The sequence below is a fragment of the Nuphar pumila genome, chromosome 13 (assembly GCF_984573655.1).
Source record: "Nuphar pumila chromosome 13, dmNupPumi1.hap1.1, whole genome shotgun sequence".
NCBI lineage: Eukaryota > Viridiplantae > Streptophyta > Magnoliopsida > Nymphaeales > Nymphaeaceae > Nuphar > Nuphar pumila.
The window spans coordinates 88,482,323-88,549,764 of NC_143261.1; the positions used below are offsets into that span (position 1 = coordinate 88,482,323).

The 67,442-nt window shown below is 37.4% G+C and overlaps 2 protein-coding genes and 2 pseudogenes across 3 annotated transcripts; 1 reads left to right on the forward strand and 3 right to left on the reverse strand.

Moving 5' to 3' along the window:
- The first annotated feature begins 25,565 nt into the window (after positions 1 to 25,565).
- Positions 25,566 to 29,082, forward strand: LOC149819047 (replication protein A 70 kDa DNA-binding subunit A pseudogene; annotated as a pseudogene). Its single transcript, XR_016427449.1, has 2 exons — positions 25,566 to 25,831; positions 26,542 to 29,082. The product of XR_016427449.1 is annotated as a replication protein A 70 kDa DNA-binding subunit A pseudogene (transcript).
- Positions 29,083 to 31,361: 2,279 nt separating this feature from the next.
- LOC149819048 (uncharacterized) lies at positions 31,362 to 38,768 on the reverse strand. Its single transcript, XM_089984152.1, has 4 exons — positions 38,669 to 38,768; positions 33,734 to 33,893; positions 32,907 to 33,194; positions 31,362 to 32,151 (listed from the first exon to the last, which is right to left on the reverse strand). Exons 2-4 carry the CDS (start codon positions 33,875 to 33,877, stop codon positions 31,474 to 31,476), a joined length of 1,110 nt encoding a protein of 369 aa, XP_089840278.1. The 5' UTR covers positions 33,878 to 33,893; positions 38,669 to 38,768; the 3' UTR covers positions 31,362 to 31,473.
- A 7,637-nt stretch (positions 38,769 to 46,405) lies between these two features.
- LOC149819049 (pentatricopeptide repeat-containing protein At4g39530 pseudogene) lies at positions 46,406 to 47,335 on the reverse strand (annotated as a pseudogene).
- Positions 47,336 to 52,903: 5,568 nt separating this feature from the next.
- On the reverse strand, positions 52,904 to 57,597 carry LOC149819050 (ATP-dependent Clp protease proteolytic subunit 4, chloroplastic-like). The gene is given in 3 exon segments (XM_089986336.1): positions 52,904 to 53,533; positions 57,328 to 57,500; positions 57,502 to 57,597. Coding segments are annotated over 3 exon segments (753 nt in total). The 3' UTR covers positions 52,904 to 53,049.
- Positions 57,598 to 67,442: the final 9,845 nt, after the last annotated feature.

Sequence of the window (67,442 nt, forward strand, 5' to 3'; positions counted from 1 at the left end):
TAAGGAAAGTATCGACTACGATAAAGATCCCAATCAAACTAGACTTTCTTCACAAATCACGTTTAATCAGGTGTGGAGCAAATCAGATCCGTAAATGCTAGAGTGTTGGGCTGCAAGTCCATATCCAAATCTGGAATTGGTGATCCTAGATCATATTAGATTTTGGTTATATAGTACGTACGTAGGGCTGGTTAATGATCCGAGCTTTAAGTGTTCTCGTTTGGCTCATTCTTGCGGCTGTAAAGCTAAGTTTGAACTCATAATGAGCTCGAATTAAATGAGTCAAGTTTGAATTGTCTTTGATTATAAAAGAAAAAAAAAATACACTATTTTAGAACTGAAAGTAGGATTACAAAAAAAAAATACATGTAAAAATATATCAAAAAGATATTTTTTACTACTAATAAACAAGCTTATACCAGTCGAGTTGAAACAGGAAACCAGACAAAAACGTCATTTTAATTGTAAATCGCTTTTCCAACTAGTGAGTTTTGCTGACCGGGCCCGAAATTAACGGCGTTACTTACTCTTAGGAAAGAGACATGCGTCAATATCTGGAGGAACAATCACCTAAGAACACGATCGCTCCGCATAATTGGATCCGTGTTCCTCCAACGAGGGGACCTGGATAGGGCTGCAAACCGATTCGGATATCCGATCCAGATCTGACCTTTTACTTTCCGATTCAAAACCTTACAGAGCTATAAAACCATGGATTCAGATCAAATTCAGAATTGCTAAACCATATTTCTTTCGTTTTGCATTGAATTCTGATCTGAATTAGAATCCAATCCGATTTCGTTTTTTGTTTCATGTAAAGAGCTTACTTTCTGTTTTGTTTATGCAGATACAGAATTACCATATATATTTTGGGTCAGTGTTCAATCTTACCACGTCGGATCTAACACAAAATTCAAAATTGGATTCGGATCTATGATGGATTTTGAATTTAAATCTGGATCTAACAAGATCCAGTCACATCCGATCCATTTGCAGCTCTAGACTAGGGATGGCAATGGACCGGGCGGAGGCGGGGATAAGGTCTCCAACCCTGCCCCTTCTCAAAATTCTGCCCTCCATCCCCGCACGGGTTTTGATTTTAACATCAATCCCCGTTTCATGTCCTCCATCCCCTGTTCAAATGGGGCAAGGCGGGACAGGGTCTCGTTTCTCCCCAGTTCACTATCATCCTTAAAGGTATTTTAGTTATTTTACTAACTGGATCGGAGTCAGAGCAGGGCGGAGGAAAGCCTAAGTCCATCCCCGCCTCCATCATCATTTCATGTCTTCCATCCTTGGTCCAAACAGAGCTAGGCGGGGCAGGCTCAGTTTTCTCTCGATCCACTGTCATCTTTAGATGGTGAGTCCAGATTGAACCAAGGAAGATATCGCGGTTAAAATGAAAACAGTTTTAAATAGAAAGCGCGTAGATCAAAGAATAATTCAAAAGTAGGGCCCACGCCTTCTCGTTTTGCATTTGCCATCACGTGGTTTGGAGGGCAAACACGATCTTGTGAGTCACCCATCACACTCACCTAAATTATTTATGATTTACGCACCCCACCCCCTCTTTTTTTTTCATATTATTAAAAAATGATATTTAAAATATAAAAAACTCAGATAATGCCATCACCAAGAAACAACCTCCCCCCCAATTCTCTACCAAGGGACGGGTGGGGCCCAAGGTTGGTCAAGTGGGCCCATTGTTTTCTGGGGTTTGTGGGAGTGATTGCCTTGAGGCATATGTGGGTCCCAGCTAGGCCTTTGTATTTTCTTGGCCCCTTGGAGTAAACGCACAAGGTTTCTTGTGCTCGGTGGTTGAAACTCGATGCGGTTGTGTACTTGGGGGCGTTTGCATGTCAGGGACTGCTGCGAAAATGAAATCGTACCCTTCTCCACGGAAACCGTTTTCAGAGAAAAAAAAGAGTCCAGCATGCATTTTGGCACGCCCGACGAGGTAAATTCATGCTCTCACGTTTGTTTCAAAGTTTTGGGCACCGCAAAAACACACGTCCGTCAATGCGTTTCCGCAGAAAATGCCCATTTTCCGTGACATGCAAAGCCCCCCCCCCTTAGTGGACTTCGTTCCAGACCTAACTTGTAGGGCCCATCTAGTACAAAAAAGAAATTAAGGGGATTCGAGCCGGGATTGATTGGTTGGCATGGCCACGATTTTTCGTGTTGTGGGCCCTCACCAAATGAAAAAATTTAATAAGATTCTTTGCAGTTTTTTTGCAGGATCGCTGGTCATTCCTTTTGCTCCCTGCGTAAGTGCGAGCCATGTACGAGTGAAAATCGTAGTCGGCCTTTGACTTTCCCAATATAAAAATTGCCCACACCGTGTACGGTGAGCAGCGTTCGCGCGTTCATTGGTGCAGGTGGGATGGACCTGGTTAGCTCGATGCATGCATGTGTGCGCGTGTGTGTGCGTGCGCGCGCGCATGGCCCGGCAACTTTTTTTTTTTAGAATAAAGGAAAATTTTTATATTTTTGCACACAGTGGCAAAGATTTTAAATGGGAAAATAACGAAATTAGACTTTTTTTATTGTTCTCATATTTTTAACAGCAAAATATCAGTAACAATGAATTTAGTAATGAAAACAATTATTTAAAATACAAAATTCTTAATTTTAGGTGATGTTTACTGTGTTTTGAGCAGATGGCAGAATGTGGTGCTTTTTAGTACTTTTTCAAAAAAAAAATGACATTATATATCTTTTTTTTCAATGTCAGGAATCTCGATATCGAGATTTTGGTCTTTTTTTTTTTTTTTGAAAGAAGATATCAAGATTTTGTGGAAAGAGGCTGAACCCTGTTCAAAATACATAAAAGTAGAAAAACTAAAAACAAAAAGGCTTTTTACCACATCAATATCGTTGCATGCATAACACACACACACACACAAATAATAGAGTAACTGATGCACAGAATTTCAGATCTTACCTACCCAACCAAGAGGTTCTAAGTCCACGTACCGAGTTTTACTCTAATCTGACTCGCTGACCTAGGCATTTTTTAAACTAGTTTCTACAACTTTTTAAATTATTATCTGTATAAAAGTAAAGCCTACCAGATCTGGTCATCTGAAGCAATCGGATCTGGTACGTTTCTATTAGACCTTGTTTCACTGGATCCGTACCAACCTATGAGGGACGGACATTTCATAGTTTGAGCAACAAAGTCAAAAACCAACGCACGATCCGGATTCCTAGAGAATTTACAGTCAACTTGGAAGCAAAATGATGACTGGATTGGCTGCCCACAATAAAAAAGACAGCACGCATAATGCAGGACGACTGGGGATGTCAACGGGTTGGATCTAGCGATTACCCAATTCGGCTTAATCCGATCTGACCCGATCCAATTCAAAATCGGATGTGAAAAAGATAGAGCTGAATCCGGATCCAACTAGTCCAAAACCCAATATTTACACAGTAGGATTCAATTTCGGGTTTCAATGAAAATTTGATATCAAAACCGAATCCAATTTCTAATCGGATTTTGGCAACTGAATTGTGGTACGTAGGATATCGGGTTACATCTCTTGTTCTTTCCTAAAAAGCCAAGACCAGAGCTGTGGAATGGAGCCCCATTTTTCTTTGCTGAGCTTGTCTTTTAGGGAGGCACTTCTAGTAACTATGGATCCCTCCACTGGGATGAGGATTTTTGTCGTGGGTGTGTGTTCAATGAGTGTGTTAGTGTTGTTTCCTTGCACCTTTTAAATTTGGAATACTTCACATCACGTTCATTTGTTTTATGACTTCTTTACCTGCAGAACAAAGAATGTTCATCCTTTGGATTTTCATGCATTAAAAAACAGATTAGTTTTCAACCATGAACAGGAATTCATGAACCTGAGTTAGATGTCCACCAATATTTTGATTGTAACCTGTTGACAAACTCTAGTATAGGCCTTAAAAATTATATATATATTGATGTACTTTTTCTGACCCAAAGAAAATGTGGGTCGGGTTTGGGCTAAGTTTTTTTATATGGATATTTAACTTGACCCAGCTGACCTGAGGGCGCATTTGAATAGCCATGTTCTTAGAACCTTGGTTTCTAGATCATGAATCTCTGGCCCGATCCCTCCATTGGGTTAGATATTCGAGAATTTTGTGTGTGTGTGTGGGTGAGGATGCAAATGGGTCAGATGCGGAATAGTTAAATACATGAGTAGTGAAATCCGGAACAAACAAAAAATCGCAAAACCTCTATCTTGGATCTGACCCATTTGCATTTTAGGTGGACCCAGATGGATAGGATACCCGATCCATTGGCAAACGTTGAAAATTGTAGGCGGATGACATGAAATAGTCAATAGTGCAAATTAATGATAAAGGAAGCTTTAATAATTTCACATGGCTAGAACATCGAAGTATCCCTTAAGAAAAGAAAAGCTGATGAATTATTGAGAAAATCATCAATGATCTCCCACTCACAACTCCCTCACATGCAACCCAACATGTGCAATGAATATTTGGTAACACAAGATTGATACTATTCTAGATTTAAGAAAAATAGTGACCTTTTTTTTTATTTTTACTCGGAGAAACTGCCCCAGGAGCAGAGACCTCATGCTGGCTCAGCCTGCCGTGCTTACTGTCTCTGTCCATGTTGGCGTAAAACTCCGAGGGCATACCCCTCGACCACAGGGAGTCGCCAAGCTTCGGCTTAGGCAGGGGGTTGACACCCATGGGATTTGAACCTAGATTGCCCGTCAAATGGTCTAGGCTCCATCGCACTATGCCAAACCCCTTGGGTCTAAAACAGTGACCTTCTTAGTATGAGAGAGTTATATGACAATTGCAGAATTTAGCTTGTAGTAACTGAGACATGATATCTAGATTTCATTAACATTAATTTTGTTTTGGGTTTTATCTTTTTTTAATATATAAGGATTTTTTCTGTGCCTTGGGGAGATTTGGACCATGAATTCGTGTAGCTACTTGGTCACCATTTAATTTTCTCCACAAATTTTCACTCAAACGATCTCAACTTTGTCAATTAACCACATTTGAAAATACCTTGGCAATTAATGTTACAAAAATAATGTTAATTATGCACATTTAGATCACCAGGGTGAAGCGTGATGAAAACATGATCTATGTAGGTAGTGTTAGGGATTCTTCAACTTGCTACTCGTGTTGTGTTTATTTTTGTATATTATTTTTAATAAAAATTTGCAGAAAAATGGTGTCATGTGTCCTTTTACTCGTGTCCCTGTGACATAGTTACAAATCTATTGCATAAGCTAGAACGAACACACTAGTACTACTGGGAGGAACTAAACTCAGTTGCAAGCAGCTCACTTTATTTACCAGCTTTAATTAGTTTATTTTAATTTTCTTTTAAGTATTATTGATAGGCAGTGGGTGATAAGGCATCACCTAAATATGGCAATGTACAGAGAGAATGCTATTTACCAGCTTTAGTTACTTCAAGTCATCTACATATTCCTTTGAAAAAAATAATATTTGTTCAAATGGATTATATTCAAATCGTGACATAGTTCGATTAAAAACGTTGGTCTAGCTAAATCTTTTCCGAATCCGAATTTGTAAATCTAAATCCAATCCAAGTACTACTTCACATACATATGTTACAAGGACACAGGTAAAAGGACACGAGACACATCATTTTTGTCCAATTTTCTATTAAAAATAGTATACAAAGAGACACGACACGAGGGCAAGTTGAAGAATCCCTTCGACATAGCTTCACATCTTATTTCAAGAGTCATGTCTGTGAATGGAGCGTCGGGTTCGGATCAAAAGTCCAACCAAACCCAATGCAATTGCACGTACCCCTAGACAAAATATAACCAGTGTAAGACCTACGGTACCACGTAAATGGGACCTAAGCCACAAATTGCCATATTTGGGTTTATCATGAATGATCATAGTGAGGGATGGCATTTGTGATTTTCTTTTTCACACTTTTACTTTTGAATATAATTTATTGAAAAGTGATTTCTTTAAGGCAAGCTGAGTGCATGGACAATGATTGTAATTTTACACGTAAAACATCATGATTAGTGTTACACACCAATTTGCAATGGAGCGGATCAGCCACATGCATGTGCGGATCGGGACTTGAGAATGGACCAGAAGCTCGAACGACCAATTTAGGGATATGAATGTGGTAGTGGATCATGGGATCTGAATTGTATTTGGGACTGAATCCAGTTTTGGGAAACCAATCCTGGGATTCAGGTTGCAGTTGTCTGGTTTAGTTAGTTAGTAGGTTAAGTATAGCATTAAGGTAGTTTAGGAATTCTAGGAAGTATGGCCCAAATATATTGAATGGGATGAGTAGATCCACAACTGTTTCCATGTGTGGCATGATAGTTTTTTAAGTGTATTGAGGATTAAGGTTTTGAGAGTTCAGTATCTAAATGTTGTAATTCTTCACATCTTACAAGTAGATTCTTGAAGCTTGAGTGCCAAACCATGTAAATCTAGTGTGTTCTCTCTTTTTCTTCTCTTTTTATCTAGTGGTTCTCTTGGTTTTGTATATGGTTTACATAACAATCTTTTTTATTAATATTTTAATATTAGGTCTGAATTTAAGCATGTCAAGGTCAAATTCAAATTGTACTTGGATATTAATTTCATTCAAAAACCAAATCCAATTCCGGACTCCAACCCAAGATCTCAAACATACAAGTCACTTGAGCAGAAAGAGTCTACCCAATTTACTTGGATATGATTTTTTCTATTTGAAGCTCACACCCCTAAAGCCAGGTTTAATCAACTTGGACTTAGTATAGGTTTAGTTCCTAGCCTTGAGTTTGGGACTTATTTGTTTATGGGGTTCATGATTTCGTCCATGTAATGAGTTCTTACCAAACCGCCGGACAAGAAAAAGTTCTTACCAAACCACATATTATGCATTTGTTGATCAATTTTACTTATATTTTTTTGTTATATATTTATTTATAGTAATTTTTAGGGTTTTGTGCAAATTGGTTCTTCCCTAGCCTATTTACAAAATAGTCTCTGCCTTGTGCTGTTTCTAAAATCAGGCCCTGCCTTTTCATCAACTTTTGCAAATCAGTTCTTCAAGTTAACAGTCATTAGCTTTCCCAACAGTAACTGTTAAATGGTAGACAGATTGACAGTTTTGCCTCTACAGGAGGACCAATTTGCAAAATGTCAATAAGGTAGGGATTAATTTGTAAAAGATTAATGAACTAATAATTATTTGATGAGGGCATTTAATGACCAGTTAACCATGGTCAGTGTCTGACCATGGTCAATTAACAGCTAGTGATAGAAGGACTAATTTGTAACAACGGTGAGAAAGGCGAGAACCGATTTGCAAAATGGCAAAACGCAGAAACTGTTTTGCAAAATGACTATAAGCAGGGGCCAATTTGCAAAAAACACGCTAATTTTTAAAACTAAAGTTATCTGCAGATTTTTTTAATAAAAATAAGAATTTTCAAAATCGACCAAGACATTATGTTGCCATAGATGACATTTGTGACCATATATATATATATATATATATATATATATATATATATATATATATATATATATATATATATATATATATATATATATATATATATATATATATATAATGGGGATTGTGCTGCCCCTTTTTCGTTAGGTCACGATTAGGACCCTCCAAAAATCATGGTTTTAGGTTTTTTATTCTAGATCTGAACCATTGGATGTGTTTACTATTGATTATTAATTGAAAACATGTTTTTGATTAAGCAACTTTATGCTCATATGGGTATTTTAAAGAGGTAAAAAAACAATGATTGATATTGTACTAAAATTTGATGATAAATATTTGCATTTTTTTCATCAAAACAATTCTAACAAAGAATGTTTCTTAATAAATAACATCTACCAGTTCAGATGTAGCATAAAAAATCTAAAACTAAGATTTATGGAGGGTCCTAAAGTGACAAAACTAAAAAAAGATGCAGCACAGTCCCCATTGATGTTGCCCATTAAACTCAAACTTAGGTGTATGTTGTACAAGAAGAAAGAGGTGTATGTACAATGTTATGTGGGTCTGTTTGTAGATACCATTGTTTTATGTGCAACTGCAAAGGATAGCCTTGTGTTTCCTACTTGCCTCTCTCTCTCTCTCTACATAAAATAATGGTTTCTACAAACAATCCCACAGAACATTGTACATACACCTCTCTCTTCTTGTACAACATGCACCTGAGTTTAATGGGCAACATCAGCTTGATTCCTCTCTATTCTTATGACTGTCACCTGCAGTCCGCATAGGTGTTTCCACACCCCTTGAAATGGACGACAATGAAACGATTTCTCCTGCTAGAAAACGGCCGCTCGAAGAGTATTCACCTCCAATTTTCCTCGCTTGCTCTTATGAGTAACATGATTTTCAAACGACTACACTTTGATCCATAGTAAGCCCAATAACATCCCCAACAAGAACTAGCCTAAGAACATTATCAAAATAATGACACCATATTGAAGCTCATCAACCACGGTAGAGAGACATTGCTCAAATGTACCAAACAATCTTCTCTCTGCAAATGCTTTCTAGTCATCCATCATCTAAAATGTGTAGATCCTGTAGTGTATGGAGGTTGGATCTACGGAATGGAAAACAATTCTATGTAGTTAAGATTTACCATAAAATATGCAGCCTATCGGTGGGACCATGTAGGCGGGCAAGCTTTTAGAGCAGACCATTTTGCTCTCTGGACTCTGCTGTTCTGCTGCAGGGTGGTGTTCTTCTTGCTAGCCATGAACTCATCTAAAGTATCCCTAAGATCAGAAAGCTTGGCCTTCAGTCCCTTGCAGCAGGTAGCATGCATGGTGTAGGTTTCATCTATGTATTGGCTCCTCCGACAAAACCCGGCAAAGTATTTCGTATCCAAGAAGAGGAATTTCATGTTCCTCTTCTTAAAGTTGCTACTGAACTTGAGTGTGCTGAGCACAACTTGTTCGTTTATACCAGGGGCTAACTTCCTTGAATTATACCAGTGGTCATAGAAACTGATTGTTTTGTTATTTGAGTGGACGAATGTGAATCCGCAATTCGGACCATTGCGCATGTCGGAGGCATTTCCATTGAAGTGATCAGAAGATATCTGGATATCTGCATCCTGTGAGAGGATTCGGAAAGGATTCCTGAGCCACATTATGTCTGTATCCTGCATGGGAAAATTGAACTAGCGAGTAAGAAGCTAGTAATAAAGCAGTGCAAGGGCTCACATTGCAAATTACTACATAAGCTAAGTAAACGAGCAGAGAAATTAACCCAATGTAGCATGATTTGGTACTTTTCCTACTCTACAGCTCCATTTCTCCAAGTATGATAGCCTTTGTGTTCAAATGCCTCAGTTCTCAAAATCTGAGTCTGCCAAAGATCCCTTCAAATATCAATCTCAGATGTGAGATATGTCGTTTGATTACCTTGGATCTGGACATGGGATTCATGTTACATCAGCTCCCCCCCATGTCACATCAAATCCTCGGACCTGAAATCCGGGTAATCGAACGCTCCCTTAGTAAATTGCTGAAAAATCTTCAGCTTGCTTGCTTCAAGGCAAAGGACATTCATTAAGGCCTTGAGAATCATGTAAGACTACCAAAAATTCAATGGTCAAGACTAAAGACGTAGGGAATAAGTCCTCAGGTGAACGAGCAACTCAACCAAGTTTTAAAGTATTTTCCAACGGACTCATTAGCTCCTAGGAACCAAAATTCTCTCTTTTAGACCTTACCATGGACGAAGTGTACTGGTCTCAGGGAAAAAGATATGAACCATATTTAGATCAACTAATAGAGTTTTGGGGAGCTTAGAAGTGCCTCTTAAATCTCAAAACATGTGGTTTGTTGCACCAACCACTTGCCAAACAAAGCTTTCAAAAGTACGTGATATCTAATGCTCAAGATGTAGCACTCTTGTTTGTATCAGCGGATGACTAAGGGAAATTTGCATCTAATTAAGGGAAGGCAGTCTACTTACAGAGAAGACAAAGTTGTATCCTCGCTTTAGTACATCACCAAGAAATCCGAGTCTTCTCCACATCATTTTTAAATAATCCGGTGTCATGTACTTCTTCTCGGCAGAGAAATCAACCCCTTCTGTCCTCAGGAGATAACAATGTGGATGGATCTTTAAGCAACGATCATAAGCCTTTGCGTCCACTGCAACAATTAGAAGATGATCCAACAACTCCTTTGTTCCTTCACCTATTTGAAAGCTCTCCAAGAACAGATCAATCATGGACCTGTTTTCTGCCCATGCACTGTTCAGAGTAATAATAATCACAGTGCTATTTGCATCTGCAGTTTTTGCCAGAACATAGTCCAGTTCATCCGGGACAGGCTTTCCCTTCATAATGGAAAACAAAATAAGTTAAGAGCAGCAGAAAAACTAGGAAATAAGTGCAACTATGTGAAGTTTGAATGTCATACTTCATTTGTTTTATTGGTTGGAACAATCATAGAATCCTTCAAATGGGGTTGCGCAGAAGAATTGTCCGCAGCCTGTGGAGAAGAAATACGCAGTTGCTCCGTACCATTGTTGGTGATTAGAGGCTTCTGTTCTTCCAGTGGGGAAGAGATATTTGAATGTGCTGACCCATTAGTACCAGTTAAAGGCTTCAGTATTTCTAGTGGAGGAAAAAAACATGAAGGTGCAGAACCATTAGAGCAAAGAAGGGGCTCCTCCGTTTCGAGTGGCGGGAGCGGTATTGCTGAACCATTTGTTTCGGAAGCTTCAGTGTCATTAAATGACTTCTCAAATTCAAATGTATCTGATGAATTCTTCAATAATCCTGCTGAAGGACCTTGAGTTTTGGGAATTGGTTCAGTTAGATTTGGTGCAGAAGCATTATGTTGTTGATCAAGATGCAAGTTATTAGAATGGGGATCCTCGATTGGAGAGGCAGGGAAACCAATGTCAGAAGTATCATTTGAGTGAGCATCAAGGGGGAACTTTGCACTTGGCAGAAGAAAGGACAGTGTAGTAGAGATTGAAGATAATCGAGTAAGCCCATAAAGATCTCTGTTCAGAACGGATTCTAAGGCAAGAATCACAAGTGTTGCACAGGGTAAGAGTATAAGTGTATATGTTATCAGATACTTATGTCCTGTACCAGGAAGCTTCATGCTGATTTATCTGTATGAAACTACATGCAGCAAAGGTATGAAATCTGCAGCAAGATGACAAGGCATCAGGCCCTTTCTGATGGATGAAAATTTGAGTTTGATAATAAAAGCAGTGGTAATAAATTGGGAAATGCATAAACATTCGAGAAGAGTAAGAATTATGAAAACAGCAGCAATGAGGTGATAATTTCACATGAAATTCAGGGAAACTATCTAAAGGAGATGAACAGATGATAGTTCAGTAGTGCCACATAAAAAAATGGAATAAAGATTGAATGTTGTACGTGGAATTTAAAAATGGGCCGATCATTGTAATAAAAAATGGAATAAATGGAGCAAGAAAGACTGTGGATTCCCACTTAACAAGAACTAGTCGCATCTACATATTTGTCCATTGCGTCGTTTTACTTTTACCTCTACAATTAATTTCCGTTATTAAATACAATTTCAGAAAACAATGTACTTTTTTAATGGCACTTGATGAGAAGAGATCCGACTGATAATCATGAAAACGAAGCCAAAGGATTTTTGTCTTTTCTTTTCTGGACCGTTGAGCATACAGAATCTGTAGAGTTTAGGACGGCCAAAAAAGGTCAGCCAACTTCATGTGACAAATTGAATTTTTTTAGATTTATCATGCTTTTGGTAAAAAATATTGAATGAAACAAATAAATTAAAAACCAGGGATATAATACGTAAAAAGGACAAAAAGAAAAAGCAAAAATGTGCTTTCTCGATATGTAGCCGATAAAAATGCAAATATCATGATTAAACCATGATAATTTTTAAATATAAAAATATCGTGATATTTTCAAAAAAGTCTCAACAGTCTTGACCGTTTAAAATGGCTGGGAAAACATCATTTGATATTCACGATATTTTTTAAAAATCTTGCGATATTTATTGCTACAAAATAGAATCTCTCCTAAGTAATGTAGTTCCTTGTCATTCAAGCAAAAAACATAGAATTTCAGGTGGTGCCCAAAGACCTCATTTTCTCACCCTGATCACATCATGACCCAAAACTCAATTGTTGAATTGGAGTGTCATCAGAAAAAAAAAGAAGGCCAAAAGCCGAAAGGATCTGAACATATATATTTTTAAAGATTAAACCTACTGAATTTGCTCTTGCCTTCCTTACGACAAAACCGGAAATTCGTCCAAAAAGGAAAAAGGGTGATGAGATTTTCGGCAAAATCTTCTGCACCACAGAAACTCAGGTAAATCTTCCAACCGGTTGCTTCTTAACTCAGACTCTCGTGTAAATTCACTGGGAACCAAAATCGGCCAATGAACGAAGTTGTTCCGCAGACGTTTACTGAAAGAGAAGATGGCACAGGTGGAGAGAGAGCTAAAGAGAGAGAATCATGAAAGTGCATGGAGTCGAGGCTATTCCCGTAATTCCGTATCAGACATCGACCTTGACTGAAAAACCATGACAGGAGGTCGTCGTTTTCAGAGAGAGAGAGAGAGATCAACGAGGGAGGGGCAATCGCTCCGGAGTCGTGACTGGTGAGTGTTTGGCAGTCTCTCTCTGTCTCTCAGTCTGGATTTGTCTTCTTCCCCAACCCCGTTCTTATAATCAACTGTCAGCGGGCACGGACGTAACATGGGCAGGATCAATTTAGCATAATGCCCAAACTAATGGATTTTAATGACGGGACAGAAGCGCTCGTGACAGAGAAACGTCACTCGTGCGGGCGTCAGTAAGTAGGGATGACAGTGGACCCGGAGACAACGAGCCCCGGCCTGCCTCGCCCCGTTTGAACCGGAGATAAAGGGCATGAAATGGGGATGGACTTACGCCCATCCCGCCCCGTTCCTATCCCAATCCCCGTCTAGCCCCGCCCTGTCCCCAATCCTTTAAGGGATGACTATAGACTAAAGGAAAACGGGGCCCCGCCCTGCCTTGCCCCCGTTTGGACTGGGGATGGAGGACATGAAACGGGGGTGGAGGTTAAAATCCATCCCCGTGCGGGGATGGAGGTTCAGATTTTGAAACGGGGTGGGTGTGGGAGACCTTGTCCCCCACCCCTGCCCCGGTCCACTGCCATCCCTATACCTAAGAACATGATCTATCTGATTATTGGATCCGTGTACTTCTAATGAGAAGACCTGGATAGGGCTGCAAACCCATTCGGATATCCGATCCAGAATTACCCCATATATTTTGGATCAGTGTTCAATCTTATCACGTAAGATCTAACATAAAATCCGAAATTGGATTCGGATCAATGTTGTAGTTTTGGATTCGGATTTGGATCTAACAAGATCCACTCCCATCGAATCCGTTTGCAGCTCTAGAGGTTGGGGGTATTTATTTCCATAAATCCAGAGAGCGTATGGTAGGCCCAGCTGGCTCAGTCGGTGCGAATAACGTGTGGGGCTGTATCGGTCAACCTCAACCCTCTCCCTGCAAATTGAACCAAAGGAAGATATCGCGGTAAAAACGCAAATAGTTTTAAATAGAAAGCGCTTAGAGCAAGAAAGAATAATTTAAAATGGCGTTGGAGTGGCCAACGCCTTCGCGTTAATTTGCCACCACGTCGACTTTGGTGGGTACCACGCCTTCGCGTTAATTTGCCACCACGTCGTTTGTGGACTTTGTAGGGCACATGCTCACCACACTCGTCCCAATTAGTATGATTTACGGCCCATCCTTTTTTTTTATATTACTAAAAAATAATATTTAAAAAAAAAAATCATCATTCTCTACCAAGAGACTGGTGGCGCCCAAGGTTGGGCAAGTGGGCCCATTGTTTTATTTTTTATTTTTTTTTTGTGTGTGTTCCTAAGTCGCTTGGAGTGAACGCTCAAGGTTTGCTCGGCCGGCACTTTGAGAGCTCAGATCCATAAAATTCGGGCCGATCCCAACGGACTCGGGCCCTCGTAGGCACCAAAACTTTTTTATTAAAAAAAAAACAATATATTAAAGGAAAAACCCAAAAAGCCTACTATTTTAACCAACGGTGTTAACGGATCGAATTTGATTCTTACCCAAGTGGAACCAGACCTGGCACCCATTTTCCGGTATTGTATCGAGCATGGACTTAGATCTAATCGGACCCACCATAAGAAAAACCATACCCAGACTCAATAAGAACTACATGAACCATACTCGGGCCATACCCGGTAAAATAATACTTTTTTTATCATTTTTACATTGAAAATTTGCAAGCTTTAATTGGAACTCGGGTTGGGCCTGGGTCTGGTATAAAATTTCATAAACTATACCTGGCTCCATGTATTAATCGACCTTCGGGTCTAAACCTGGGTCTTAGTTGAGTCTTATTATTTATCACCATACCTGGAACCTATCAGGTTTGGTACAGGTCGGGTCAATGTAAACAGGGCCCGTTGGCACTCCTTAATTTTTACTGAAAAACTTTAAAAAAGAAAAAAGGTTAAAGAAAGTTGTCACACACTTATTGGCCGGTGTGTGTCACCCTTGTGGGCTTCAAATTTTATGAACAAGAGGCATCCTTTTTTTATCACCAGAATGCATCAGAAAATCCACTTATTATTGGCCGGTGTATGATTATGGTCCTATCTCAGCTGGATTCAAGTTTTCATTCCCCCTTCCTTTCTTAATAAGGAGAATGGGGGCGAAGCACTCCGTTGTTCACCACGTCTTTCTAGTACCAGTATGTATTTTGTGGTTTCAGTTTTTTTTTAGATATGGTCCATCATCCAAACACTAAGCCTGTGAAACCAGGTGGTTTCAAATTGTCTTATGTGTAAACAGAGCAGTTTGTCTTAAGAGTAGCTCATTACACATAAGACAAACATCAAGCTCATTTTCGGGTATGGTATCGGGTCCACTATAAGAAAAACCATACTCGGACCCGATAAGAACTACATGAACTATACCGGGTAAAATAATATTTTTTTATCATTTTTACATTGAAAATTTAAGAGTTTTAATCAGAACTCGGGTTGGGTCCAAGTCTGATACAAATTTTTACAAACTATACCCGAACCAATGTATTAATCGGACCTTCACGTTCGAACCCAAGTTTAATCAAATCTTATTTATCACTATACCCGAACACTATAGAGTTTGGTTTGAGTCAAGTCCGGGTAATTAAACCAGACCTATTGACACCCCTAATCTCATGCGATCACCTGCCAGCTTACTCACTACATGAAAATGTTAAAATTATAGGCATTAACAATGACCCCAGTAGAAAAACATCACACAACATAGTTATATAAAGAATATAGCACATAACTCATACATCTTTCAATAATCCAAAACATTTATAACATGATAATTTCATGGCAAATAAACATTCACAGTAGGGATCAAGATTTCACATTAAGCAATAGGTACACAGACATTCATAATTAACGAATCTTACTCACAACAAAAGCACCTACAACCACACTTGTTAAAAATCCAGATCACAAGCAATTACAAAACAAAATATACCAATATTCACCACCTATTTATGTAATCATAAAATATGCATAGAATACATAACATATGACACTAATGTACTTGTGAACATTTTAATGTATTATTATATTATTTCTCTTTTCTTTCTTAGAGTACAGTCCCAATACTTAACTCACTCAACAATTATTTGAGAGGTTTATTATTCTATGTATTTTAATTTTTTTAAAGATTTGAAGAGTATGCAAACTTTTACTAGGGTAGCTTGTGACTATGAGAACCTACAATGCACTGTGTTGAATCAGAACAATGGACTACCTACCTAAGCCTTTTTGGTACCCTTGGGTCTCTATGTCCGAGGATGGGAACCCATGAAGACACCTTTGCTCTCTAAAAATATTAACACTTTTCTCAGCTGTGTGTACTGACTACCCTCTCTCCAAGGTAGTCATGATATGAATAGGCTACTAAGAGTTTTTTATTTAAGGCTATTTAAGTACTCCTGACATAAAGGTTCTCTTAGCCTAGTCCTCTTCTGAGGAATACAACACAAAATGGGTTATTTTTAACCATTCAAGGCTGAGTTCGCGATCATACCCTATATGGGTACCCTTGAGCCCACAATGCTTCCTTGAGGCTTAAGTGTGTATGAGCATGTCAATCATATATTTAACTTGGTGTTCACTAACACCCATGGTTTCACTGAACCCGACTCACTCACGAGCCTAGTAAATGCATGTCTTACATGACTTACAATATATTACATGTTACATACCACTCTACACGATTCATGAGACTTATTTCAATATAGCATGAGCCATGAATAACATAAAATATCACATATATATCAATGCACACTACATGGTATATCTATCATGCTCAAAACACATATGTTAACATGCAGTCTCATATGCCAACATGCATAAATCATAAACATATAAGAAACATCACATATTAGAAAATACACTATTAACATTCTATATCATAAGCAAACATAAGATTTAGAACAAGGCAAGTTTATAAGACATGACATATCTCACACTGGGGACTATGTATGTATATATATATATATATCAGTTTTAGTATTGTTCTCAGCTTTGTTAGACCATCTTATCGAGCATATCAGAGACCACAAAAAATTACAGTCATACTAGAGGGTGTTAGCTCTCATATCCAAGTGATAGCTTAAAGAAATTTAATTTCATTTGTTCATAGTAATTCACGCACTAGAAACTATTTTTCAATTCTGGGATGAATCTCAGACTCAAATTTTTTGGTGATAGCTATACTTGTTAACTTTCAAATTAATATAATTTCACCAAAAAACTTCAACATATAAATTTTCTGAACCGGACCTTGTCTGAGATAGTTTCAGATCCAATTTTTTTGCAGAATCCTAAATTTCACCTCACTTGTGTGAGATTATGAGATTTACAAATAACGAAACTAATTTTTTAATTATTATTTGCATATTCATACACATAACAACCATAACATATCCAAAAATCAATATCAAACTATTGATTTATTGCATTTTTTGCAAATTGATGGTCGAAGTTCGCTCTGCACTCAAAACATAATTTATTTCTTGTATCGCAGCATCCATAACCCTCAATTTTGTACCACAATTAGGAGCTAATTTTTTTTTGAGATACCTTCCAGATGTCTAGAAGGTCTCCACAAAAGGATTTAACTACAAGTAGTTCGGTTTGAAAGCTATAATTTTTTCTACCGCAATATGTTGGTTCAAAAAATCATGACAACATGTGCATCATAATATAAAACATGTTAAATATAAGAAAAACTTGTGAAATAATTGTCGTGTATGGTAAGATATTCCTTCTCTTACAGCTTTCTAAAATAATATTCGGTCCTAGTCCATGGTTCATGCCCTCTAGGGCACCACAAGCTTGCTTCAGTATTCATGCGCGTAGCCTTGCGACTATTGCTCCATATTTACAGTGAACTAAGTGTTATAGAGTCTTAGTCCTTAGATTATGCCCTATAGGGCATTGCAAGTTTGCTTTGGTGTCCATGCGCGTATTCTTGTGACTAATTCACTATTTACTATATATATGTAAAAATATATATACTTTGCTTATATATATTTTGTCTTGTCGTCGCGTTGTATGGTGCCAAGGCTCCTACTTTCTACAATATATATGAATTTTGCTTATGCATTTTGTCTTGATGTCACACCAAATGATGCCAATGTTTCTATTCTTTGTAAATATATATACTTTGTTTATGCATTTTGTCTTGTCATCACGCCGAATGGTGCCAAAGCTCCTGCCTTCTGTAATTTACTTAGCTCAATGCGTGCTTTCACCCACTGAGCCTTGCTTACGCATTTCACATTGTTTTTGTGCTGTTATGTGCACAACCTCCTGCTTTTACTAAATATAGCTATGCATAATAAGCATACAAATGGTGTCTGCTCTCTATTGCCAAAGCAATTCCAAATATCCGTCCTCGTTCAAGATATTGTTTGGCGAAAAAACTCCTATTGAAACGGTTTCACAATTTGTGTAAAACTGCTTTTAGGTAAACATCTAAGTCAGTAGCGTATAGCCTAACTAAGGCTTAGGTTTTCAATAAACCAATATGTACAACGGTGATTATCTATCCCTAAACGAACGTAGAGCTTCCTTTATCAAAGAAAGGAGGTGCTGCCAAAATTTTTGATAAGATGCGCATTGAAGCTTAAAAGAGTATAACACTTTCTTCGTCAAACAAAGGCGGTGCTACCAAAATTTCTGACAAGATGCCTTCTATATTAAAAAAGAACATCATACTTTCTCATTCAACCACAGAAAATGCTGCCAAATTTTTTGGTAAATTACATGTCTGAGGCAGTATAAATGGCACGATAATGACCCAGTTATCGAAACATTGCCTGGATGGCTCGTTCCACTTCCGCCTTCAAGGGTACTCTACTTGTTAGGTCAGTGCTCGATACAGCTATATAGGTTGAGTAGTTGATCTAAAGTGATCATTGTCTATGCATGCCCATATGAAACATTGTACTACAACAAGACTTGTAAGGACCATTATGCCAAAGTTGGTTGTCCACCTGCAAGGGGTGAAGCTGTAAGACCCACAAATTTCTAGGTATTTTTCTTATTAAGAGAAAGTTGATCTTACTTACAAAGGTGTAGCTAGGGGGGGGGGGGGGGGGCAGGACTGGGTTGTAGCCCAGTCCTGCCTCCCGAAACATTTAATTTTTTTTTTTAAAGCCCAGTCCTAGCCCAGCCCTGATTCCATATGAAATAGATTTTTATCCATTTTGGTAGCCCAACCCAGTCCTAGCCCAGCCCTGCAGAAAATAGTTTGATTTGTCCATATGAAATATATTTTTATTAATAATTGTAGCCATTTTTTATTTTATCTCAAAAAAATTTTTTTGCCCCCCCGAACCCCCGACTAGCACACAAATAATTTTTTTTTTGCTACACCCCTGTTTGCCCCCCCCCCCCCTCACATGAATCCTAGCTACGCCCCTGCTTACTTATGGTTCATATCCCTAAGATCTAGAATAATAAATTGATAGGACTAATTGAACTTAGAATAACTGGTCAGTAATGAATTTTAGAAAATATAAGCCTTATAAAAGAATTTTGAAAAAATATAACCTTGTAAATACATTTTGGAAAAATGTAGCTTTGTAAAAGAATTTTGAAAAAATATAACCTTGTAAATACATTTTGGAAAAATGTAGCTTGTAAATGAATTTTGAAAAAATATAACCTTGTAAATGAATTTTGGAAAAATATAACCTTGAAAATAAATTTTAGAAAAACTTAGTCTTGTAAATGAATTTTGAAAAAATATAGCATTGTAAATTAATTTTAGAAAAATGTAACCTTATAAATGAATTTTGGAATAATATAGCCTTGTAAATAAATTTTGAAAAAATATGGCCTTGTAAATGAATTTTAAAAAATATAGCTTTGTAAATGAATTTTGAAAAATTAGAGACTCAATATGAAATTCTGAGAAAAATAATATCCAATATAGAATTAGCATAAATTGAGGTTGTCAAATAGAATATCTAAGAAATAATATAATAATAATTAATTAAAGTAAATGAAAAAGACAACTAGATAATAATGATAGCTGAAATCTAACCAAATAAAATAATAAAAAGTTAAACTAACTAGAAAGTACAACTAGGTAGTAATTTTCAATTTGAATCAAAACAAATGCAAGTACACTAGAGGGAGGGCGATTTTTCCTAATGATGAGATTTGGGATTTTCTAAATCCAATAAAGAATCTCTAAATATTTTTAATCCAAGAGAGATGCACTAAATCCCATGTGAATCTCCAAATATTTCATAGGTGAAAAAAATATATATAAAGGCTAAAATACTGAGCTTGAATAGGTTTCTATATTAAAAAAATTCAACATGAGCTATGAGGGTCAAGGGTTATGCTTGAGAGAAAATTTTTGAGAGTTGTGATGATTTAATCTCAACCCTTTATTCCTTATAATTCATCTTAGTCATCCATTTAGAAAGTAATCATTACCTTTTCCTTATAAATACCCTATCAATTTGAGAGTTTTTAGCATTCAAGAGTTCATCTCTTGCTTCTCTCTCTTGTTTTTTTCTCTCTTTTACATTTTTTTTGAAGTTTCTTCTATCTTCACTAGAGAGTAGTGAAAGGTGCCTCTTTAGGAACTCTTTTTTATCCCCTTGGTGATTTGAAAGATCTAAAGTAAGGAAAAGCTCAAGCCTAAGTTTCCAAGTCAAGGTAAGTAAATTTATTATTTATGCATCTTGATAATTTTTTAATTTTCTCCTCTCTCCTAATCTCTTTCTCTCCTCACCTATATAGACATGTGTCTTCATAAAACATGTAGATATTGCAAAAGGATATGCAAATTTTGCTATTCTTTCTATCTTTTGACTTTTTCTCTTAAGTCACATGATTTGATCATGTTCATATTTTGAGAAAAAGAAATTAGGGATTTTTAATGATTGTTCATTACCATAAAAAATTTTTATTGATGTTATAGAATTCTTACTTTCTAAAACTTAAGGCATATAACGAATTTTGATTTCAAGTCTATCTAAGAAGAGTCATACTTCTCCCTAAATTGGATTATTTTCTAGAAATAAGTGTGAAGGTGTTATTATGAAATACATTCTTGAAGTCAATATGAATATGAAAAAATAGATTCTTATAGAATTTTTCAAAGTTCGTATGAAGTAATGAAAGGCAATTAGGGGGAAAAAATTTAGAAATACGTACAAGCATGATTAATCTATGAGAATATGTCTAAAGTAATTTGGATAATTTAAATAATAGATTTTTGAAAATTGGGTTCATTCAAGAAATTCAGATGATTTTTCAATGACAATTAGATTTTTTTTTTTAAATTTGGATTCACCTTAAGATATGAATCAACTTGAATGACTTTGATTCAACAACATATAGATTTTTGAAATTTGGATTTACTCTATCATATAAAGCAATTCGGATTATTTCTCAACAACATTTAGATTTTTGAAATTCGGATTCGCCCTAAGATATGAAGCAATTTGAATAACTTTGATTCAACAACATTTAGTTTTTTGAAATTTGGATTCATTCTATGATATAAAACAATTCAAATTATTTTCAACAATATTAGATTTTTTAAATTCGGATTCATTCTATGATATAAAGCAATTCGGATTATTCTCAACAACATTACATTTTTGAAATTCAGATTCATTCTATGATATAAAGAAATTCAGATTATTCTCAACAACATTAGTTTTTTGAAATTCGGATTTATTCTATGATATAAAGCAATTCGGATTATTCTCAACAACATTAGATTTTTGAAATTTGGATTCATTCTATAATATAAAGCAATTCTGATTATTTTTCTAACAATAATTGGATTTTTAAAATTCGGATTCACTCTAAAACATTAAGAAATTTAAATGATTTTGACTCAACAATAATTAGATCTTTGAAAATTTGGATTCACTCAATGATAATAGATTTGAAATATTCGGATGAATTATGTCTCTCTCAAGGAAGAATAAAACTTGAAGTTGATGAGTTTAGAATAGTAATTTCTTAAGAATTTCAAACTCCCAACCGGACCTTAGAAAAATGTCAAAAATATTATACTAAAGGAATTCCTTTCAAATATGTCTTTTACAAATCTTTAGAAATGATTCAATAACCTATGCACTTTAAGGGTATTTTGCTCAAAGGGATGATGCTACAAAGGAGTTCTCATCCAATATTTGAAATTGACATGATTTTAATCATTATGTGAGTCATAAATATCGTTGACATAAGAAGTGCTAGATATGTCAATACTTAGACCTTAGCCCAACATTGAGAAGAGTTCACATATGCAAGAGACAACCAAAACTCTACGAAGCTCACACCAAGGGCTAGGTAACAGTACGACAAAATTGTGTGTGGTAAATGCGTACATGTGCTTGTAAATATGATAAATGTGCATTGACTTAGACTAACAACTTATGCTTGAAGTACAGTACATATTTGTCTATGCATAGGCCAAAATATCATATAGATATATACAATACTCATGTGATAGTGTGTGTATTGCCTATAAAATGAAATGTTAGATAAAGAAAGTGCATATGACTAGGGGTGGCAATCGGGTCGGGTTGGCGGGTCAGCATACCTCAACCCGAACCCGACCCGTTTATTAAACGGGTCGGCTGTGGCAAACACGAACCCGACCCGTTTAATAAACGGGTAACCCGACACGACCCGCCAACCCATTTAATAAATGGGTTGGGTCGGGTAAACGGGTTTTCAGGTTCGCGGGTCAGTTGGCGGGTCGGGTTGACGGATCTGGTTGGCGGGTCGGGTTGACGGGTCGGGTTGGCAGACGGGTTGGCGGGTTGACCCACCCATTTAACCCGTTTATTAAACGGGTCAACCGGGTTGGCGGGTCGGGTTGACGGGTCGGGTTGGCGGGTTGGCAGACGGGTTGGCGGGTTGACCCACCCATTTAACCCGTTTATTAAACGGGTCAACCGGGTTGGCGGGTTGGCATACCCCCAACCCGAACCTGACCTGTTTAATAAATGGGTTACGCGGGTCGACCCGTTTATTAAACGGGTTGGCTTAAGCCCAACCCGAACCCGCCTAAGAGGCGGGTTGGCGGGTCGGGTTGGCGGGTCGTGTCAGAAATTGCCACCCCTACATATGACCAATAAATGCATAAGTCACACATGTTGCATATAGGCCAATGATATTGATGGTCATACTTTCATACATGATACCTTTGTAAAATGAAATATTGTTGCACCCTACTTATTATGCTAATTATTGATGCATTAAGGCATGATGAACATCTCACATGTGTGTAGAATGAACTAACTAAAAAAAGGCATTAAGTGCTCTGTTGAGAGCTGGGTGGTTGCACCCCATGAGAAGAAGTCTCACTACTTGCACTAACTCCCACATATTTAATATGATATTTACGTCATCACTGTCAATGTGTTTTTCGAATGGGTACGTGATTTGGGCTGAGCATAGACCTTATCATAACATACTACCCTGTGAGGAGTATAGAGGAGTATAGAGCTATTGAGTCTTGATACCTTGTCTGACACGAGAACATGATCTGGATTATATCCTTATTCTATTTTTTTTTAGCCATGCTGCAGCCCTTTTGAAAAAATCATGTATAAGATACTTAATGTGATTTTGGATTTCCTTTTCTTTCTTTCCTCATTGATTTCTCTCATTGTTTTTTTTTTTTTTGACTGAGAGTCAACTAAGGAAAAAGTGTGGTTATTTAGAGAAGGTTACATTGCTTTAATTAAAATTTTAATTCTCAAACAAAATAAACGTGTAGATCATTCCTTGATTTCAAAAATTCCTCTTTAAGGCTACTTGAAAACTTTTCTTCTTCTTTTTTTATTCTTTAACCACTCCCTAAATAAAACGTATGAGTCATTCTTGATTTGAAAATTCCTTTCATTTAGGGTCGACATGGCAAAGAAAACATGTGGATATTGCCATATTCATTTAAGTATTGAATATTTTTAAAATTGTAAACCATTGATTTTTGAATTGAAAACCTAACTTAGTGTTAGAATTTTCTCAAAAGTCCCTCCCCACAAAATCAAGCATGTAGATCACATATATGGTCAAATTTTAAAAACAAGCTTTTCAAAGCTCCAGAAGTACTAGGTAGGCACAAAAAAGCGTTTGTCACCTACCCATCCCTCTCTCTCTCTCTCTCTCTCTCTCTCTATATATATATATATATATATATATATATATATATATATATATATATATATATATATATATATATATAGAGAGAGAGAGAGAGAGAGAGCAGTTGCTTGATGAAATAAGTTTTTTAGCCTTTTTTATTTTATTTTTAAATTCTGACCATAAAGATATAATCTATGTACTTGATTTTATAGGGATCCACTCTTTAAGTGTTTAGTTTCTACACATGGGTGGGTTTTTTATAAGATTCTAAAAATTAACGGTCCAAAATCTTTGTAATTTTTTAAGGCTCTAAACATGATTTTTTTTCATCCAAAACACATCATCCAAGTGTAGATTCTTACTAAATCGATCATGCCCAACGCATTTATAAAGTCAGAACCACGTAAAAAGAATCGAAGACGCCGAAAACCTATAAGTACGTCCATCAAGCACTTAACGTTGAAGCACCTACCCATTACCATATATATATATATATATATTCTCTGTCCTCCGGGCCCCACTTGGTCCGACTCCGATCGCGGGAACTCAAATTTTGCCTCAAAGGACCTGGCCTTTCTCAAATCCGGTTCCTGGGCGGTACCCCTTTTCTCCTGCGCTAGGGTTTTTCCCTCCTTTTCAAAACCCCGCCATTCCTCCTCCTCCTCCTCTTCCGAAACACTCTCTGATCTTCGTCTCCTGACAGTCCATCGGCGTCCATCGATAACAGATCGATTGCGCGTGGCTGATTTGTAAAACTTTCTTCTCCCTCTCTGTTTCGATTTCTCTAGGGCGTTTGATTCGTTTCTCCTTGCTGTTTCCTTTTCTGTTTTAGTTTTATTGGGAGCAAAACCGATTCTGGTAAGTTTGTTTATATGAGCGTCTTAGGGATCTTAAATGCGATTGGATTCTTCTTCTTCTTCCCCCTCCCCCTTTTGATGAATTTTTTTATGTTCGTAGCGAATAGAAAGAAATCTGTGGAGTGTAGATCGATCGGTTTTCTTGATTAGGGCTTCGTATCGTTACCCGTTAATCACGGTAATGTTATTGAAAGAGAGAGGAAGAAAGTTTTGTTTTTTTACGCTAAGAGTCTACTTGGAATGGTTATTGAAGGAGTGGGATGATAAATCAGCGAACCTTGACAAGAAGAAGCCTAATAGTCTACCGTGTTTCCTTTAGAATTTAAGGTTTCTCTGATAGGTGAATGCAAATTTAACTATTACCTTATCGCCAGTTTGGTTTGAATCCGATATATCTGATGTCCGGTTAATAGATGCAGTCCTTAGGATGCAACTGGCGTGGACTGATTAGTATCTTGGTAGATAATTGGAGAGAATGAAGCATGATCTAAATTCATTTGCTCAGACATCGAAGTTTTGATTTTTGCGCTGAGCGTCTACTCAGAATGGTTGTTGGAGGAGCCAAATGATATAAATCAGTGCACCTCAATAAGATGATTCCAAATCTTATGCTATGTTTCCTTTAGCATTTTAGGCTTCTCTGATCTGCGAAAACGGTTGTAATTCTCACACGTGATCTTTTGGATGGTGCCTCCTATCGCTGGTTTGATTCGAGTCAGATATACCTGATGACCGATTAATGGGTGCAGTCCTTAGGATGCACTTGGCGTGGACTGATTAGTGTCTAGGTAGAAAATTGGAGAGAATGAAGCATAATCTAGATTAATTTTCTCGGTCATTGTAGTTGCATTTCACAACCTCACACATGAACATGCTTGCAGAGCAGGTAGTCCAAATGTTTCAGTTCGAATGCTTCTCTCTTCCTCGTTTCTAAATAGCTTTTCTTATTTGTCTGCAGTTTATATTTGGTGCTGAGAGATGGCTGTGAATTTGACAAGAGATGCAATAGCTCTGGTGAGCGAAGGGAAGCAGGATATAAAACCGGTCCTTCAGGTTTATGACATTAAATTGGTCATGTCACAGGCCTCAAATGACCGGTATCGCGTGCTGCTCTCAGATGGCACCCACATGCAGCAATCTATGCTTGCTTCTCAGCTGAATCATTATGTCAAGTCGGGGCAGCTGCAGAAAGGGACTATAGTTCGAATGATTGAGTATATTTGCAATACGATACAGAATCGCAAGTGGGTTAATCTTTTCCTCTGTTTGTTCGTTCTTTTTTACCTTTAGTGGTATCGCTTATGTTTGCTATTCATTGTGAAATTTCTATTGTTGGATTCCATCATCAAAGTAGAGCTTCTGAGGTGGTACTTATTATTCTTTCATCTTATGCCTGTTTTCCAAATGCGCAATGGACAGAACAGAATGGGATTTTCCTTAGAATTTAAAAAAGACAGACCATTAGCCTTCTGTACATGAAAACGGAATAACGTTTCCCCACTACCTAGCAGATAGCAACCAACTCACTTGCATGGCTTTAAAGCTGCCTGCTATGTTGGGAAAATACTGGACATCATTCAGGAGCTGGTACTGGTAATGGAGAAACAGCAAATTTTATTGTTGAAAGAAGTTAATAATTAAAGCTTGAGGAATGAATTAAAGCTTGGTGTTGCAAATGTAAATGTATCTTCTAGTATTAATTTCTTTTTGAGCTCTGGTCATTTCTGTCATTCTTAAGTTGTAGCTTATCTTCCTTTTGCAAAAAAGAGAGGAAAAAAGCCTGCATTTGTTCCTCTTCATCTCATATGCATGTCTCATGTGAACTTGTGAAGGTTTGCACACAATATTCTTGGTTATTTGTAGCTCCTTGTTTCTTGTTTCTTCTGTTATACTGGTTTTTATTTCCATTGTTTCATCTTCTGTTGCAAATGACCGTCTTCTTTTGCTGAATTAGGATCATTATCGTGATCAACTTGGAAGTAGTACTTGAGAAGTTTGATATAATTGGTGAGCCAAAGCTCTATGTGGGTGCTTCTGGAAATGGTCCAGCTGCACCACAGGCTGACTCTGTTCCTGCAAAATCGCCTCCTGTTCAATCCAGACCACCAACTGGAAATCCTCAGCCTTACGGTGGATCTTATGCTGTTGATCGGCCTGGAGAAGGACCAATTCTTGGAGGAGCTCATCTCCATCCCAAAACTGAATCTGGGGCGATTGTTTCCAGTAATGAAATTGCATCCAGAAATTATGGTGTCCCATCACATAATAATGTCACCAACCAGAATCAGACTACAAATACATATGGGCGATCAGTTCCACCATCAATGTATCAGCAATCTCCAACATACATCAATAAGGGGCCTATTGCCAAAAGTGAAGCTCCTGCTCGGATTATTCCAATTGCTGCCTTGAACCCCTATCAAGGAAGATGGACGATCAAAGCAAGAGTAACCTCAAAAGGAGATCTTAGGCAGTACAATAATCCCAGAGGCGAGGGAAAGGTGTTCTCTTTTGATCTTCTTGACTCTGATGGTGGGGAAATTCGTGTCACTTGCTTCAATTTGGTAGCTGATCAGTTTTATGATAGGGTTGATGTTGGCAAAGTGTACTTGATATCAAAGGGAAGTTTAAAGCCTGCTCAGAAGAACTTCAATCACCTTAATAATGAGTGGGAAATATTTTTGGAGTCAACCTCAACAATAGAGCCATGCTTGGAGGACAACTCTATCCCCAGTCAGCAGTTTAACTTCAGGCCTATCAGCGAAATTGAGAGCATTGAGAACAATTCCATGGTTGATTTGATTGGTGTAGTTGTCTCAGTACACCCCTCCTCTACAATCATGAGAAAGAATGGTACAGAAACTCAGAGGAGAACTCTTCAGTTGAAGGATATGTCAGGGCGAAGTGTTGAATTGACCATCTGGGGTAATTTTTGCAGCATGGAAGGGCAAAAGCTGCAAGAGCTGTGTGATTCTGGGTCATGCCCTGTTTTGGCTGTGAAGGCTGGTAGAGTAAGTGATTTCAGTGGAAAATCAGTTGGGACAATTTCTACAAGCCAGCTGTTCATAAATCCTGATTTTCCAGAGGGGCATAGGTTGAAGGAATGGTTCAATAGGGAGGGAAAAAATGTGGCTACTCCATCTATTTCGAAAGACAGCACAGGGATGGGAAGGATGGATGTTCGTAAAATGGTCTCACAGATTAAGGATGAGGGTCTTGGAAGAGCAGAGAAGCCAGTTTGGATCACAGTGAAAGCAATTGTTGCATTTGTAAAGATGGATAACTTTTGCTACACTGCATGTCCCTTGATGGTTGGAGATAGACAGTGCAACAAGAAGGTGACAAATAATGGTGATGGGAGATGGCACTGTGATAAGTGTGATCAGGATTTCCCTGAGTGTGATTACAGATATCTTCTTCAGTTTCAGATACAGGATCATACTGGTATAACATGGGTAACTGCATTTCAGGAGGCTGGGGAGGAGATTATGGGTGTCACAGCCAAAGCACTGTATATGTTGAAACATGAAGAACAGGACGATGTTGAGTTTGGGAAGATTATAAAGACGGTTCTCTTCAATCAGTATCTATTCAAGCTTAAAGTGAAGGAGGAGATCTACAGTGATGAGCAGCGAGTGAAGTCCACTGTTGTCAAAGCAGAGAGACTGAATTTTGCAGCTGAAAGCAAGTACGTCTTGGGTTTTATTGAAAGGCTCTCAAGAGATGAACCACATGCTCTTCCTGCAATGGGATCACATGCCGGGAACAGTTATGATTTCAACAATGGCAGTGGCTACAGAAATGTTGGATACGGTGGAAGTTCTGTTGGTAACAATTTTGGCAGCAACACTGAAGGATACAATGCTCTATCAGCAAATCAAGCAGTCTACATGGGTGGTGGACATGTTAGTTGTAGGCCTTATGTTCAGTCCTGTAACAAGTGTGGCAGTACTGATCACAATCCTATGAATTGTCCAGGGCCAAGGGTTACCAATGCACAGACAATGCAAAATTTTGGAAATAGACTCCCTAATGCTGGTGCAGACACCGGAGTTGCTGCCGACAGGTGTTACAAATGCAACCAAAGTGGACATTGGGCAAGAGATTGCCCAGGACCAAATGCTACTCCTGTCTATGGAGGTGGAGGAGCTGCTGGTGGATATGGCATGAGATGCAATAGTTATGGTGGACGGTTCTAGGTTCGGTAGAAAAGGATTCAGCTTTGCAAGCAGGTGCCAGGCCAATTATGAAATTCAAAAAGTGGGCGTGTTGCTGTAGTTTGGGTTCTTTGTACAGCGAAGTTTCTAGTGTGGTGGCCCTGCAGGGAAATTGGTTGCATCATTGCCTTGAATTCTGAAGTCCTATCGAACAAAAGGTCTGAAAAATGGAAACTTTCTGAACTCTGTAGCGGGCTTCCAGCCAACCAAGCAGCCTCATTTGGACTGCTGCCTTTTTGTTTGCTTTTTTTGTAATATATTGGTGGTTCTTACTGATTTACTCTCATTGCATGCGTGTTTTTTTATGATTATTCCCTATGCATGGACTCTTCCGATTTACTTATTTTTTTTTAAAGGCAAGATGGGATTAGGCAGACCCCTACCATTTAACTATGATACCATTGGGGTTTGAACTTGCAACGTCCCAACACAAGGCTCGTACCAGACAAGTGGAGCCTCTGTTGGTCCGATTTACTCCTCTCCATTCATATGCTTCTTTTTTTCCATAACATCCATTCATATGCTATTGCTACTGCAAAACTATACAGAAGAATGTGCTCGGGCCCTTTTAGCCGTTCATCTCAGATAAGTTGTTCATTATTGATCACTTTGGTCATTTTCACCACCACTGTGCCATTGCCAACACCTTTTATCTTCTTTTAGGACAGCTCTGTAATCACCTCTCCACGCTCACAAAATCCGTTAAACAAGTTGGGAACCGCATGAAGAGGTAACACGATCCCCTGAAAAAAAGTTTGGGAAGGCAGATGCATTTGAGCCCTCTACTGATTTTCGGATTACCAAAAAAATCTACTCACATGTCAAAATTGGATAATCCAAATGTCAATCTTCACAAAACAGGCCATGTAGATCAAATCTACAACGTTGGATTTGCCACAAAAAAAAACTTTTGCTAAAATTAAATCAAATGTTTTCCCAGGATTTCAGCTATTTTGATCATCTTCTTGACGATTCAATGATGACTCCTTGTCCATCAAAATGGTTAACAGATGATACTTTCTCAACAGAAGAAACATTGCCATGAACTGAAAAAGAAAGACGGGAAAGGCAAACGTTTGTTTGCCTCTATTAATCCAAAGATAATCTATACCTTGACATGATTGAAGTTCACCTCCGGTGCAGCCATAAATCATCATCAATCTTCCATTGACATGGTAAGACAAGCCATGTATGCTTACAATATGCAAAGAAATGGTGGACGTGATTAGAACCATATTCAGCCATTTGTCATCGGGCACTCCATCGGGATAGTTCCTCGCCGGAAATCATGATTAATCAATCGACCTTTTTCAGATAACCCTTTGATAGATCATGATAGACTGCTGTTAATCTGTTTGAATAATGCTAAGTTTTGCATACTAATTTTAATGCACAATTTCTCATGAGCAGATCTCAACGGATGATCCACAAGGCTCTGCTCATCTGGAGTGGGAAACTCGTGAAATTTACCAAACTGGAGGGACGTTATGAATTCAAAACGCATTAGAGGACATCCATTTATAGTCGTTGGATGGGCTTCCCCTCCCTCCAATAAACCAAACAAAAAGACACGCTGAATCCACCTGTGAGGTCTCAGACCCAAAAGTGTTTACATGTAAACATTTGGTAATGGCATCATTATGTACAAATGCCTCTGGATCCCCATGCACAAGATCTTTTGATCCAATCTGACCTTGTAGATGGATTCAACATGTCCAAAATAGTGGGAACCGCTTTTGAATCATATTTTTTCACCAAAAAAAACACAATTTAAGACCTAGGAAAATATTGCACATTGCAGGCCACTCATTTTTGAGGCATTATAAAACCTACTTGCGAGTCCTGATTGAACCGATTCCTACTAAGTAAAACATAAAACATGTAGATCACATTTGTAACGTCAGTTTCATGAAAAACAGCCAAAAAAATGAAAAATAGAGAGCTGTTTGTACTTAATGTCATCATTACCAAATATAACCCCCAACACACACACACACACACACACAATATATATATATATATATATATATATATATATATATATATATATATATATATATATATATATATATATATATATATATATATATATATATATATATATATATATATCCAATTTTTTCAAAATCTTGTCATACTTTCTTGCAAAAAAGGCTCTCTCTCACACACAATATCTAGCCAAATTTCAATCAGTCTTTTGCATAGTATACAATTTAAGTCAACATTTCAGACAATCAGAACGAGATTCAAATTTTCGCAGGTTCAACCAATCTACAGAGCCCCAAGGGGAGTTGGTGTAGTGGGGTGGGGGCCTTGGCTGCTAGACAGGCAGTCAAGGTTCAATTTTCATGGGCATCGCCGCTCTGCACAAGCCAAAGCGTAACATAAGCCCTGGGTCAGGGGTCCTAGCCTCAGAGTTTCACGCTGCCGGCACACCGACCATATGTATGGCAGGCTGAGAAGGCGCAACCAGGTCTTCATGCTGGGTGTGGTTTCTTCGGGGTTATAAATCCAAAAAAAACATTCTACAGAAGTTCACGCTAGATGTGCACCATACTTGGAACAAATCATGGTGTTTTATTTATTCTGGCAATCCCATAAAAGCAAGAAGATTCATGTGGGACCTCAAACAAACAGAAACACCCTGAATAACTCGCCATGGGCGAACCTTAGAAGCAAACGTCCCCTGCAGAAGACTCTGGAGCAGACCTCAACGGCAGTGGGACCCATAGGTACCTTCCACAAGTCCCATTTTGGTACTCAGGATTGGGGTTCCTCCCATCAGCTCCAGTTGGAAGAGGCCCACGATCAACCCCATCCCCGCAGCTTGTTACTTGGAACACCTCTGTGGGCATTACGGCCGATTTTGCGCTTGCACTTGCTGCCACCGTCTTCAACCTGAGCCTTTCCGCTCTTGAGCCAATCACCTGACCCAAGACTGAAGCTGCAATTGTGAATGCCATTGCCGTTTTCGGCATAAGCACCGACTTCCTCAGCATTGCTATGAACGGGACTGCAGCGTGAATGGCCACAAACCAAGCTGGAGAAAATTTCTTGGTGTGCTCTCTCCATACACCCAATGGAACGTTGGCAGCCATGCCCAACATGCCAATTACAAGCATTTTTTCAGGCAGTGGCTGCGGTCTTAGGGTCTTCACTAGTGCCGATCGGGCTAGAGCTGCCCGAGCAGCTACAACAGCAGGTGGACACTTGAGCTTCATGCCTGCAGGTGGCTGCAACACTTTGGCAATGAGTGGCAGGACGCGACTTACTGCACGGTAGGATTTTGCTATGGGACAGTTTCCAGTTTCAAGCCATTCGTTGCTCGTTGCTTCATGAGGGTTTCCCTGAAAGCAAAACATAACAGGTTGTTTTCCATTACCAGCTTTGTGAAATTACAGACATTATTCTCTAAGTTCTCAATCGATATGAATCCGATCCGAGGGATCATCAGAAAATCTTCTTTTATCAAACTAGAACAGATCTCAACCAGAAAGATGCAACCAAAAGTGAAACCAAGGAGATTCCCTAAGAAAAAACTCCTACAAACTGGAGAACACATAATTCACTATGGTTCCTATCGAATCAATCAAAATAAAATGGTAGAAGTTTATTTGAAGACATGAAGATATCGGTAATTGAGATGTTCAAAAAACATGACTGAACAAGCCAAGTGATCCATTTTAACCTAACTATGCAAATTCATTAACGCATTTCGCCTATGAAAGATTATTTGGATGAAAGCTGTTTCTTTTCCTTTTATACGATTTCTTGTGGGAATTGTATAATCAAAACCTATTAGATCCATGTAAAATCTATATTTCCTTTACCAAGATAGATAAGGTCCAAGTTCCATCCTCTTCAAGTTTTAATAGATTCCATTTCGTTCCATTTCTCGGTAACCTGCGTCTCATCAGACTAAATCACAAACCTGGAAATTAGGCTTCACTGACTTTCCAGATATTGACTTTAATATATTTAATATTCAACTCAGTATGAAAGGCTTTATGCATCTGGAACTTAAACACGAAAATAGGCCTTTCTGAAATTCAGGTCGTCTAAAGAAAGTCATAAACAAACATTAACTCAACAAAGCTTGTACCTGTTGAGAACCGTCGTTCTTGGATGAAGGCTTCAGATTTTGTTTCTTCCATTTCTCAGAGAAGGAATCAAAGCTGAAGGGACCCCCTGGTCCAAAGGCTGAAAGGCTGATTGTTGCAGCTTTAGCTGACAATGGGTTAAACCGGGGAACAGATTCAGGCTCCAAAGTATCTGGCTGAGGAAAGGATCTTTCTGTAAGTGGAACAACTCCATCACGGCCATGGAAAAGCCTGAATGCCAAGTCAAAATTAAGCCCATCCTCAAAAATAGGCCCCTTAGCTCCTATTACCTGAAAAATGATGTCAAAAGAATAAGAACTAGACGTGTCAAAAAGATAAATAGTTAAACTGCAAGCCACCAAGTCTTGGAGTCAGCAGATCTGACTCAGGACTCAGTATGAAACAAGCGAGATTGGTCACAGTTATGCACTGTGACGGTATATTAGGATGAGTTGGTCAAGTCGCTCAGGTCATCAAAACTGCCTTCTAAAATAGCAAGCAAGCTATGTCACAGGGACTCTTCAACTAGGTGCCGCACCCACGTCGCACCCGCACCCGATGCGGTAAACCTGACCCTGGGTGCAGTCAACGCACCCAGGGTCATTTATGTCCAACTTTTGGACTTTATATATATAATTTTTTATATTTTTACCGCACCCAAGTTTTTTGAAAGTGCCGCACCCGCACCCATGTGACATAGCAAGCAAACGAAGGGGGCTCATGCAATAATAAGTCAATTAAAACCCTAGCTTATAAATGAACCTAAAATCATGTTCTAGTACTGCATTCAGTAACTCAACGAGGACTAATAGGATCATTTAGAACTTACAGGTACAGGGAAACCCAGAGTTGAAGAGAAGGAAAAGTTTGTGGGCTCATTGATGTTTCTCAGAAATGGACACCTCTGAATATCCTGTTGAGCAAAGAGCAGCTCTGATGATGACACCTCGAAGCCTCTAAGGAAAAACTCCATTTCTGAGCAATGATGCCTGTTCAACAGAAACAGGTATAAGATCAAGCTTTGCAGGATGAACATTAGACATCATATCTAAGAGCAAGCTTACTCTCAAGGAGATGTCATGGTAGTAGAAAATCTTCATGAAAGAAAAATAAGAAGAGCAAGAATTCAATAACAATAAACTGCTTAGAATGTCAGAGATGAACAGGGTAATACATCTAAGTCCTTGAGGATTGTGATTAAGGTACTTGAACAGTTACAAAAGCAATGCAGAGTAACTGAATGTTGAATGAAATTATAAATTACATCTGGGAAGTTTGTTACATTTTAGAGCACTGCAACCTGCCAATATTTGAATTCAGGCCCTGCAAACCTTGCCACAAGCTGAGGCAAGGTTTGCTGAGCTTGCAGCAAAAAAAAATTAGTGTTTCTTCATCTTGGTGTTTTTTTTGCCTCTTTCCTGAATATTTATGCTGCAAGAAACAAAGCTATGCTCTGCCAACCTCAACAATTTCATCAATTTCAGAATTGTATGTAGTGAATTTGGATTCATGTAATTTGATTTTTTCCCCTATATAATTATACGTCAACTCCAGCATGAAGTCTCATAAACAACAAAAGATGGTTTCCAGATTGTATTTGATTTACGAATAATGCAAAAAATGCAGGTTCCTCAAAATATTCGCTTTCCAGATCCATTATCCAGAAGGATGCAAATAAGAAAAAGAAACAAATAAATTATTTCTCCGTTGAGTTTTCAATTGCTAGTAAAATGGCCATCTTAAGTAACTTGTTTGGTATTGGCAGATGAACATAATTTTGATTAGCTTCTTGTCAACTTGTCAGGCATTGAGGCTTCTAGCCTTTTAATTGTTTCTTCTCAAATAAGATAAATTAGCAGAATACCTGGATTGTCAATTAATTTTTCAAAGTTATATAAAACATCTGAATTCAAAAAGAAGCCCCATCAATGAAATGATCACGAAACTAGTTTATCAAAATGGTTACAGTAGAGACAATCAACCAACCAAAACATCGTACTGGTATAAGAAGAAAGCTTTGTTTTAAAACTGCACGCACAAATTATTCATTTAATAGTACACATTATGAGTTTTGAAAATATGGAAGATTACAGTCACTCAAACAGCAAGAGGAAAATGGATTGTAGAAGTGCTCAATCTTCAAAGCATGAAAGGCTGGCTCATAATCTTAAAAACAACCCCAACACAAGATTCATGTGACTAAACTACCAACTAAGGAACAAAATGTTAACCGAAGATAGCACATCTAATCAAAACTAGTCCCAACCCAATTACTTTGATCTAAAATACAATTAAAATAACTTGGTCGACCAATGATTTAAAATCACATACTATGGATCACATTCTGTGTCCAAGACATAAGATACTTCCATCATTCCAACAATCTTCTAAACAAAATCTAAAGTAGTGTAGACTTGTGTTCAAAACTCAACTGAACCGAGTAATCACAACACCTGAAATACGAGGAAGATGCATCTTGTGGCAACCAAGCATGACGATGATTTGGATGATGGCATCACATACACAGTCAATATGTAAAACATATACTGGTTAAGTCCTTCTAGGTTGAGAAAACATCTCAACAAACAATGTTTGTTAATCTAGGAGCTAAAACAATCCAACATTAGATTTGATCACCCTGATTCAATCCATGTGTTTTTTATGTTTTAAAAGCCCATCATAAATATATATTTATATATCAATCATTTCCCTCATGTGGGTACCTTGAGCCACTGGAGTGAGATTCAGGGGCTTGATTTTCAATTAAATGAAATTCAAAAAGAAAAAAGGACTTTGAAATACAAGTTTATTATTTGGATATAAAGCTACTCATTGATGACCTATGCAAGACATCACTAAGGTTGCAAAAATCTGGCCCTGGATACAGCTTCTGAATAATCCAAGTAACATCACAGGAACTGCAGCTTAGCGTTGACCGCTACTTTTGAACATGTGAAAATTTGTTTTTTAAAATTTAATTCTCTTGAAGTGCCTTTATATTGACATTGCACTATCATGGCTATTATTCTGCAAACATCTTGCGCATACTAAATTGCTCTGTTGGATCACGGTATCTGTGTATGATCGGCGTATCATGTATACCTGTAACCTCAGGCTCAAATGGTGCTGGGCTTGTTTTCATGCACTCTTCAATTTAGCCATACAAATTTATTCAAATTCACATGTTACTTATCCAAAGATTGTTCCAGTGAGACTTCACATGAGAAACCACCTGATATGTTGTTCTCAGGAACTAGAGCACAGACTAAGAATGTGTAGATTGCTTATTTTTCTTGCATTATATTAACCTAAGATGATCTGAGGAATAGTCCAGAACTAAGAAGAAAGACATGACCAACAAATAAAAGAATAGATAGAGTCAACAGACCACTAGAGGAAGCAAAATAACCTCATCCGAGGAAAAGAAAAAGGATAAACTGGAACAAAGATGAAAAGGAAAAAGTAGTAACAAGTAACAACAGACAAATACACCAGATTTATGCTCTATAGAGTTTATGTCAACCGGCAGACAGTCCGTTTGAAACCATCCAAAAATACAGAGTATAACAAACCCAACATATTATTGGTTCGTTTAAGGAAGTAAACTGAACCACAACAGTGCTTCATAGAAATAAACCAAAGATCTAATGACAAAAACCTTAAAAAATTTAAAAAGTATTAAAGCGGTCAAAGTCATCGAAGGAAACAAAAAAAAAATGTCAAAACAATGGGAAAGCAAAAACCCAAAAATAAACAAACAAAAAAGAACATAAACCAGAAATAAAAAGACTCAAGATTAGAAACGCTCAAAGTTCAAACAACCAACAGAAAACATTAAATGCAGATAGAAAACGGAAAACTTATGACCACAGCGCATATTAAGGCTCTGTTTGGTAGCCTACCGTCGGAGAAGAGCTGGGGAATCCCCAGCATCGACTCTTGTTTGGGAGAGTACATTTGCATGTGCCAGTCCCACATTTCAACCCCCATGAAAACGAGGTGGCAATTAGCAACTGCTGCACCAGTTGCCCTTCCAATGGAGCTTTAGACGCTCCTCAGTGACCTTCCCAACAGCCTTTACTGTGTTATTTATTACCAAGCAAGCTGCATCCCAAACAACTTGAAAGCAGAAGTGGGGAATCCTCGTCTGAACAGTAAGAGGCCTTCCAAACAACCGTATGGATTTGACAAAGCCATAAAAAACCGTGGATTCCTCACTTGCATCCTTAGCTGCAGCTTCCCAAACAGAGCCTAAAGGAAAAAGTAGAACACCTAATCCTATGCGCGTGAAAGAAAGGAGGTAGGGAGATGAAAAGCCTAAATCATCGCTCCTGAAATTCCAGGGGCATGATATTAGAGGGATTAAGACAAGTAGCGGAAAAACAGAATTAGACCACCCTGAAAACTTTAAAACGTGAAACGATACAAGGAAAGGCTGATGCCAAAAAGTCTGAAACCCAAATGGTTTCAAGCACTCAGTGATCCAGAAAAAGGGGATGATATATCATTGTATAGCGCAAATGCAATACTCCATCTCATCTCTTTTTCTTTTGGACATACAAATGCATCAGAACTGTCCCTATTGGGCATGTTTCGACAAAATGTTTCTCTTGGGAAAACAAGGATAAACCTGGGCACTATGCCTTTCATCGAAAGTGGAAGAATCTGCATGGATTCAAAGCTATCAAATACTTCTAAGCGGCCCTACTCATCCACATGCACCATAGTATCAAATAAGCTCAGCAAAAAATGGAGAACGGGAAAGAATCAAAAGAACATGGATAAAGAATTTGGAAAAAATAAGCACGCAACAATCAATCCAGGAGGGAGAAAAGAAAGAGAGCAGGTTTTGATGCATCAAACCCTGCTCCAACGCAAAAAGATATTTAGGGCTTTGGTAGGAGAAAAATTAGGGTCCTCTCGTCCTCCAAAACAAAATTCTCTTGCGAAGTGTACAGTTACAGAAAAATATAATAAGGAAAAACGCCTTCTTAGTCTGAATTTTTGCTAAATTTAGCTATCCATGAACATCTGAGACAAATCAGGGTCTTATCATATAAATTTGGATTAAAAATGCCAAAAGAAAAGATAGAAAAAATCGCCAATGAAAGAAAAAGTAAAAACAGAAAATCAACACCCCCTAGAAAAACCCAAAAGGCAGGCTAAATAATGAGATTTCAAAGTCATACGAATCATCTAAGATAGTTCAGGCAGCCTACAGCAGGCAAACCCTCCTAGTAGTCTACTCCTCAATATTCACCTTTCACATCAACAATCCATCAAAATTAGGATTTAACATAGTAAAATTCCAAAAAAAATGAGCTAAAGAGAGCACTAATCAGCAACCATAATAACAAAAGAAGAAAAAACCCGCAAGATCATCGATTAAAACAATCAAGCAATAAAAATCAACGGTCCAACCCTAATCATCATCTAGAATCACATTAATCGTTCACATCGTGTGACCCAGGCGCCTTCTACTACTACTTCAATTTTAGTTTTTTCCATCAACATCTTGGGAATATTAGGGTTTCATCACAGAATCGGACCCAAAATCACCCAAAAAATCTCCTTAACTTATCGACAAGAACGATCGAGACGATACAAACAAGGAACCGCCACTAAATCGTCATCTACAACCATAGAAACCGAGCAAAGCCCTCTTATCGATGTCGGAGAGACGGGAATTTCCGGTTTTTAAGGAGCGAAGCGACGAAAAGCGGCGCAAATTCCGTGGAAAGTGGAATCCGGCGGAGGATTTTACCTCGCGAACGTGGCTTTCGAGCAAAACCGTGGGAGGAGACGAATGTGGACCGTTGATCTTCGGATCGCCCTGTGATTCACGCCGGAAAATTCACCGAGTCGCGTGGAGAACACGAGGACTCCTCTCTCCTCCGCTTTTATACCCTCCAGCGGGATTTGGATTGTGTTGATTGGCTGCCGGCAAGCGGTAAGGGGCAAGCATCGTCAAAACTCAATTACTAAATTACCCTTATTCTTTTACGAAAATAACGCAAAGGCTGAGAACCCAACCTAGTATATCATCAACGGGTCGGACCTATGGATCTTAACCATGAAAAACTACCATTAGATATTTTTGCCGTTATAATGAGAAGGTATGTCCTCAAAATGTGTTCTTAACTGGTGGGCTCCACGCCAAGGGGGTTTGGCGTTATAGGGTGGGTGGTGGGGGCATTGGCTGCCAGACGGGCAGTCAAGGTTCAATTTTCATAGGTGTCACCCTTTTTGTGCAAGGCAACGTGCAGCATAGGTCTCGAGGGCAGAGTGTTATAAGCTTCGAAGTTTTATGTTGTCAACACAATGACCGTAAGTATGGCAGACTGATTCAGCACGATCAGGTCTTCATTCATGCTTGGTGCGGTTTCTTCAGGTTATAAATCCAAAAAGAAAAAATTGATGAGCTCTGCAACAGCTTGGGTTGGGGTTTACCTAGCAGGGAGGCAGACTAAGTTAAGTGACGTAGTTATTGGTGAGGGTTAATTTTTCACGAAAAAAAAAATCAACAACAACAACAACAACTACGCCTTCATCCCAAAACAATTGGGGTCAGCGATATGAACCAAAAAGAAATTCATTTTGGGTCTTCCACATGAATCCTTTTCCTCCAATCATTTCTATCCAACGCCATGTCCTCGGTGAGGTTCAAAGCATTCATATCCTTTCCTGTCATCTCCATCCAAGTCTTCCTAGGCCTACCCCGACCTCTTTTAACTAATATATTTTCCCATTTCTTCAACCCTCTAACTGGAGCATCATTAGGCCTTCGCCGAATATGTCCAAACCACCGTAAACGATTCTCTCGCATCTTATTTTCAATGTATTTTGAAAAATAAGAGCCTTTCTAAAGGGTTAATATTGGTGCTACTTTAAGGATGAAAAATATTGAGCTGAAATTCATAGGTTTAAGCTTGATCGACTCAATCAGATCACATAAATGTGTTAAGCATAGTTTGTTTGTTAAGAATGAAACCTTGGTAGTGTTATTTTGATCTAAAAATATGATTTTTTTAGTCATTGAATTTTAATGCATTATAGGCTATTGATTTTTGAAATAATTGAAAAACAAACTTATATGTGATTCAAAACATATTTTGTACTAATCAAACCTTGTAGATGGAGTTTAAGCTAAAAAAAAAAATTTTAAAAAAATGAATTGTACTCTATAATTTCAAGCCTGCAATAGCACTGAATATTAACCCTTTTGAAAATATAAGTGCCAAGAGACTTTACATGATCAGTTGAACCTTCATTTAAGGGTGGGTGGCGGACTTTTTTATTATAATATTATTAGTGAATAAAGTGAGGGTCAGGTCTAGAAGGTGGAGGAGTTGGTAGGGATATTAGATAGCTGTTTAACGTATTAGGTGGCGTCTGACTTTTTCTTAGTCACCGTGCTGATGGCTTTGATTTGAGAGTCTAGGCACTTAGTTTCTCGGGTGAGTTTAACGGTTTTCAATTTAATTTATTAAAAAAATAAATAATAAGTATATATTTTTATTAATACTCCTAATGGAAATGTGTGTTTTGTTGGGTACCCAATTGATCAATGAGGATATTGTATTTATGACCTTGAAAATGGTTCCATTCGATTTTTGCAAGTTGAAACATAATATTTCTTGAGAACCATTTTCCTTTTCAAGAACAAAAACAAAATGAAAGTCTCGATAGAGCCGTTGTACCTCAACCCCATATTGTGATGAATCGATCAACACCCAACCAACCCCACCTCAACCCACAATAAACCTACTTAACTGACCAAGTATGCTCTTCTTTTTCACTGTGCCCACACAAGTTTTATAGTCTCCTACCAATAAGCTACAATCAGCTGGTTTCACAGGTATACCTTGTCCCATCTTCAAGTTTTTACCTATTCCATAATTTTTTCCTTCACATGTTACCTTTATGTCTGTTGTCCTATCTTACATTGAAACCATGCAAATTCAATAAGGTGATTAAGCATTCTTACTGACTAGATGCAATTTCTCATGAGCTTTGAAAGAGAACACTACTTGGATCATGGTTCTATAAAACCCTAACAAATAACCCATAGGATGCTAATAGGCATATAAAGTTAAACATGTGGCTGTTGGCTCTCTTGAGCAGTACAAAGTCCACTTAGTGGCAAAGGTTTATACACAGAAACAGAAAGGTTTTGATTATCACCAAACCTTTGCTCTGGTGGCCAAGCTTACCACTATGCAGTGTTTTATTGTCTCATGCATGCATCAATCAATAATTGGGTACTCTATAAGTTAGACATCAACAATGTCTTAATTTCTCTATAGAAACCTACGTGAAGAGGTCTATATGCAGTTGCTACTAAGACTAACGAGTAACGGAAGTAACAAGTATGCTGCTTTAACAAATCTATATAGGACCCATAGTGACAAAAGTCAAAAATAGCAAAATATCGACAATCAAAAACTCAAGATTTAAAAAAAAATCATAAATCTCACATTTTTTGGCAAAATCTTGGCAATAAAACATAAATTAAAAAATATATAAAAAATATAATTTTATAAGAAAATATAAATAAAATGCATTAAAAATAAAATTAAAAAAAACTCAAGATTTAAAAAAAAATAGCTGTTAAAAACATAAATATTATGATATTTGTCACAATTTGAAAATTTTGCGAGAAATTACCATTTTAAACTTTGAGCCAATTTCTCATGATATTATCGTTAGATTTTCATAAATCTTGCAATATTTGTCACATGTGACCTCGAGCAATCTTTCAGGAATTAGTTCAACAAATTGACCTTGCCCTTAAAAAGTCTAATTTTAAACAACAGATTACACACTTTTCACTAGAAGGATTGAATCAAAATTCATGGTTATTCTTGCTTATATTGATGACATCATAATCACATGCAATGATGTCCCAGGTATTTCTTTAATTAAAGTGTATCTTGATTCAATGTTTCATTTAAATGACTTGGGCACTTAAAAAAAAAATTGGGTGTAGCAGTAGCCGGATCTCCTTTAGGGATTTTCTTGAGCCAACAAAAGTATACACTTGATATACTAAACAATGTTGGTCTCCTCTGAGGCTAAACATGTAGAGTTTTCCATGGATTAAAAGATACTACTGACAATAGAAGATGGAGAAATCTTTGATGAACCTACAGTTTATCATCATCTTCTTTGTCGCCTCATTTATCTAATAATGACGCAAAGATACTACTGTCAATTCATGCATGAACCTCGGGTACCCCATTATGAAACATCCATTTGAGTACTCTATATTTTACTCTTTTAGGACAAAGCCCAATATCCTAAAAGGCAAAAAAAAGCAAAATACAATCTCTTGTTCAACCGCTGAAACAAAATATCATTCCATGAGTGTAGAAACTTGTAAATTGGTAGGATTGTGAGCTCTTTTGGTTGATCTTGGATGTGATCATTATCAACCCACCAAGTTGTATTGCGATAATCAGGCAACCATTCATATTATAATTAATCTAGTATTTCATAAATGTACCAAACATATAAAAATTGGACTATCATCTTGTCCAATAAAAGTTCAAGCAAGAATCATATCCACTGAGCATTACCCACAATTAGGACGTCTTCACTAAAGCACTCAGAAGAGATCAGTTTCAATTTTTCATAAGCAAAGTTGGGTGTTTCAAACCTGCACAACTAACTTGAGGGAGAATATCACAATTGACGATATGCATGGAAGGCAACCCATGCATATCGTTAATTATCTCAACTCACATTATCTCAAATGTGATATGGATGGAAGGTTATGTTTCCTTGTTGTATTTTGTCTTTTTTTTATTGTATCATTATCCCTACAATCAAGGGATTTACATATCATCCCTCCGTTCAAGGGATCTCATATGATGTACTCTATACAATGCCCATACGTAACGAAGAACTTGATGAGCTTTCCTTCTATCCAGTTTCTTAGTGATGGTGGTATTTGAGGTGGCGGAGGCATCGCAGTTGGGCATCTCGCCCTCCCTCAAGAACTTTCTCCTGAGCATCGTCGCTGGTAGCATTGCCAACTTCGACCCCATCATGTGTTCTTAGCCACTTCAGTCCCAACATCATGCTAGTTTTCTTGTGTTATAAATGAGTATTTTCGTTAAAAACAAAAACAAAAACAAAAATACTTCAAGGGTTAATATAACATTAAACTAGTTGTGTTTTTTGAACGACTAAAAAACCTTTAAAATAATGGCATTTTTTAAAAAATGTAAAGTTATTTTTTTGAAGTAACACTAGAAGAAAAATGCCAAGTAGCGACTGACGCTATCCGTCGCCAATTCTGTCGTTAACATGTTTAGCGACGGATTAGCGACGTATATCGTCTGTCGCATAATTCTAGTCGCTAATTTCTGATAAAATTTATCTGTCGCAAATCCATCGCTAATTAACAATGGATTTGCGATGACTTATTTTCGTCGCAAATTAGCAACGGATTTGCGACGAAGTATATCTGGATAAATTTCGTCTCTAACTTTTGGTCGGCAAGTTTGCGACGGAGTTGCGACGGAATACAATTTGTCGCAAAACATATCATCGCTGAAAATTAGTGACGGATAATATCCGTCGCGAATCCGTCACAAAATTTAAAACAAAAGAACCATCGCAAATCTGTCGCAAAATTTAAAAAAAAAAAGAACCCTGAGGCGTGCGCCTTGTGCACCGCCGCAACTTATTTTCCATGTTTTTGCTGAAGGAAAAGCAATAAAACCAACAACAGGATTTCAAACTCAAAAGCCAACTTCACAAGCACTGTGCTAATTTTCTCACCAATATAACTTCCACATAAAGAAATATATCATACATCAACAGTAAGTAATCTATGTTACAAAATACCATCATGATTATCAGCTTACATATAATACATTGCCAATAAGGTTAAGCACTAGCAAACTCAAATAATGAAAGCTCAGCTGCATGTGATTTGTCTTTGCTTTGTGATTTTTTCCAAGTTCTCCGAAACTAGAGATGTAAGGTTTCTATCTTCGATTTGGATATCAGAATTGAGCCTGAAATGTTTATTAAAACTTGTTTTAAGTACTTTTCATCGTACAAAACATAACAAAATATGTCTATTTTTTCGCTTCTGCAGAAAAGGAAAGTGCTTGTTAACCTGGGATCAAGTCCCAACTTCTGAATTTCTCTTATAGCCCAACTGGCAGCATACAATGCTATTTTCCCCACCGGAACAACAAGAGAAAAATATTACAGATGACCAAATAAAGTTCCAAAGTTAACAAAGTAGAAAGAAAATATAATACGAGTTGTCTGAGGATACAACCTCCAAAGCATGCTTCTTGGTTTCATGATCTTTTGGCAGACAACGGATTTCTTGTGACAGCCTACACTACAAGAAAACTGTGGATTAGCGACGGCCTCTATCCATCGCTAAGCCGTCGCTAAACTGTTTAGCGACAGCTTAGCGATGGATAGAGGCCATCGCGAATTTTTGCTCGCTAATTAGCGGAAAAAATTATCTGTCGTTAATTCCGTCGCTAATTTGCGACAGATTAGCGACGGACATTATCCGTCGCTAATCTGACGCTAAATTTAAAAAAAATAAATAAAAAAATTGATCCTTGTCGGGCGGTATTCCGGCAGCACTAAGCCGGACTTATACCGCACCCGACAGGCATTGCATGCACAGAACGATCACTCTGTCTCATCGCGAACCGGCGTCGCCGTCCTCCATGAACCAGTGCTCTCCGGCGTCGCCGTCCTCCATGAACTGGCACTGTCATCTTCCGTGAACCGGCGTCGCCGTCATCCTCCATGGACCGGCGTCATCGTCCTCCGTGAACCGGCGCCGACGTCCTCCAGCGATCGCCGACCGTCCTCCGCCATCACCGTCCTCCGTGAACCGACGTTGTTGTCCTCCGTGAACCGACGCCAACATCATCCAGCGATTGCCGACCGTCCTCCGGCGTCGCTGTCCTCCGGCGTCGCCGTCCTCCGTGAATCGGCGTTGTCGTCCTCCGTGAACCGACGCCGACGTCCTCCAGCGATCGCCGACTGTCCTCCGGCATCGCCGTCCTCCACTCTCATGTACATGCTCTCCAACGCGCTCTCCGACGTCGCTCGGTTTAAATCAAGCGCGATCGATTTAAATTTTGAACGGTGAGAGAGGGAAAATTTCGCGCTCGGTTTAAATCGAAAATTAGCGACGGAAAAATTCTGTCGCGAATCTGTCGCTAATTAGCGACGGAAAAATTCCCTCGCTAAATCCCTCGCTAAAATGTTTTTCTTGTATTGAGAATTAGCGACGAAATAATTGTTGTCGTTAATTCATCGCTAGTTAGCGACAGATTAGCGATGAAACAACTTTCATCGCTAATCCGTCGCTACTTAGCGACAGATTCATTAAGAAAGTTTTCTCTAGCTAATCTGTCGCTAATTTGCGACGGAAAAAATCCGTCGCAAATTTGTGTCGCTAATTAACATTTTTCTTGTAGTGTTAACAGACTCCAAGCTTTCAAGGGATAAAAACTCCAAGCCCAGATGATTGCAGGACTGAATTTTGAATAAGGAGATTTAGATGTTCAACATATGGTATGGCATCATAAAACTCCTCAAAGTATAGCTTCCATCAAATGATAGCTCATAAGCAAAGTATCTACAAGTTTCATCAAGTGGGTAGATGAAACATAAATAATTTCTTTATAAGATCGAAAAATTCCCACCCACCCCCCTCCCTCCCTCCCTCTTTGGAAACAATTCAACTAGTTCATGACTGGTGTATGAAGGCAGCTATTTTTTTCATCCTATTTTAATAAAACTAGCCACTGAAAACAATTCAATGATGGAAAAAAAAAAGAACTACCTTTCTTTCAACAAAACCAACTAGTTGATCCTAATAGAAATAGCACTCTTAATAAAGTCATAAAATTTTAGACCAAGAGATAAAAATTCAAATTTCAGAAGAAAGGAAGCAACGTACCCTGTTTGTTTTGTTGGCACTCTCAATGTCCAATTCAAACAAAGAATACTAAAAGGCCATGCCAAACAAAAAAGGCACAATAACTAGTTTGAAGTTGTGAACCATGTAAGAGAGAAGCTAATTGACTAGCTATTATAAAGTCGGCCACATAAGTAAACTCGTTGGGAATCATTCCTTCATGCTGCATTTCTATGAGGAGTTTGAGAGCCTCCTCTCCATTTGCATTTTGAGCATATCCAGAAACCATAGCATTCCACACCACAACATCTCTTTCCTGCATCTCTTCAAACACAATTCGTGCATCATCTACACCGAAAGATTTGGAATACACATCGACAAGAGCACTTCCAGCAAAAATATCCAATGACATTCCTGCCTTGATGATGAGGGCATGGATATGTTTGCTCAACCATAAATCTGTGCATGATGCTGATGCTCCCAGCACACTGACAAACGTCAATAGGCTCGGGTTCAATGATGTCCACCTCATCTCGTTAAAAAGATCAAACACTGGTTCAAGCTCACCTCGTTGAGCATAACATTCAATCATTGCATTAAATGAAACCACATTGTATCAAATACTTTCCTCGCATCTGCTACAGAGTCGCATTTTGCGTACATGTCAATAAGACCATTCCTGACAAATTCATCATGGTCAATGTTAGCCCTGATAGTGTAGCAATGTCTCTGTTTACCATAGTCGAAAGCCTCAAGCGCACCACAAGAATTCAGAACAGATGTGCAAGTGTACCCATCTGGCCTCCAACCCTATCCATTCATCAATGAAAACAGCTGTAGGGCATCCCAATGAAATGAATTTTGCATGTAACCAGCGATCATTATAGTCCATGAGACGACATTCTTAACAATCATATGATTGAATAACTTACATGCAATACTGAATTGTGCACACTTTGAATACATATCAATAAGCACATTATTTACCAAAACATCTAAATCGCATTGTTTCCTTGTAATATAAGCGTGAATTTGTTTGCCATGATGAAGCAATGAAAGAAGCGAACAAGCACTAATCACGCTAGAGAGGACATATCTATCAGGCTGAACATCAGTTTTCGTCATCTGGCAGAATAGTTTAATTGAAACCTCACTCTTTCCAACAAGTGAGTATCCAGAAATAATTGAAGTCCTAACTTCATTCTTCATCGGCAACTCATCAAAAACCAATCGCGCTTCTTCAATGCAACAATTCTTTGAGTAAACATTAATCAGAGTCGTGCCCACAAAGACATCTGAATGGTAACCCGATTTCATTGCATAATCATGCAACTGGGCGGCCTTTTCCACTGCGCCTAACCTCGAACAATCTCGCAAAAGACTGGCTAAAACGAACTGGTTTGGCTTCTCGTGTGCTGCCTGGAACCGAGAGAAGAGTAACAATGCTTCTTCTCCATGACCATGTTGAGCAAAATCAGAAATGATCGAAGACCACGATATGAGATTCCGCTGAGGCATGTTGTCGAACAGTTGGTGTGCTTCTCTGAAGCAACCAGTGTGGGGTGTGACCGCTAGATTGCCAGCGACAGAAATCGGGAAAGGGTTTTGAAAACCCCATTTTCCTCTTTTCTGGTTCCCATGGCCGTCGGACTGTGGTTCCGGTCGGTGGTTTCTCGTCGGGAAGACGAGAATGTCGTGCATGATGGTGGCCTTGCCGGCGCCACTGGCTGCCCGGCGGCATCGCCATTTTACCGACAGCTCTGGCGATAGACATTTAAAAAAAAAGAAGTAAAACGAGCCCCTTACCTGTCGCCCGGGTGTTGCCTAAGATGCATCGCCGGAGGTGCGTCGCCGAGGGGCAGGTGACCGTCGTCGGCTGATTCCGGCGTCGGTCGTCGTACGACAACGTGGGTCGACCTGGGGGAGGAGGGAGGGGAAGCACCCTAAGCGTAACAAGAGAGAGACAAAATGAGGGAGAATTTAGTGCCCTAATTTGGTAGATTTAATCGAAAATTAGCGCAACAAAAATTGTTTGTCTCCAATCTGCCGCTAATTTGCGATGGAATATGTGCCGTCGCTAATTTTAAAAATATTTCAAAGATTGACGACGAATAATGTTCTTTCGCTAATTCTGATGCTAATTAGCAACGAAAAAAATCTATGGCAAATGTCGGTCGCTAATCAGGGTTTTTCTTGTAGTGTAAAAAGTTTAACTTTGATAGTTTTATAATGTTATTTTCTGAAAAAGATATTTTACTTTTCAAATTTTTTTAATGCCCAAAAAGTAGTGAAACCTATAATATCATTCTTTCAAGGGTATTTTAATCATTTTAATGAGGTTAAATTCCTCTAATGTTAGAAAGTTTAATGTTGGATTAACCCAAACTTAAATGCTGAGATTAAATAAGAGCACAAGTTTTATTTTTATTTTTTACGTTATTTCACGGCCACTTATTATTATTATTATTTTGAAAGGCAAGCTGAGGTTAGGCAGACCCCTACCAGTTATACACCTATACCATTGGGTCTTGAACCTACAACATCCCAAAGACTCCCAACACAAGGTGCTGCTCCTACAAGACAAGTGAGCCCCAGTTGGTACATTGACACTTATTATTTGCCTTCTCTCTGCAAGTCTTAATAACTAGCTGAGGCTATATTTAAATTCAAAAGTACTGTATTGTTTTCCTAATGGTGGGTCCAGATCCACTACCAGCACCTCAAAGTCAGATTCAAGGTCGAACCCACCCGGGTCTATACCAGGTCCAACCTGCAGTGCTCGACATACCAGTACTCAATGTTGGAATCATAGTGACAAACGTTTTTATCGGTAAAATCTTGTTTTTCAAAAACTCGGGTGAAATTGAATTTTTTTCATAAATCTCACAATTTTTTCAGCAAAAAATTATTAAAAAATAAAAATACATGATTTTTTCATGATAAATAGTCATTTAAAATGTAAATATTGCATTTAAATCATGGTATTTATGTTTCTTTCATAAATCTCAAGATATTTTGAAAATCTCACGAGAAATTGCAGTTTTAAAGTTTCAGGCAATTTCTCGTGATATTATAGCAAGATTTTCATAAATCTGGCGATATTCGTCACTAAGGTTGGAATAAAGCTGTTTTAGAAACCACAAATAGGAGTACTCAATGTTCAAAACACTCGTTTCAAATCCTTTTTATTCTTTTTTTTATTGGGATTAGCCTGCGAAAAACTGCTTTACTCACTGAGTTCATTGGCCTAAAACCCTAGGCCTCCCTTGCCCATTAGCTTTGACCTCCTGGCAATGGACGCTCACATTAATGTCAACTGCTTAGAAGTTTGTAGCATTGTTTACAAACTATACTAACCTTTATTAGAAACTCACTGTCGAATTCTTTGAAAACTACATCATTATGATTTTTTCTTTGTTGGCTAAGCCAAGAGAAAACCTGGTTATCATCGGCCACAACTAGGGTGAGTGTAAACCAAGCTGGCTCTAGTGCGGGCTTCCACTAACAAAACCCTTGAGATCCACGGCAATTCCCCTGTAACTGCAATACCATCAGCATGTGTTTCCAGTAAAAACACAGATTATTGAAGCAACATGCTTATAGAAAGGAGGTTGTTGAAGATTTTTTTTTTTTTAAGGGCTAGCTGGGGTTAGGCAGACCCCTACCTGTTACACTATACCATTGGGTTTTGAACTTGCAACCTCCCAACCAGTTTTATTAAAAGTGTGCCTCAAGGCACAAAAAGCGCACCTCGCCTCAAGGCAAGGGGCTTTATGCCTTGAGGCGCGGGCATAAGGCGCAAAAGCCCTGAGGTGCACACCTCATACGCCTTGAGGCGTATGCCTCAGGGCGAGGCACGCGTACGCGCCTCCCCTTGTTTTGGTGAGGCCGCGTTGGCCTTCTGCACGAACCCACGGACGTCCCTCGCGAGCAAAGACCTTTCGAACAGACTGCCTCCCATTGCAGATCACGCACCTCCACTTGTTGCTGCTCTTCTTCTCTTGCTTCACCTGAATAAAAATGGACTCACCGAGATTTGGTGCCTCAGTCCGGACGCCGATTGCCGGAAAAGACAACATGTCCAAAATACCCTTTTACATATACAATATGACATCTACATCTCTAATGCCTTCAGCGAAGGGAGGGGATCCGACCTTCATTTTCTTGAGTGTTAAAAATTCAAAGTTATATCGCAAAAAGCATAATATTTTCAAAATAGCCCTAGTTCAGAAAATGCCGCCTTTATAATGTGATGAAAGCACCTTTCCGATATTTTTATATTGTTCATACTTCCACTCTATATGATTATGTAAATCTCTGGCATTCTTTATATTTTGATTTGTACGATATTTTCCTTATGGAGAAACACCTATCTTTTAGTATATAGGACCTTTTTTACCTTGCCGAGTTTTTCATGAGAAAGAGATTCTATTATAGGGACGTTAACAGGTAGGATTCGGATCCACATCACTGAAAATCCTCACTCTCAGATCTGGACTCGGTTCAAATGAAAAAGCTACTACCAAATCCAGATCTAATTAGCTATTGGGAATTTCAGATATCTCTCATACACAACTGGATTTGGATGTTAGTTGGATTGAAATCCAGATTCAGATGTAAAACTTTTGCTTTTCCTTTTTTCTATTGAATCCGATTAAATTGATAAAAATTCAGTTGGATATCTAACCCAAATCCAAACTGTTAGCATCCCTGTCTTAATGCTAATTAAAACTAACCAAACCCAGTTGGCAAGGGTTTTTAGGCCCTTTCGTATCCAATTGAATAATTGGTGAAGTTTGGGATTGGGTATCCAGATTCAGGCAAAGAAATCAGACCCATTTGTGTCAATTTACCAATAGTGGTAGGTTATTAATTGAAGAGAATTTTGGTTTCTAATGTTATCTCATGCTGTGAGAGAATTTTGGTTTCTTAGATACTTACTTAAGTTGTTGCATTAATGTTACTTTTACATGTTAATCTCATATTTTTTCAGTATTTATTTAAGATTTTTCATTTCTTGTTGGTTGTTGCTTCATCAATAAATTAAGTATTTTTTTTATTTATAATTTTAGATATTTTTTATAATTTTTTAAAATTTTCAAAAAAAAAATTGTGGCTTACGCTTTATGCCTCGAGGTTTACGCCACGCCTCAGATTTTGGTGGAGCACATCACTGCGCCTCAACCCTTTTCACAACACTGCTCCCAACACAAGGTGACATGCACTAGCTGCTCCTAGCAGACAAGCGGATCCCCCGTTGGTGATGTTGTTCAATAAGCTGATGAAGTTTTATTAAGATTTGGTTTCCATTTGGTTGTCTAATGCTATTTTTGTTAAAAAAGTTAGAACGTTCTTAAGACTTTTAATGAAATAGCATTTAAACGAGCTGTAAACGCCCTACTCTAAAGCACATCTTTTTGTTATGGCATTTGTGGTAGCTATGGTCAACCCAAGGGGTTTGGAGTAGTGGGATGGGGCCTAGACTGTTTGACGGGCAGCCTAGGTTCAAATCTCATGAGCTTCACCCCCTGCTTAAGCAGAAGCTTGGCGATTCACTGGGGTCGAGGGGTATGACTTTGGAGTTTTATGCTGTGAGGACAGTGGCCGTAAGTAAGGCAGGCTGAGCCATCGCTGCTATGTCCCTGCACCTAAGGCAGTTTCTCCAAGTAAAAAAAAAAAATTTATGGTAGCTATGGTCATCATTGAAAAGTTGGGTAATTGTCAGCTATTTACGATTAGTTTAGCAGCCTTTTGTAATTTACCCTTACAAAAGCTGGGTCACTTTTTTTTATTTTTTAGGGAAAGTTAGATTAGTTATTCTGACAAACTATGGTTCTATTGCATTAGGATGGGAACACCATTTCCATGTATTACCAAAATAGTTGTCAAAAACATCCTCTTGTGGTGGTATTGAAATGCAGTGTTGGGGATGCCAACAACAACATTCCTCATGCAGTGTTTTGGCAACACCATTGTTCCCTAACAGTCCGAGAACATGAAAGCGCTTGGGAAATCGCATTGCACCTCTGATTCAAGGCTCCCCAAATAGTGCCTTTATGCTGAAGTGATCACAAAATGGTGTGGATAGCACTTTAGGTCATTTGTTCAGTTCCACAAAATGAAAGCATGCATATCAAAATCATGTGCTTAAGTAACAAAAGACGACTGACAGATCACTTCTGAATAGCCAATCCCGATTACACTAAGCTATCAAGGATTGAGGAAGACAAATCAAAACCCTTGCCGGTTGCATTTTTCATTCAATGGTGCTTCACACTGCCATCGCCACAGTGATGACAATCCCAACACCGAACAACGTACATCTTATGCCAAACACACTTTTCGCCTTTCTAAACGTCAAGCGTCACCGCTCACCCGCATGAGTGGTTGTGCCAATGATACTGTCTCACAACACTCACTGCACACGACAACAACTGTCTACACACATCGGTCCCAAACACTGGGAGACCTCTTTCACCGAAGTGCCCAACAATGCCTAATAGGTCAGCCCCACATACATAATCATTACATTATGTGCTAAAGCTATTATCTACTCAAAAAGACCATGCCCAAAAATTTAGAAATAGATCATAATTTTACATTGAATATTGCCTTGGCTAGTATAAACAATTCAGGAAAGGCATTATTTAGGCCAGCTACAGTAACCACCACTGACTAATCAGACCATATCTTAGGGATGAAACTAAAACCTTAGTTGGAGTACCAAGTCATGGAATATATGAAGCCAAATGAGTGCTGTGAATACCACCCTCCTAAAGCGAAATAGGCACAAGGAAAGAGCAATAGACCGGACCAACCTACAAAAACGAAACGGTCCCTCCGTAGCCAGTCATCCATAATATCAAATAAATCATTTTCTTCTTTGGTAAATCTACCAAGGGCTATAGTCATAGTGATCCTCCTATTTAACTACTTCAACCATCCAACAAGTAAATCACTCTCTTTCCCGAATCAAGAAAACACTACAAAGGGTATCAAAACTGCTCCAGAGTACCAAGTGAACAAGACGCCCAGCAGCTATACAAACCAAAAAAGTCATAATAAAAAAACCAAACAAACAATAAATTGGAAAAAAACACTTATCTATTGTACAGGTAAACATGTTAAGAGAATCCAAATTGTGATTTTCAGACCATAAAAGGACGGCCAAAAAGGTGTCAAGTTGCTTCATGAAATCAATGAAAGTACATGCACTATGAAATGCATATCATTCAGTATATCTCATCATCAGGAATTTCTGGCCTGAGGAACTTCTGTGGGTCTTTCATTATTTCTTCATAGCTCAGCTTCGGTTTAACTCTATCTGGCACCGGCACGATTGGAATAATAGCATCGCTATCAATGACAGAATCTATGATCCCGTATTCTACTGCTTCAATTGGAGACATGTAACGGTCATGATCAATATCTTTCTCAACCTGCTTGTAAGATCTTCCAGTAAAGCCCACAATGATTCTGGTAACGTTTTCTTTGCTGTGCATGATTTCCCTTGCCTGGATTTCCACATCAATTGCTTGCCCACTTGCACCCCCTAATGGCTGGTGCATCATTATTCGTGTATTTGGCATAGCCAGCCGCTTACCTTTTGTACCACCTCCAAGGATGATTGATGAGGTTGATGCTGCAATTCCAAGAGCAATTGTGGAAACATCGGCTCTTACAAGCTGGATCACGTCATAAATTGCCATGGTAGCACTGGAAGGAAAGCATGCAATAATCTAATCACTTGCTCAGGAGTAGCACAGAACCAAATAAGTTGCAAATGACAAACCATCTTTAAGGAGAGGCACTGCACTGGGGAAAATTTCAAGTATTAAAGAAATATGAATGAAAAGGAAATTACTATGATCTGCTGGAAATTGACACCAAAACCCTTTGGGTCATAAGGTTATTGGTTTTATGTTTATATTATAGATATCCAACTCTTCTGTAGGAATATAAAGCACATTACCTATTCTTACCCTAATCTTAAGGGATTAAAAAAGCGAGAATCTTCCTTCCTAAATTGACCACTAGATGAAAAAGTAACTGTTTTTGCTTAAAAGTAATTACAGTCCTTGATCTAAACCCTCTGTAAGGGTAGGTGTGTGTGTGTGTAGAGAGAGAGAGAGATGGCATCAATATAACACAAAAAGAAAATACTAAAAAAAACTCACAATGTGATTTCTTCAACCTTGTGCTTTTAGTTGATTACTCCATTCAGTGTTCAATCTCATGAGAGAATGGACTAAAGAAAAGGTTCAGGTTAGTACTTAAAGTCTCACATAATAAAACACAAAACCCCACCCCATGAAAGATGATCCATTGCACTCTAAGAGAGATATAGTTTCTAAATATTCAAATTGGTCCTTTTTGCACTACTTTAATATAAAAAAACACAAAAGAAGTCGCAGAAAATTCATTTCCAGGACTTCAAGGCTGGCTGAGAGCATATGTTTTCTAGTGACGCTAAGAGGTGTAAGCACAAGGCCACAGTCACCAGGTTTTCTAGTTGTGGATTGTACAATTTGGTAGTCATCTGAACTCAAAAAAGATTTTAATGTGGTTTGAATGCCTAGCTCTGAGTGCAGTAGTCTTCACAACATTGAACTAATCCAACCACCTCACCTTACACAGCCAAATCTTAGAAAATGAGCCAAGAAAGCTCAACTGAGCTTGAAAATTGAAATCTAATAAATACAATTCCCCATAACTAGAAGTTGTATATATGATAAAAAAAATGCAAGACACCAAGAACAGTGCACAAACACTTGCCTGTGTCCAGACATTAACAGTCTGAGGAAGGTCATCAGTGTTCCTTAATATCATAATAAGCACCAAGTTTTGAAGTATTTTTCTATTCATGGTAGCTCCTTTGAAACAAGCTTTGGAGCAATGGAGACTACAATACCATGTAAAACCAGAATAAATTTCAGCCTCATCGGCCAGAAAAACGAGAGATGCAAGGCCCATAACATAGTTAGCGATATACAAAAAATAAAATCCACCACTGGAACAATAGAAGAACACAAAAGAAGAATGCCCTCTTAAATAAACCAAATTTTGGCACATCTAGGGCGGCAGGCTTACACCTCATTATACTACAAAGGATTACACATAGAAAGCAATGGTATAAGTCACATGAACTAATTATAGAAGAACGAGAATTTCTATTCATAAAATAAACCAACTTTTGGGACAGCAGGTACATCACCTTGTCATAGTATAAATTAGGCATCTGTGTAGAAGTTAATGGTATAATAAAAATGAACTAATTGCAGTTTTTTTATGCAATTAAGAGCATAGTAAAGAAAGACACATCAGAGATCAGAATAAGAAGCACATTTATGTTGGTTAGGACAAAGATAAAACTGTTTAATGAAGTGCATCTAATTATATCAAAATAATCAAAGAAAGTTCAATTAAACAACCATATAAAAGCTTCTAACCCTGTTTACATGTTACCTACATGTATTTTCACATTAACCATGTACACAGCAGTAAAAGCCTACTCATATTGTTCAATAACACTAAAAAAAGGCAAGGAATCTCCGTAAACATCTTTACAATGTTTCAGTTAACTTCACACTTCACAAATCATACATAAATATTTGCCCCTTATATACTACGACTGCAATGAAACAAAAAGATGGAGCACAAAGACTGCAACTTAAGATTCTAATAATCTACTAAATTTTTTTACAGAATCCAAACTAGCATAAGTAGGCATTGACACCTAAACATGATCAGGTACCCTCACGAATTAGAACTTCTCACCTTTCTTTCCGCTGAAACTGAAAAGAACCAAAACATGCAACAAAAGTGCAATGTGATATCCATAGAGCATAACACTCTAACCCAAAGGATGCAGCATCCAAAGGAATCAACGCCTTTATTCAGAACTCTTAAAGATGAGCGTCATTCACATCACTAGATTTTTTTCCCTTATCTTCAAAGGAGCTACATTCTCAAGTAAATAGCTAATTTCTATGTTGTAAGACCTCATGAAGGTCGATATAATCCTGAACATGTACAGAATTTTTCACAAAATCTGAGAGACTCATCAAGAAAGTCAATGTACACTAAAATAATTTTGTGTTCATAGGTACAAAAGTTTCTTTTCTGGCAACAATAAGGGTACCTCTAGTATCAGTTACACAAACTACACCACTAAAAAACGTGAGATCCCTAATTCTCAGTTCCATTTCAAAGCATCTTGGAGTGTCCAATCCAATCAACTTTTTCATTTTCAGAAAACGAAAAGCACAAAACTTTTTGAGTCAAAGACAAACTCATCTGGAGAAAGTAACTAACTAAAGTACCTAAGCTTGCCTCAAAGAGGCCAAGTCATAACTTAAGGCAATTCATGGGAAAATAAACAAAATTTCACACGCAGAGCATCAAAAAATTAAAAATATAAACAAGTTTAAGAAAATAAAAAAAGTAATTGTTCAGCAATTTTATTTCTTTCTAAGATGCAAATATCAGAAACAAAGCAAGGAAGATTAGAAGAACAAACAAGGTGAAATGTCTTCTATAATCTCATGAGTTGATATATGAGGTATAGAGATCATGAGCTAGCATAGGTAACTGTGATAAGGTGCACTTGATCTGCACTGGTATAAGCTTGCTATCTCAGTGAAGAATCTTAGAGTGCCTATGCCAGTCTTTCTATGAAAAAATAAATTAACATATGGAACTATCACTTTGAAGTGGATCCACAAGGTCCCTCGAAGAGGTGTTCATACCTCAAAACAAGTAATCTGTGATGTATTCACTAAATTATCATGAAAATGGAACGGAGAAAATGCACATATCCTGGCAAAAGAGTTCCACAACTAACACATTAACCGCTTGAATGGAACACTTTTGGTGTGAATGTGTGATACTCTAATGGATCATGTGCCTTCTATTATACAGCATGGTGTCATGAAAAGAACACTAGAGTTCCACGACACTAAACCAGGCATCAAATTTGTATGAGATTTCAAATATATATTTAGGCTCTGTTTTGGGAGCCATGAATTGGAGGCATGTTGTGGTTTCCCCTGGTGATCTCATGCTCCCTGCTGTTTGGGAGCAGTGGCGATGTCAAAAACATTGCATTGGGAATGGAGTTGGCAGCCCCAACAGCACATTTCAACACCATTCACAAGAGGATGTTTTTGACAACTCCATCCTCAACACCAAATTTTGGCATAACCATAATTAGGCAGCAAATAGTTTCCATCTCAATGCAACGCTCCCAAACAAAGCCTTAATGTTATACTTGTTTCCAGCCGAAAGCAGTACCCACATTTCCAATTTAAAACATAGAAAATTCTTTATCAAGAAGTACTGTGCAAGCCACAAACGTGATCATTCTTGCTGCAAATTAATCAAGCCCTAAGAACTACCCGGCCTCACCACGCCTATTTATCGAACAGAAGACGAACTAAACAAGCCGCAACTACCGAAGAAGCTCGCACAAAAGGAAAAAGGAAAAAGAAAACCAAAAGAAAATAGGAAACCTCAACGATCCGCCAGGACAATTGATGAACAGCCTGATATCTTTAGCAGGGTCTTGGGCGTCCAAGAGGATAAGCTCGCCGATGATCGCGTCGGCCACGAAATCGTCGACGTTGCAACCCAAGAACACGATCCGGTCCTTCAACAACAGTCCCATGACGTCCGCTTCCGCCCCCTCTCATCGCCGCCGAGTGCGTCTGAGGCGGCGACGAGGCGAAGACGGAAGACGAGAACGAAAATGGAGAAGAAGAACAAGAGGAAGAAAGCCCCATCGCTAACCCTAAATCTCCGGAGAATGATGGGGGGCTCGGCTGGGACACATGCAAAAATGGTGAGGCGGAGAGAACGAGTAGGGATCTGAAGGAGAGAACGGGAGAAAGAGAGAGGTGGGTTGCAGAGCGAGGGTTTAGGGTTTTAGAAGGGGAGCAGAGAAGGGGGCGGAGATTGAGAGCGAGTTCATCTTGCGCCCTCTCTCTCTCTCTCTCTCTCTCTCTGCGTGTTGGAGTATGCCATGCCAAGACTGAAGAGGATAAATGGGACGCAACGGTACTCGGATATGGAGCTAAAAACGAGTCGGACTCGGTCCGGATCATGAATCCAGTTGGGAATCCGATCTGTGTGCACAACGAGGAGTGCAAACGGTTCGGATCCGGAACAGCTAAATACGCGGAGATTTGGATCGAAATCGGATCTTGAACAGCCAAAATTTGCAAAACCTCCATCATGTATCTGACCCATTTGCATCCCTAGAGCTGAGTAGCTCAAGCTCGGTTGAAGCCGGCGGTGCTCGGGTATGGTCCGACATTTAATGGGTTAAACTTGACTCAGGCCACAGATCCAGCTCGGCTAGAGCTCGTTTATTTATAAAAATAAGCCTAAAGTAAAGCTTGAAGATGGAGAAGGGTGAGTCCCGCAGGACTCTTGTAAGTGATGATGATCAGAATGTAGGTTCGGTTCCGTTTACTTAGCACATCTATAGTATTATTATGAAATAAATGCCTTTGGTATAGTAGGTTCGGTTATGCTCTTAAAATAGTGTGTCATAGGTTCGAGCCCAGCCTGTCTGCTTTTAACAAGTAGTCAGCAGAAGAAAAAAAAAGGCCTTTGTAATACCTAAGCTTGAGTTTGTCAAGTTTGAGCTGAGCTCAAATAGCCCAGCCTCTGAAGCAGCACAACTAATATACAGGCCTATCTTGGTAGCCTTGACTGGGTGACATAAAGGATTATAGATATGCAGACTCTAGTCCTAGTTATGGATTAGCCCGATCCAATATGGAATTGGACTTGGACTCTTTTCTACATGGATTTTTATGCTTTTATTTGTCATGGACTCGTATTCACAATTTGGTCTAAGGAATCAAAACAAACTTCAACTAATGAAGTGTCAATTTGACCCGATAGCTTCTTAGCAAAGCTATCTATTACATAACATAAGTGAAATAAGCGGCGCATCTTAACTTGAACGTGGACTTGGTAAAGTCAGATCCCGTTATCCTAATTCAATGTCAACTACTGGACCTATTACCCAGCCTTGTTGTAGTTAACTCAGGTGAGATGGGACCGATGCCAAGACTGAAGTTTTAAATCGATTGCAAATGGGTCTGGTCAGGCTTGACCCAAGAATGTATGATGTTCAGGATCTAGATCTGGTTGGATCTCACTATGGAGGTCCATGTCTAGTAGATATATGACCCTCTGTCATATTGGATCAACTGAAAATGGACAAGATCTATTGATTTTCACGTGAATAAGATACGATAGGTTGAATTAGACCTGATTCAGAGCTGAACCTGTCCACATTTGCCTATCCAATTCTAACTGAGATCCTAATAGACCCAACAATCTTTGTTCCAGATCTGACCCATATCTGAATATATACTATCTTGATATGACAATATGGGTCAGATTTGGTTTAAGTAAAACTTTGATCTATTTGCATCTTATGTTGAACAATGTGAAGCATGACCTTACAGTTGGTATAACCAGTTTGACTTTTTCATTATTATCCTAAATTTTCATGGACGTGAGATCCGATCTACATTTGTATTTTTGTATGTATGACGTTCGTAGCTTTATATCAAAAAAAAAAACTAGAGAATAGGAAATAAGGATTCGAGGTCAATGAACCAAGTTTTAGGATGAAAATTTTCAAAAATATAAAAAACATGAAAGTCCTATTCACTCAAAAGAACCGTATGAAGCAGTTGTGCAATACTTTAATATGAAAAATAATAAAACTAAATAATACATTTCCTATGCACAGCAGATCTAAATGTCTTAGAGTACTGTTATATTCATTTGTATCATAATGATTTATGTTTACTATGGTTGGCGCTAAACTTGATGTAGAACATGCAGTAAAAGTTACTAGTGTGTGATATATATATATATATATATATATATATATATATATATATATATATATATATATATTGAGAATATATATTATTGTACCACTGAACTGACACAATTCTTGTTGTACACAATTTACATGCCTAATTTCTAAAACCAAAATTAATTTGAGGATCACATTTAGCATATATTACTTTATCATTTTTATGTGTCAAAATTGACTCCAGTATGCTGTTTTACACCATTTTAAGCCATCAATATTTGACCATTCCAAAAATCAAATCTTATAGTCAATCAATCATGACAAAACCTCCTATTATAGTAAATAAACCACATTAAAACATGTTTATATGGCTAGATCTAAAATTTGCTGGCTACATTCCATGCAAGGGTGGGTACCACAATTTAGTACCATTGTTCAAAACCATCGTGTGTGTGTGTGTGTGTGTGTGTGTACGCAGAGAACTTTATGGGTTTTATTGTTTTTCCTTAAATTTCACCTTACAAATGTGATCTACATGTTTGGTTTTATAAGAATGTGTCCATCATTCGATTATGATTCATAAGCCAAACCTTTTTAAGAATTGAAAATCAATGGCTCGGAATTTTTGTAAATATATAAGCATCCAAAATCATGTTTTTTGTCAAAATGATGGTCTAATAGTCGATTCCTAATAAATGAACTATACATAACACATCTGCAGGTTAGTATTTGCAAAAATTGTATAAAAATGTCTAATTCACACTCTAATTCACATATTTTCAATTAACATATATAAGGTTTACCTGTCCACATTTTTATTTTAAATTAACATTAAACTAGTTGTGTTTAAGATTAGATAGATTCAACCCTATTTAAATGACTAAAATAACCTTAAAAGAATGGTATTTTTGAAAATTACTACTTTTTTGGTATTATAGGTCTTTCGAACTTAGAGAGCATTGAAAAGTCAAACACCTCTTTGATAAAAATGTCATTATTTTAATAAGGTTGATCCATCTAATGTTAAGCACAACTTGTTTAATGTTAGATTAACCCATATATATATATATATATATATATATATATATATATATATATATATATATATATATACAGAAGAAAGATTTTGGTCATGATTATCCAATGAGCTGAAACTCAAGCGCATTGAGTGTTGAGCCAATCAAACCTCACAAATGGATTCAACATTATCCAAATGCTAGCGATCAACAGTTGGATCATGTTTTTTCAATGAAAAAACATAATTTTATGAACCAAGAAAATCACATATTGCAGGCCATTGATTTTTCAATGATCAAAATCATGCCTACAAGTCGTAATCAAATTATCTAAGAGTTGATACCCACTAACATAAACATGTAGATCACATATGCAATGTTAGTTAAATGAAAAACAACAAAAAAAGAAAAGAAAAAGAAAACTCATTTGTAGGCAATGGTTGTTAAAATGTGTGTGTATATATATATATTATAAATAACCTTTTTCTTTTTTGATCTAGTCAACTTAAGTTGACTAGAAGGCTTAGAGCCATTGGAGCTAGTCCAATGACTATAATTATAGCCATTGTACTAGCTCCAACGGCTAGAGTCTCCCTTGTTGTATATAAAAGGGAATGACTCTTCTATTTGTTTCTTTGGTTTCTTGCATTCTCTTATCAATAAAATATTATTAATTTTTTCTCTTGTGTGGGTTTTGTGAGAATACCCTTTGTGAGTTTTCCTTTATTGATTGTCCCCGTGTATGTTCATTTAGTGGACTTTGGTAGTGATATTTGAATATCACCATTTTATTACATGGTATCAAAGCTTAGAAGTGTTGAGTCTCATTTGAGACTCATATTCAAAGTATTTGTTATTGTGCAAGTGTTCATGTGATTGTGCATTCAAAGATTCAAGTGATTGTGTGCTTACTTGGTGATGGAGTGCTCGTGTTCTTCACCTTGTCTCTTCTTCTTCTTATTTTTCTTTTCTCCCTCTATCCTTATGATCTCTTTTTATCTCTCTTAGCCCTTGAAAAAAATGGATGACAATGAAAATGCCATCATTAAACTAATAAAACTCATTGATTTCAATTATGTAACATGGGCTTCAATTATGAAACACCTCATATGGGGAAAAGGGTTATAGGGTCTACTTAATGGGTTCGATCTAAAACCTAAACTAGTTCTTACCAAAGTACAAAGTAAAAAAGAAGTACCTTTTATGGAAGTTGAAAGGACTAAGGCTATGTCTACATATGAGAAGAAATGAAAGGAGTGAAAGATGGGGTATGCCAAGATCATGTCTTAGCTTATTAGTAGTATTAATATCAAATTGTGTTCTAGCCTTGCCAAATTTGTATGTGCAAACAAGGCATGAGATTACCTTGAGAGAAAGTATTCTTTTAAGAATATTGCACATGTGTGTAATTTGCAAGACAAAATCCAAAATATGACTCAAGAGGACAAAAGTATTAGAGAATACTATAATGAATTATTCGAGATTTGAGAAAAGTTGGTTCCTCTAAAACCAAACTGGCATTGTCCTAAAGATATAGAACTCCACAATAAACCAATAGATGCAAAGCATTTCTATCAATTCATCAATGGATTAAAGTCAAAATTTAAATCCACCAAATCAGTTCTTCTATATAGAGGAAAAGTTTCCTCAATTGAAGGCACTATAGAATCGTTAAGTATGAAAAAAAAAAGTTACATAATCATTCCATAAAAAATGAGGACTCGGTTCTTGCCATATCTAGATTAGAAAATTATATACGTACTTATAAACCACCATATTGTGAAAAACAAAGAAATGAACATTATACAAAATATATAATTTGCCACTATTGTCATGAACCGAGACATAAGACACCAATATCCTAAACTTAGAAGGACTTATGAGAAGAAAGTCACCTCTCTCCACAAGAGCCAAATGACATTGCTCATACTAAAAAATCATCCATTAAAAACATCTCCCTAGCTCAAATTATGGAAGCTTTTCAACATCTTTTCAAAGGAGAATCTCCATTCACTGGAGTTGTTGTCTCATCCTTTTCGTATACCAATAAAAAACCTTGGCTTCTTGACTCTGATGCCTCATTTTATATGACACCTACCGGTGATATTTTAATTGAATGTCACAGTATCTCAAGTATGTATAATGTGTTTAATGCTAATGGTATATCTCTTGAGACAAAAGTAATAGAAAATTTTGAAAAGAATTCAAAAAAATAAAAAAATATCATTATTTTAAAAGTTAGATTTATTCCTAAATTGAACCTAAATCTTTTAACTATTTCACAAATATCTAATCATGATTGTAATGTCTCCTTCTCCTCTGATGGTTGTTTGGTGCATGATCATATATCAGAAAAGCTAATTGGGGAAGGTCATAGGGAAGAAGGCCTATATTACATGGATTTTTTAAAAATTTCCAATAATACTTTGTGTTGTAATATTCAAAAAATAGATTTTGATTTGTAGCATGCATTGAAAAAAAAATTGATAAATAAGCAATTACAAATCTTCTTTAACCTCCAGATTGAGCCTTGCATTTATTTTTGTTAAGTGTTGTCTCTTGATTATATCTGGGGTCATCCTTGAACCAACCATTCTTTTTTATATTGTCTGGTTTTTTATACAAAACTTAATTTCCTTATATTTGGATGACCAAGTCTATGGTGTCAAACTTTAATATCTTTTGTTTGGGTAATATTATAAAAAGATTATTTTGGAATACAAAAAGAGTTCATGTAATAAAGATCTCCTTGTCTAGAATCTTCTCGAATCAATTTTCCAGATTGTCAATCCTACACCCAACATTTGTTTGATGAGAATACAATATCACATCCGTGATCCAAGATTTGAGAAACAAAAAGTAAGTTAAGATGTAATTTGGGTATAAATCTAACCTTTGGAATATAAAACTTGTTGTATTTAGTCAAATTATTTTTAGAATTTTCAGCACCCCTTATTTTCAAAGAAGTTTCATCGGTAGTAGAAACAAAAGATGCAGTTGAGTTAGGTTGACATTTGAATAGAATAGACTTATGTGGGGTCATATGAAATAAAACTCCAGAATCAAGAAGCCAAGAGCACATACTGGGAGTTGAAGAAGATGCAATTATCACCCTCGATGTAGATCTTTTAAACAATGATTGTAATGCCTCCTTCAATTGTTTCAATTATTTGGAGAGATTTTTTAAGCTTATGATGTCTTTTTTTATGGAGTTGCAGCAACCCTTTTTCATGAGATCTGTAGTTCTTTTTGAATCTAAGACATTGAGATTTAATGTGATCGAGCTCATGACAATTATGACAAATTACTTTGTATTTTCCTCTCTTTTTTTTATTGAAGTGAGGAGGCCTATAAGGCATGATATAATTTCTCAGATTGGAGGCGGCAAGAGCACAATCATTTTCTTGAGTGTTACTAGATGTAGCAAGAACATTATCACTTTTGCTCATATTAAGTCTAGTCTCTTCTACACTAAGTTTAGTGAGAATTTCATGAATAGAAGGAGGTGATGAGAAAGACAGCATAGAAGCCTTAGTTTGTTCAAACTCGGGTATCAACCCATAAAGAAAGGTAAAAGGTTTATCTTCTTCAACTTGAGCCCTTCGCATCTCAATACACTTTCCTTCCCATTTTTGTTCAAATTTAGCGAGTTGAGTCCAAATAAAAGATAATTCCATAAAATAATCTCTAACATTCATATCTCCTTGTTTGATGTTTCTAGCATTTTCTTGAAGGCAATACTTATGAGCCATATTTTTCTCGACAAACATACCTTTAAGATATTCTCATGCCTCACTTTTTTTTTTTAATATAAAAGATTTAAGGCAATCTTGGTTTCAACCCCACTTAGAATTCAAGATAAAATTTTAGCATTTTTCATGTCACATTCATCTAATTTTTTATAATATTCTTTCATTGCTTTTTTTCTTTCTTTTCCTTTGAGATTTGTCTAGACATCATTTTCACATATAGTAATTTTAAGAATAGGTTAGAAGATAGTACCTCTAACGTACTCCCATATTCCTTGACCATTTATGAGACAATAATTCAACCATTTTAAAGAAGAATGAATCACAATCATAGAAAGATCACCAACACGCTTTACGAGGCAGCCGCCATAAGTGAATATAAGCAAAGTAACCAACCCGGTGTTGATACCATATAAAAAAGCACACAAATATTGGTGCTAATCAAGTCTACTAAGGACTCAATAAGAATATTTACTCATAAGATGCACTAAGGCACATAAATATCACAAAATGCACTAAGGCACACATACAAAATATCAATCTTTATTAAGAGAAATCCTTACTAAAAACCATACTTTACAATGGGGCATTTACCCCAATATATATACACAAGAGAAAGGGTATTAGCCATTGAGCTACCTCCCAATGGCTCTATTTAGAGCCATTGGGAGCTGCCCAAAGGCTAGTCAACAAGTCAAACTAGAAAAAAATAAAGAAAATTAAAGAAAATTAAAATAAAAAATTACAAAAAAAGAATCCATCTATATACAACATATACTTATATATATAAATATACAGTCAAGTATATACGTATGTACAAGACATGAATTTTTAATAAGGCGCAAGCCTAAGTGTCAAGACAAAAGCTGGAAAACTTCCTCTAGATCTTGCTAGCAACGAACAAATCTGGAGCTTCCTTATGGATTACAAAGAGCCTTCAAAGAAGAAAGCATATGCAGTTGGAAGTGAAAAGGCTAAAGATAAGACACCCAAACAGTCATTTGTACAGTCATTTGTGCATGAGAGTACTGCAGATAGTGAAGTCAAATAGAGGACTAAAGAAATGGGTGTAGAGACCAAAGAAAGCATTGATGCAAGAAAGAAGTGTTCAATTAAAGAAGCCAAGGATGAACAAAATGCACCTGAACCCAAGAGAGTTAAGGTTGCTCTTAAACACCTTGCCAATGATGACAATGAAGAAAATGACTAGAAAATAGACCCACAAGGCCATTGTATCTAATAGATTGTTTGGCAAGATTAGGCAGCATTTTTGACTGATTGCCAACATGATGCTAATCGCCCTTTCATCCCAGTCCTTGCTAGTGTAGGCAAGATCTGTGACCTGCAATGTAACAACTCAAAAATACGTATCAATTTTTTTTTAAACACAACAAAAATATTCTTTTAGTTTAAGTGAGACAAGTTGGGAGAGTTAGAGGTAATTGGAACAACGAATCACACTATAAAAAAGAATTAGAAACATTTATTCAATAATTAATTTATTCATGGTACAACAATCAGAGTGGTAAACATTAAAAACAACCAATGTTAATAGTTTTGAAAAAGATCAGATGGTTCACATGGCACCCTGCAGCATTCTCGCACCCGCTCTGTAGCTCATTCCACAACATCTGTAAAATAGTAATATCAGAAGGTCAGACTTTCCCTCGAGTCTTAGTAAGAGGTACCAAACATCATAAAGGATAATTTCAAGAGATTCAATAAAAATCATAATATGCTCTTTATAAAGGTTGCTGGTGTTGTTTTCCTAGTTGACATGCTAAACAAACATTAGACTCCTTCACATAAGGCAAATCATAATGATCAATAACTTTATGAACTATCTTAAGACTAGCATGTCCAAAGTTTATTATGCCACCTATTAATACTAACTTTTCACTAAATATACTTTCATCTCATGCATGCTAATTGAAAGAATCCACATTCATTTATATATTTGTTCATAGGCATTGAATACAATTCTCACCATGCATCTATACGTAATTACATGTTACACACGCTTTAATGCACTTGCATTTGAAATTAAATAAAAGCATTTATTCAGTGGCATGCAATAACAATTCATTCGTTGTCATGCTCAATAACTTTAAAACAAGCATTTACACAACACTACATGTTACAAATGCAGGTTAACACTCAAAAAATTGCATTAACATCGAGAGTTCATACTTCACACAACTTAGTCAGCCCATATTCGGTTAGGGATCTAGTTAGGCAAGATTTGCTGTGACGTTACAGCAAACACCATGTTGTACACAGGATGAGACCTGGACTCATCTTTTTATCATAAATGTGTTCATTTGTCAGTTTTCATAAGCCAAAAATCGTTCATAAAAAATCCTTATAAAATGGGAGTTACAAACATTTTATTTGGTAGTGGTCGAGTGCCAAAGACGTAAGTAGTTATAAATCAACACGATCAACTGCTCACACATGCATCGTATGTATACATTTTATTTCATCAGTAATTAGCAGTCTTCATAACCATCAATGCACACAATATTATATATATATATATATATATATATATATATATATATATATATATATATATATATATATATATATATCAGTGCTATAAAAAATGTGCCTTGAGGTTAATCTCATATATTTTCTAGTTATTTCTAAGACATAATCAATAAAGTTTTTGTAGGTTAATCTCATATATTTTCTAGTTATTTCAGTTATGTAATAGGTTTCTTAATATATTATAATATTTTAACTTTTCTTAGTTAATCTCATATATTTTTCAGTTATTTCAGTCATGTAATTAGTTTCTTATTATATTTTAACTTTTGTTGGTTAATCTCATATATTTTTCAGTTATGTAATCAATTTTTTAGTTACTTTTATATGTTAATCTCATATTTTTTAGAATAATCTCATATATTTTAACTTTTATAGGTTAATCTCATATATTTTTCAGTTATTTCAGTTATGTAATCAGTTTCTTAGTATATTTTAACTTTTGTTGGTTAATATCATTTATTTTTTAG

Bases quoted from the DNA above. Each gene is read 5' to 3' on its own strand.
- LOC149819048 (XM_089984152.1), bottom strand. From the start codon at position 33,877: ATGGAGTTTTTCCTTAGAGGCTTCGAGGTGTCATCATCAGAGCTGCTC. The intron at 33,195-33,733 runs GTAAGTTCTAAA...ATCATTTTTCAG, and splicing joins CTCTGGGTTTCCCTGTACCT to GTAATAGGAGCTAAGGGGCC. The intron at 32,152-32,906 runs GTACAAGCTTTG...TTTTGCTTTCAG, and splicing joins AGAACGACGGTTCTCAACAG to GGAAACCCTCATGAAGCAAC.